The 72,089-nt window shown below is 35.3% G+C and overlaps 3 protein-coding genes across 3 annotated transcripts; 2 read left to right on the top strand and 1 right to left on the bottom strand.

The window, feature by feature from the left end:
- Nucleotides 1-17,068: 17,068 nt before the first annotated feature.
- On the top strand, nt 17,069-20,704 carry LOC132624382 (cysteine-rich receptor-like protein kinase 46). Its single transcript, XM_060339169.1, has 8 exons — nt 17,069-17,485; nt 18,240-18,564; nt 18,711-18,973; nt 19,082-19,292; nt 19,413-19,596; nt 19,772-19,822; nt 19,906-20,137; nt 20,315-20,704. The coding sequence occupies exons 1-8, from the start codon at nt 17,069-17,071 to the stop codon at nt 20,702-20,704; spliced, it is 2,073 nt and encodes a 690-aa protein (XP_060195152.1).
- Nucleotides 20,705-23,714: 3,010 nt separating this feature from the next.
- LOC132624383 (uncharacterized) lies at nt 23,715-28,184 on the bottom strand. The gene is made up of 6 exons (XM_060339170.1): nt 28,056-28,184; nt 27,838-27,946; nt 24,934-25,062; nt 24,654-24,802; nt 24,347-24,396; nt 23,715-24,225 (listed from the first exon to the last, which is right to left on the bottom strand). Exons 1-6 carry the CDS (start codon nt 28,182-28,184, stop codon nt 23,715-23,717), a joined length of 1,077 nt encoding a protein of 358 aa, XP_060195153.1.
- Nucleotides 28,185-44,104: 15,920 nt separating this feature from the next.
- On the top strand, nt 44,105-47,309 carry LOC132621134 (high affinity nitrate transporter 2.7). The gene is made up of 2 exons (XM_060335276.1): nt 44,105-45,430; nt 46,876-47,309. Exons 1-2 carry the CDS (start codon nt 44,283-44,285, stop codon nt 47,114-47,116), a joined length of 1,389 nt encoding a protein of 462 aa, XP_060191259.1. The 5' UTR covers nt 44,105-44,282; the 3' UTR covers nt 47,117-47,309.
- Nucleotides 47,310-72,089: the final 24,780 nt, after the last annotated feature.

The following is a 72,089-nucleotide window of genomic DNA, read 5'->3' on the forward strand; positions in this document are numbered from 1 at the left end:
ACTGTATTCTATTAGTAAAATACAATACCATACTGTACATTGTGAGACCATGAGTAACAATCATCCAAACAGAAGCTAAGGAGGGTATATTTATGCCCAAAGTATAACGGTAGGGGTATATTTTACCCCAAAGTATAACGAATGGTATATTTAACCCTTTTCTGATGGCATAAGGGTATATTTGGCCCTTTTCCGTTTTATGAATTCAGATGCGAAATTCTACTACATTCCATCTAATATACCGGTTTTGAAATGATGATCTATTATATGTACTTATTTCGTGGATTTTTTAAACACATACAAGCTAAAACTACTGGTTTTGGATGAATCTACATGTTGCAGCTCATTCGCTAGGTCTGTTCTTGGGTATGTTAATGATATGAGTTGAGGTTAAAAGAAAAATATGGTTACTAATTGTTCATACAACAAATGGCAAATTATTTGGAACTGATGCATGGTTGTTGCTATATACGATGCTCACCTCTTGGATTCAAATAGTCAAGCTTGTAATACTCTATTGGCAAAATAATATCTCGAATATGTTAATGTAGAACAACATATAATTGCTGCCATAAAAGAACGGATGACAGGAAAAGTACTGTCACGAACCAATTCGTGAAGCGTGAGGGCACTCACGCCATCCCTTCCCTCCGGTGGGCGAACCCTTCCCTTACTTAATTTATTCAATAGAAATCATGCGGAAGTTAAGATGATTACTAAGCAGTCTCGATATATATAAATATTGAAATAAGTGTGGAATACAACAACCACCCCAAAGATTTGGTTTGAGCCAGTACAAGCGTCACTAATCATTAAAAGCAAGTCCAAAGATTACAAAGTCTTAAAATACATAAACATAATCTGTATGTGGAATCAACTAGACAGATAAATAAGGAAGGGGATTTCGGGCTACGAACTTAGTGGTGCTCACCCTGGAATCACCTAGCAAAAAGTCTCGGGGTCACCTACGAGGCTGAGAAGCTGATCCTATAACAAACTCTGCACTCAAAGAAATAGTACAGGAAGAGTGGTATAAGTTTAACACTAGTACTGGAAAACATCATGGGCCGACTAAGATTAGTTCAAGCATATGAAAACACAGAATCAACAGGTCAACATATAGTCACACACTAATTATCAAAAGTTAATAACTATAAAAAAACCAAGTCATAGCCAAAGGTTAAGCTTCTATACCATAAATCTGCCAAATCCTTAGTAAATCCTTAAGTAAGCCACAACATGAGTACCAACCAACGAATCAAATGGATAAATGTATGATGTGATAATGAGAAATACAATGCAATGAGATGAAATGCCATGCAATGCAATGGCTAATAACTCAAACCTGTACATACATGATAAGGACAGAAATATCGACGTCTCAATATTCATGACCCATGGGGGACCCGCAGCGTCCATGTACTAGTCACTTCGCACAAAGCCCATAGGTGACTTTACGACTATACGTCCGCGCATACCTCGGATCGATAGCAATAACAATATAACTTTCAATATATTAGCCACTCCGCACAAAGCCCAGGAGTGACTCTGCCACTATATGTCCGCACATACCTCAGATCGATAGTACTAACAATATAACTTTCATCTTTCTCTTTCTTTCCTTTTCAAAACGTTTCCATAACTTTCGCATCAAACTGCTTCCACAACTCTTTCATCAGTGAGTGAATGTATGAATGCAAGAATGAGGAATCGAATGCAATCAATGCCAATGAATATGATATGGAGATCACAAAGCACCATAAGCCAATTCAATTCTTGCATGAATTATCAAACCATCATGGAAACGTATCAAATATTCAATTCTAACACTATAATGCATCTAGACCACAATCACAAAATCAAGTACATTGCATGTCAATAATTACGAAATTAACGGCGATAAGCCCACATAATAAAAAATCATAGCAACCTAATTGGATCACCACTCCACATCATGCACAAAGGCCTATCATGCTTTCTCACTCAATACTACGTAACACATGCAAATCGATAATCAAAATCTTAACAAAGGTAAGTTGTAACATACCTCAATGCCAAGTGGGTTCCACGAACCCTCACACCAAAGCTTTAGTATTGAGGTCTAACAAGCATAACTTCCTATATTAAAATATGAATCTAGGGTTACTCAATATGAAATAAAAGGATTCGGGCCCGAAAAATCCACCTTAAAGCCCAAATCCCAAACCCGAAGATCCAAAAGAGTAAAAGGGTCATTTATTGTGATATTGCACTCAACAAGATCAAATTGGTGGTCTACATGGTCATACGAACCTATAAATACTGATACGAATCGAATTGGGAAAAGAATCCAATTCAATCCAAAACGCGAAAATTAAGGGGATACGAAGAAAAAGGGGATGAGAAGGGAGGGATAAAAGCAAAACCTCTAGATAATGACTCTATGGACAAATTTGGATATGTTAAATCCAAACCCTCCCAACTGGAATCAAACCTAAAAACCTATACTATTTGAAATCAAGGCAAGAGAAGATTCAATTGAATCCACAAATGAACAATCTCTTCATGAAATCAATGGAAACAAAGGTTCCAGACCATTTAATGGAATCCACCATCACAATAGTTAACTAAGCTAAACCCTAACTACAATCTATCAACTCACAAGAGTCTCTCATATCATCATTCATAAAACTAAGTTTTAAAATGAGTTAAGTCTAATATTTATACTCCTAGAAATAAAAGACAACTAGCTATTACATATTTGCCCTTAATGAGGCAAGGTCCTTGTTTGGCTAGTTGGGATGTTGGCTTGGAATTCAAAATGTCTCTTCTTTGCACAACTAACCCTCATCCAATCCACAAAGCGTGCAATTGTGACCATTTGCATTTATGCCCCTTGACTTGCATGTTCGACCACTTTTGCGTTTCTACCCTTTTGCGCTTCTAGCCACTTTTGATTGTTGGCCTTCTTTCTTGTAGCCTTATCTTCAAACCTCGCCCAAGCCACCTCTCACACATCATAGGCCTCATTGTGGGGCTTGTATGGGCCTCCAAAGGCCTTCAACACCATCCTTATCATCCATGCCGCTTGTAGAGCTTGAAGTTCCATATCTTGGCCTTGGATGTAAGTCTTGAAATAAGGTGTGCCAAGTAGTATCATATCAAAAACCCATATTGCTATGCTTTAGTTGAAACCCAAAAATGGACCTAAATTACCAAACTCGAGTCCTAAGTGAATAATTGAAATTCAAGTATAAAATAATGTTACCCCTAGTCTAGGTAGTAAGAGTCTCAAAAATCTTTGAAATCCATACATAAATCGACCTTCAATTTGATAATTTACTTGAAAACCCATTTCCATGAAAAAATCCAATTTTCTAAGTTCAAATCATGATTTTTATGATGAAAATCCGTAATAATCAAAGGTAGAAGGGTAAAGAGGAGTGTTAGAATCTTACCCCTGCGAACAATCTTGAAGAACACCTCTAAAAACAACCAAATCAGAGTTCCCAAGCTCCAAAAATCGAAATATGAACAATGAAATACGAAATGGGTTTTTATTCTGTCCAGGCAGAATTTACACTTCGCGAACGCGACCCTTCTACCAAAGTACTCTTCACGAAACTCACAAAAGAACACAAATACCCAAAAGTCAACTATGGGTCAACACTTTTTCACTTATTCAACTTAAGGGTTTCTAAATTCCTCAAACCAATCCCGATAACCTTGGGAACAGCGCTGCCCATCCCCACGAGTCGAAACCACTCTAATGAAGCCGGAGAAAGGGTCAACAAGGGTAAAAAATGTAAAATATCTAAAACAACCAGACGGGTCGTTACATCATATATCAATCAAACAATCGTTCATCCTCGATCGAAAAAGAAAGAGTACAAAAACAGACGAGAGACCAAGGAATCCCCATTATAACCTCAAGGAAGCTTCCACAGGCAAGAAGTACACCATAGTACCGATAGTTCACCTTATCAATCAAAACCACCCTTAACTTAGCTCAAATACCAAATTTTCCATTCTTTCATACCCGAAATTTCTTTCCCAATTGATCCTCAAATATACTGACTGCCTCCACTCGAATTACATGATTCTGACTATAACCATACCACTGAATGAACTGATTGATACCACAATAGCACCACAGACACCACAACCCTCTAACTGTCATCACAATCCATTGCCAAAATCGAACCGCTAGAGTACTCTTATTTTGCTAATCCTTCCTTTACATCTTCCAAGTCGTCATCATCCCCAAGACTCCTTAGAACCACATTGGCACATGCCACGAGTCCAAATTCTAAGTATTTCCATCACAATCGATCTTATACAGAGCTTATTGCGCTAATTCCAATCTCGTTAGTTCAGTCTCACGAAGTTGGGACCACTTAGTCAAAACCCATCGGCCAATCCTTCTCAAATTTCCAAATCATCAAACTATTGCACACCTACTAATTACTTTGCCGAGCCAAATCTGTAGAAAACCATGTGATCACGCTAAGGCTTCTTGTAACCATTTGAACCTCTTCAATACACCGCCTATTTCAGGGTAAACCATTAGAACTGCCTGAATAGTTCCCATCAGTAAAACATCATTAACCCCTATTGCCAACTTCAATGAGACCCCGTAACACTGCCATACCTCAATTTTAAACTGAAATCCATCATCCCCATGAAGGTGATTTACTAGATTAAAAATAAGTCCTTCTGGTATTATAAGCATAGTTCCCCGGCTCTAGTTGAATAATTCTGACCATGAAGTAAATGCACAACTCCCCGAATATCCCTAATAGTCATCCGAACTAACTCCAAACCTTCACGAACCAATCATAGTACTCTCCTACATCAATGGCGACTAATACTAATCCCTCTTCTCATAAACAAATCATTCTGAGACCCCACAATATTCATAGTAGGCCTCTCATACATCTACGGTAACCTCTTCCACCTCTTTTCTGATGACTAATCAACCCTGTGCCGTCACCGTCGAATACAGAAGTTGAATCCTACTCATGTCATCAACTTAAATTGAATATCTATACCTTATGATTGTAATCCTCATATTTCTCAACTTCCACCCGATACACAAATATGATATAACCCTATGATCTCTTAGTACATCGAGTCCATCTCGTGCTTATTTTTAACTCGCTCGCAACTTTGAACATTTCAATGCAACACCTGCAGCCTCATTTAATACACCTTAACCATCGAACCTCTAATTGTAACCCCTCAGAATGCCTCAACGAACCCGGAAGTATCCAATATCGCAATCTCTTGCACCAACTATGCGCAACTACTCCCCAGCCTGTGATATCCAAAATGCCTATATAAGCTACCCAGTTAGTAATACTTACAACTTAATTCACTACCACAAATACGGTCTCATCTTGAAAATGTAGCCTTAACCCTCAAACTGAAGTGATTCTCAAGATTGTTTTTAACATACTCTAGACCCTTTATTTAAGAATGTCGTGAGATTACCCATCCAGATACAATACAACTCACCTCCTCGTCAAACTCGCCACGCTCGTAATCTAAAATATGCATCCCTACCGTCACCATCCGCAAAGTTCTATAGCACTTGTCATACCTCAAGTCAAATTGTCCATAGACTCCCTTCCTCACTCATACTTATCATTTTTTCACCCTATCTAAAAGTTATAATATAAGGTAGTCATAACTCATCCGTAATTCAAATAGTCAAGTTGATATAAGCTCGAAACCTTTCCCTTTCTACAGATGTACCTTTCTTCCTCCAATTCAAGATTACCTATGCCTTACCTTAACTCCTCACTTCCCATATTCCATTTCAAAGTCACAATCACTGCCACCGACCGAACGTCGCTCAAAACCAGTCAAGAGTGTCAGCAATATCATAAGTCTTGCAAATCCGCTGAGTCAATCTTAGAGATAGTAGTGTGCCACATGCTCGAACAACTGAGAGTTCCCTTATCTCATTCGACTTCAAAAATGATTTCTTCTCTAACCCGTCGCACCACAGATACAAACCTTCATATAGCCTCTCCGCTAGAAAATACCAACCAACTCTGGTTATCCAAATAAGAATCCATCTTTATTGATGCAATACCTCAAACCATCAGTGAACTAAGTCAAAATCCTTAATTACCATACATAAAATCCTACTAAAGTCCTCATATAACTTCGCTGAGGTACCCTTGCCAAAATCTATTAACGGGAGAACCCTTCTTTTAACTTGGTTCAAGAGATTACGAACCCTACATCGATTCCCACAATTCTATAGTGAACTCGCCTTTCCTTGCATCAACCGGTACTGCTGATCCTTAATTTAATTTCTGAAATGCTCTTCGCAACCTGAATTAGCTCAAAACCATCATCGATCTACCACTTAAAATGTCCCTTACCACCGATCCTACCATAAGGGTCCTTGATCGATGCTTGCTCGCGAAGACTCACTTCTGGCCTTACCTTGTTGAACCCGAACACCTCTAACGATAATGTGATTTTTCTCTCATTCGGTCAACTCCACAAGTCACGACACCAGTAATTGTAAAACTCTTCACATATTAGCCTTTATATAACATGCTCACAAATCTTATCCAGGACTAGATGCAGCACCCAGTAATTCCTTAGAAATAAAAACTCTACCCTTGTCCCCTGCTCGAGTTATCCCCATTAGCCTATAACTTAATCAACCTACCAATCCATCTATGAACCCTTCAACCCACTCTTCATTGAAAAACCGTAACATAATTCTCAAATCACAAGCTCTTAGTTTAATCGGTTCCCTTTTTTATCTCTAACCTCGAAATACCACGACCATACAAACACACCTTTTATTAAAAAATCATCGCTATTTATTCCCTTAAATTTCAATCGTCATAGATAACATTGCTACCAGACCTAGAACAGATAGTCATTTCCTGAAGGAACCCTCAAACCACTAGTTACTACACCACCACTACAATTCTGTCATAACGAAGCCCAAGTTAACATTTTATAACCTTATACGACATCCACCCTGGCACATCTAGCAACCTTATCCTGACGAGTACGCCAACTACCAATCGTTCCCTTCATATAGCGGAGATTGATCCATCCAAATTCACTTCCTTACGCCTCCGTCCCATAGGATAATGAAGTACTCTTACCATCACACCTCAAGAAATCTTACTTCCCACACCTTAACACACAAGTCGCCCCTCACGTCCTTAGTCTCAACTTTTCTTCTTCATTACACACAGTCAGTATCCTTTTGCCAAATCCGATGATCCTTACCAAACTTACACTCGTTTTCAATAATTGACATCTCTACTCTGCTACGGCTGAATCGTTGACTTGCCATTGGTACACTCATGTCACACAACTATCATAATAAACTCTGACGATGTTGAAACTTTCCCAAACCAATCACACATCGAGCAAAACATTAATTGCACTTCTGCGACTTCTGAGCAACCTAACGCTGAAAACATGGAAATCATGTTTCCTCTGTACTATCTCTCCTATTTCTCAAGGAAGCCCCCACAATAAACTAGTCTTAACCACAATCCCACACAATTGAATCTTCAAGCCATAGCTGGAAACAGAACTTGGTCACGCATCCAAATCAGGATGACACATCTCGCACCATACCACGTCACGCATATCACCCGTTTATTTATGAATTTAAGAACGTGTTCTCACCCTCAGTGAGAGAATAGAAGGTAAAGTCAGATACCAATCTAGACTAACCAGATACCAATTCGAATAAAGTAGCATGAAAGAAGTGAAAAAGATAGAAGTTTCCTAAATGTCTTATAGCCTCTCACAGATAAGTACGAAACCTTTCGGACCGATCCGCGAGAATCTACTAGACATTCTCTTGTACTTGTAAGACCGGATAACCTAAGGCTCTGATACCAACTTGTCACGACCCAATTCGTGAATCATGAGGGAACCCACGCCATCCCCCCTCAGTGGGAGAACCCTTACCTTACGTAATCTATTCAACAGAAATCATGCGGAAGTGAAAATGATTACTAAGCAGTCTCGATATATAAAAATACTAAAATAAAGTGCGGAATATAACAACCACCCCAAAAATCTGGTCTGAGCCATAATCCAGGAGTCACTAATCATTAAAAGAAAGTCTAAAGATTATTAAGTCTTAAAATACATAAAAAGAATCTATCTGTGGAATCAAATAGACAGATAAGCAAGGAAAGGGATTCCGAGCTACGAATCTAGCAGTGCTCACCCTGGAATCTCCTAACAATAGGTGTTATTCCCCATTTTAACGGGAGTCAAAATGGTCTACAACACTCTGGTAATTCCGGGGTTAATTAAAGTTAAGGAGTCGCCACCTAATTATTTATGGTGAATTAGGACACCTAAATTTCATTAAAGTTATTTTCTAAAGTTAACTCTGTTTTAAGGTCTACTAACTTAAGATTCTAGGTAAGGGTTCAATTAATCTAAAAGGAAGGTATTAAGCACCCTTTAAGATCCATTAAAAATGGCTAACCGATCGGACTTAATTATTAAAAGGCTAATGTTAAGCAAAAACTAGAAGTACGTTCAAAGGCATGCATTAAAAGAAAGTGATTAACTAAATTAGTTTTGAAAACATAATAGGAATTTGAATTGCTTAGATTGGTTGAAGTAATAAACACTTTAACAAAATGACTTCTAATCAAGAATTGAAAAGGGGTAAAAAGCTTCAGATTTAAGTGAAGCTAAAAGATCCAAGTGCAATATTGTGTAAAACAGTTAATGTAAAAAAAAAGATGAGCTAGAGCCAAAAATGTTGTTTCACGTTAAAAGGGTATGCCGCCATTCTTATTATTCCTTAAAATAGACATTATCTTGAATTTGAGACCAAAATTCACTTAAAACAGTACATATTACACATGTTCATTGTCCTAAACGATTGAGTTACTAGTTCTGAAAATAGGTGTTAATAGACTCTAAATGAAGAATTATGGACTAACCATTATATAACAACTCCACCTCTTCTAACAGTAAGCACATAATTGAAAATAAAAAGTCGTTCACCAACACAAGCAAGCAAAGCAAGCAGAGAAAAAATGGAACGATTAAGTAGCACGCTCGGCTTTAATGGGAGGACAAAATCCCCTCTGTAAATTGATATTTGAGAGGCGACATAGATCCATGCAGATGTATGGATTCCATAAGCGGCGGCGTTGAGTCTTAGAGTGAAACTCTTCGGCTCCGGTATGTCATGCAAAACGAAGAAAAGAAAGAAAAGGATTACAAAAAAAAAAAAAAAAAATCGGGTTAAAACAATTATGGAGGGTAAAGAAGATAGTTAAAGCTACACATATCATGGACTTATGATAAAGAATAAGTATGTATACATATGATGCTAATCAAAACGACAAAGACACTAACTAACCATTTACTAACTAAAAGAGATTTTTTTTTTTTAGTGACCAAGTATAGCAATCTATTTTTTTCAGTATCAAGTTTATCAGAGATACAACACAGCATCAAGTACAGCAGCTATCTTATATTTGACTGTGGCATTTATTCAAGTTTGAATTCCTTAATAAGAACACATCAAGTGATGCATCTGTTCACTTCAAGTCCCACAATAAATTTGAATCAAACATAGTATCTGCTCATTTTGAATGCAGTTGTCATTAGCCTTAAAGATGCAGCAACAGTGTGGCTAAACACAACAGTGAATTGCTCCACAACCAGATGTAAATGGCTAAACAAATGCAGTAGTTTCAAGTGGAGCAACAACATTCTAAACTTAAGCAAAACACAGTGGATATTGGCCTGTACTATGTGCAACTTTCCAAAGTGCATAAATAGTTTGGCTGGAATACAACAGCAGCTTGTTTTTTTTTTTAACTCAACAATCTCTTTAGTTCGCTGTTTAAATCACTTTAATCAATATAATAGAGAGTTTTCAACTCAAAACAGGTTTGGTAGACAATTACAACTTGGTTTTAATAAGTCCATTTAGCTACTGGTTTGCAATTGACAAAAGTACTCAACATGATTTCGTATGCAAGGAGGAAAACTAGCATTCACATTTACTGGGTGAAGTCACCAGCACAAACTTGTTCTTTAACAAGAAACATAAACTTATCTATGGAGTTATGACTTAACAAGAAACATACACCTAAATTTGTTAGCTCTTTGTAAATGGAAAGATAACTTAAACATCTGTATTTATATATTAACAGGTCACCAAACTTGTTTTAAGAAAAGAAACAAGTTTTCAGAGAACGAGAAAACAAATAGGGACTAAACTTGAAATGTTCAACCCCCTTTTTATAACTCAAAAATTTGAAAATGTCAACTTCACACAAATAATGATAATATCTTAACATAACTCCTCCTTTTAATGATCTAAACAGGGAGATGCTTTCCTTCACTGGGATTGACATTTAATCAAGAGCCAAGATCAGGAAAGTTAAAATGTTATTAATCACTCAAACTTTTTTTTTTTAAACATGGGATGGTTCTTGGTTAGTTTTTGCCTAGGCTAAGTTCCAATACATACAAAATACATATGCTTAAAAGGTTCACAAAGACTTCCATTACTACTGAAAAAGTGAAGCTCAGACCACAAACCTACTATAATCTCAGGCACACCAACATATAATAAGTGCTCGTAAACTCGTTTTGTTTTTCCGAACAAAGGAATTGAAAGCTTAAAACGACCATCAAACCAATTCCTCAAAAAAAAAATCTACAGTAGCATGATGTGGAATCTAAGAATGGAAAATGCCGGAAATAAACACTTACCTCACACACAAACGCTAAACGGTATCACAAACTTAAACGACAGAACCAAAACATGACGAAACATGAAAAAAGATCACTGCCACATAGAGCTTTGGATTAACTCATGCTTAGACACGAATCTTGCAGGGAAAATCACCTTTAAAAAAAACAGAGGAAACACAATATAAAACAAGAAAAAACATAAAGGAAATGCTAAAATAGTAGAGTATTACCTCTTGTGGGTGCAGTGAACTAGGACGTCGGGGCCTCGAATCTGCTCTCTCGTTATGAATAGATTCAAACCTCGAACCAAATGAGTCCGCAATAACAGTAAAGAGAAAATACAAGAATTTCGAAAAAAGATGATAGTAGCTAAATCCTATAAGTAATCTCAATCATGTATAGTAGTGTTTTTGTGGGTGTTCAAGTTGTTCCCCAAAAACCTCTATTTCTGTTCCCCCCCCGAAAATGAAGAATAGGATTTTATATATAGAACCCCAAATGCTAGGTTTTTATTTTAAAAACGATGTCGAATTGCAAATTTTGGATTTGAAATTCTTTTGAATTTCGTTTGGGATCCGGATTTGAAATTCAAAATCTTGTACTTGAATCCTAATGAAAAAATGAAAATCAAAAGAGAGAAAGAGACTCACGAAGAAGAAGACAAAGGTAGCGTTAATTGTTTTCCCGAAATGGGCGAACCAAGACTGAATTCGGCTAGGCGTGCTGAGTAGAATTGGAAAAAGAGGAAGAAGACAACAAGAGGCGTGGCTGCTCGGGTTGGAAACATTAGGTTTAACCAAAAAAATGGGCTGCTCATTTGGTGGGTTGTTTCAGTTGGGCTTGACTGTTTGGGCCATTTATTTGGCTAAACTTTCATGGCCCTTTCTTCCTTCAACTTAATTCCCTTTGGGCTTCTTAATAATTAACCTCTACAAACTTCTAAGTGATTAACTTGTATGATATGTATTATGTGATGACAATTAGTGATTTATATGTAGAAAATAAAGGACTTACTAAAGTATTGACTTATAATTAATTTAACGAGTACAAATCCTAAAATGAAATGATGACAAACCATTAAAATTTGTGATAAATTAATGCTAGTAATGTTGATAGTAAAATAGTGAAGATGTAAGTAATATGAGAGATAATGATATTAATAGTAATAGCAATAAATATAGCAGTGAAAATAAAATATATAGCTCGTTAATAAATTTAGAAGCCCAAGGAAATAAATTGGAATAAAAGAGGGACAAAATTGGGTGTCAACAATAGGTATCGGGGTCACCCATGAGGTTGAGACGCGGATCCTGTAACAAACTCTGCGCTCAAAGAAAGAGTACAACAAGAGTACAACAAGAGTAGTATCAATACAACACTAGTACTGAAAAGTATCATCAGACTAAGATTAGTTCACGCATAAGAAAACACAGAATCAACAAGTCAACATATAGTCACACAATAACCAACAAAAGTTACAAAATATCACAAAACCAAGTCATAGCCTAAGTTTAAGCTTATATACCACAAGTCTGCCAAATCCTCACTAAATCCTCAAGTAAGCCACAACATGAGTGCAAATCAACGAATCAAATGGAACAATGTATAATGTGATAATGAGGCATGTAATGCAATGAGATGAAATGTCATGCAATGTGATGGACAATAACCGAAACCTGTACACACATGATAAGGATGTAAATATCGACGTCTCAATAGTCATGACCCATGGGGGACCCGCAGCGTCTATGTACTAGTCACTCCACAAAGCCCATAGGTGACTCTACGACTATACGTCCGCACATACCTCGGATCCATAGCAATAACAATATAACTTTAAATGTACTAGTCACTCTGCACAAAGCCCAGAGGTGACTCTGCCACTATATGTCCACACATACCTCGGATCGATAGCACTAACAATATAACTTTCATCTTTCTCTTTCTTTCCTTTTCAAAATGTTTCCATAACTTTCGCATCAAAATGCTTCCACAACTCTTTCATCAGCGAGTGAACGTATGAATGCAAGAATGAGGAATCGAATGCAATCAATGCCAATGAATATGATATGGAGATTACAAAGCACCATAAGTCAATTCAATTCTTGCATGAATTATTAAACCATCATGGAAACGTATCAAATATTCAATTTTAATACTACAATACATGTAGCATATCCCACAACACCACAATTACGAAATCAAGTACACCGCATGTCAACAATTACGAAATTAACGGCGACAAGCCCACATAATCAGAAATCATAACAACCTAATTGGATCACCACTCCACACCGTGCCTGAAGGCCTATCATGATTTCCCCCGTCAATACTACGCAACACATGCAAATCGCTAATCAAAGTTTAAAAAAGGTAAGTTGTAACCTACCTCAATGCCGAGCGGGTGCCACTAACCCTCACGCCAAAGGTTTACCCTTCTGAAGTGCTTCTGAACAGTTGAAGTCTAACAAGCACAAATTTTTATATTAAAATATGAATCTAGGGTTACTCAATATGAAATAAAAGGATTCGAGTCTGAAAAATCCACCCTAAAGCCCAAATAAAAAACCCGAAGATCCAAAAGGGTAAAAGGGTCATTTATTGCCATATTGCACTCAACAAGATCAAATTGGTGGTCTACACTACGAACCTATCAATACCCATATTGCTATGCTTTAGTTGAAACCAAAAACTGGACCTAAATTACCAAACCCGAGCCCTAAGGGCAAAATTAGAATTTAAGTATAAAATAATGTTACCCATAGTCTAGTTAGTAAGAATCTCGAAAATCTTTGAAATCCAGACATCATTCGACCTTCAATTTGATAATTTACTTGAAAACCCATTTCCATGAAAAACTACAACTTTCTAAGTTCAAATCATGATTTCTATGATGAAAACCCGTAATAATCGAAGGTAGAATGGTAAAAAGAAGTGTTAGAATCTTACCCTCGCGAAGAATATTGAAGAACTCCCCTAAAAACACCAAAATTTGAGCTCCCAAGCTCCAAAAATCTAAATATATATGAACAATGAAATACGAAATGGGGATTTATTCTGTCCATGCAGAATTTACCCTATGCGAACGCGATAGCCCATCGCGAACGAGTAGGGTCGCCCTGACCTGGGCCCATCGCGAACGCGACCCCTCTGCAATAGTACTCTTCGCGAATGTGGCCTAGCCCCGCAAACCTGAAGAACAAACTCCACAATTGATTTCCCAAACTTGGAACAGACACCCGAAACCACCCCGGAACCTCCCGGACACAAACCAAATATGTCAATCCGTCATAAAATACGCTACGAACTCACCCGCGCACTTGAAATTTCAAAAAGAGGTCATCTTGACCCGATCAACCCCCGAACCCCAAAAACAAGGTTCCCATCCAATAGCCCAAAACACTCCCGAGTGCTTCAGTAACCAAACCAACCACCCTAACAAGTGATAATCAACCACCCGGGCCTAGAGGTGGGCACGGTTTGGGCCAACCCGAAATCCAAACCGGAATCCGAACTTTTTAAATATTTGGTTTGGATATTTGGATTATGGATTGGACTTTGGATTTTATTTTTAAAATTTATGGATTTCGGATTGGATATGGATTTAGTACTATGGATTTTTGGATATCTGAAAATCGGAAATTTTTATACCTTTTATCTAGACCTACCTATATCATATATACTAATAAGCCTAATTTCTAAAGGTCTAATAGATTAGTACCTAAGGCCCTACCCATTAAAATATTAAATCCAATATACAATTCTCTACTAAATCAAATATAATTTAGGATTTTCTTACTTCTCAAGTCTCAAAAGTCTCACGTTAGTGTCACCCAAGGCAATGTTCTTTATTATTTTTCCAAATGACTACTTAGATTTTATTTTGTTCATTTCCACTTTTCCATAATGCTTTTATTTAGTGTGGATTTCTTATGTTGGACATGACTTGGATTTGTTAATCCTAAATTGAATTGGAAGGCTTTTTTTACTGAGCAATTAAGATTTAGATTTACCTCTGTGAAACTAACACATGAATTTCATTCCTAATAAGTTTGCCTTAAGTCTCAAGAGTCAAATCCGAAAATCCGAAATATCCAAACCGAATAATCCGAAACCAAACTTAAAATATCCAATCCAATCCGAACTTATTTGGATTGGATTTGGATTGTAATTTCTTCAATCTGAAAATCGAATATCCAAACCAAAAATTTCATATTCAATCCGATGGCCCGAACGCCCACCCCTACCCGGTCCTAATAGAACCGACGGAACTCACAAAAGAACACAAATACCCAAAAGTCAACTATGGGTCAATACTTTTTCGCTTATTCAACTTAAGGGCTTCTAAACTCCTCAAACCAATCCCGTTCACCTTGGGAACTGCGCTACCCATCCCCACGATTCGAAATCACTCTAATGAAGCCGAAGAAAGGGTCAACAAGGATAAAAGAGGTAAAATACATAAAACAACCAAACAAGTCGTTACAAGTACGCCCTCGATAAATAGCACACGCGACAACTCAAATCTTGTTCATTTCACGCAAAAAAGATGTATTGTACTTACAAGTGTCACAATCAGGAGATTGTACACACTACTAAAAAAGTAGGAAATATCAACTTGATAAATTTTGCAGTTAAAACAAAAAATTTATTGCTAATTCTATTTAGCAACAGATTATCAAAAAGTTTTGTTAATCACGGACAATTTGTCGACGAAATTCGTAGCTAATTTGAACTTTTATTTTTATAATGATGATTTATCATCTGTTACAAAAGAATGACTATAGCTTAAGCTAGGATCAAATCAGGAAAGTCTTGTGGCAAGAACTTCCAAATGAATCTCTCTATCGGGTAATGACTAAATATACAAAAGCTATATGTTACCTGAATCCTCCAAAAATGAATAATTTTAGAGGATCCGACACACATCTGATTTTTGAAATACCCGAGCGATATAGAATTAGAAAGTATACTAAATAGCTAACTTGCTGGGGAGCGGCCACAACAAGACTTTAGAACATACTGATCTCTATCTAAATGACTTTCCCGTCAACAAAAGGTCGGCGATTTCATGGAATCTATAAGGCAGATTTTTCAATCTCCTACAAAAAATCATTTTTTTTTTCAAACAATCTCAGTGCTCGTCAAGATCTAGTCATTCTACTAGATGAATACTAATTTCTGACTTGATCTTGGAATAGAAGTTTCAGGCTTTCAGCCGATTTCATCACATTTGCCTTTGCTGTCGGATTGGTTTTTCTACATGATTAAACAGCGAGAATTCTAATTTCTTCATAGCCTGCACACACCACGACAAATCACAACATTGGTTATTAAGATCACTTTGGATAAAGCTATGTAACGCATAGATAAGTTGTTTCATCTCCAAAAAACTCAAAATGTCAACTGGGAGAAAATTATTGAGGAACTGAAAGAGTACCCATGAATAGTACGTCAGTCAAGGCATTAACAAATTAAAGGCCCATGCCATGTGCTCTGGATGTATATATACCAGTGGCAAAATAATCATATCGAATCAACTTTACATTAAGGTTTCATATGTAGGTTGCTAACTATTCTATGCTCCATAGATATCGGCAAATCATTTAAAAGTATAAGGCAGAGCAAATTTTAAACCTATACATCAAGTAAAATTAGACAAAATAGTAAGCTGCATCCAAAAGATCTTGACACATAAAAGGGAATTTCTGGTTAGTTCATTTTCAATTATCACAACAAATAACGCATAGAAATTGAATTTATTCGTTGTTAAGATATCAATACAGCAATATTGAGATAATAGCACTTTAGGTCCCTTAGAATTCTAATTGTAGTTCTTGTGATACACATGACTAAGTATTTTTAATTTTTAATTAAGTAAAATATGTGTTTCCGGTTCCATTATATATAATAGGAGGACATGTTATATTTAAAGTACTTTTATAATTATATCACCCTCCTCAAATATAGAGCAACAGTATAAACAAATGTAATACTAGATACTAATTAAATAATATAATGATTAATAATTCATTAACGATCTCAAAATTCACAGGCTGATGGATCAAAAATCATATTTTAACTAAATCAAGGTTAAATTTGTTTAGTTAAATATTACAAGGATCGAAATCAAAATCTGTCAATGTTTGAGGAACTAAAAACAAACATTTTCCCGAAAATATTTAAAGAAATATTTTTTATTTATTTTTGATTTTATGAAACTTACATTACACCTGGAAAAAAAGAAGGAAATTAGAAAGAAAAAGAAAAAATGAAAAGCCAAGATGAGCACCTCTGTTGTCCTCATCTCTCAGGTTCTCAACCTTGAACATCGTATTAAGGTATTGTTTCTATGGCTAATGTCGTTGTTTTGTCCTTAATCATCCTCCTCTCCAGCTTTCTCATTCTTCCAGCTATCGCAAATCCCCGAATCGAGCTCGTCTATAAATTCTGCGGTGTAGATCATGCAGACAATGTTTCAGAATTCAATGAAAACTACGCTAATGCAATCGTAGCCATGGAATCTGACATGAAAGCCAATAAATTTTCCATTTATGGAGAAGGGTTGTCTCCGAATAGAATTTACGTGTTGGCTCAATGCATGGATGATCTTTCCAAGGAAGATTGTGATATTTGTTTTTCCACCATTAAAACACAATTGCCTGGTTGTTTTCCTCATAGTAGTGGTCGTGTTTTTTTCGATGGTTGCTTCATGAGATTCGAGAATTATAGCTTTTTTTATGAATCTTCTTCTCCTCATGATGTCAAAGTAATTTCTCTTTCCCCTTAATTTTTCTTTGTAATTTTCTTACGTCTTTCTATGGGATTTATGTGTTCTGCTTACCTGTATAAGAAGTAAGAATGTAAAAGTCCCATCTTGAAGACATAATTCAATATAACATGCTATTAGCAAAATTAGTGGCGGAGTCAGGAATTTTAATAAGAGATCAAAAGAAAATGCAAGAACGTAATATTGGTATTTATTTAGACCTGCAACTTAAAACAACTTTTTTGGCAACCTTTGCCGCTGTAGTGAATCAATAATTTACGTATATGTATACAGAACTAAGTTTTCCCTATTTACACATTATGATTTTCTAACGAAGGGATTCAAGCTGATGATCTTTGCCTCTTACTAGTAAAGGAAAAAATCCTATATATTTTATTAGTCGAGCCTAAGTGTCTTTTACTATAATATAATAACAGAAGGTAAGAGTAGCTCCATCCTTGATGAAAATATGTGACCATCGCAATTAGGAGAGAATATACTTTTATTGCTTAATCATATCTTCAACACGCTGCCTCACGAGAGGGCCTAATTCTTTTTTGATGAAAAAAGCACGCGGTAATTCTTTTAGATAATGGGTGACAGTGTACCTGTTTTGATACCATATATGTTGCAGTGTATGGCCCCTCATCTTAAACTAAGCTTTTAGGAGAAGTGCACTTTTATTTAATTAATTACTATGGCTAGCTTGTTTGTGGTCCTCATGGTTGTCTTTTTTGGTAAAATTTGAATAAAGAGATGCAGTGATGCAGTGAACTTGAAGAATGATCAATTTAGGGATTTGACAACCAAAGTCGTTAAGGATGTGGTTAACATGGCCCCAATTCATGGTGGCTATGCGGAAGGACGAAGGAATGCACATGGTTTGTCAGTTTATGGCATGGCTAACTGCTGGAATACTTTGGACGAAAAATCATGTGCTGATTGCCTATTAAACGCAAGCACAGCTGTTCTTAATTGTTTGCCATCCATTGAGGCACGCTCCCTTAGCGTCGGCTGCTATTTTCGTTACTCAGAGTATGAATCTAGCGATGGTTCTAATTTCTTACGTAATACTAAAGGTCAGCTGTACATCTCATTTCTACACTTGAAAATATATTTCATGGGATTTTAATCATTTGTATTGCTAAAGTATTTAACTAATATACACTAACAATATATAATATCTTTACACAATTGGTTAATTTAAGAAGGATTCATTTTACAGGAGCTATTTTCATGTACCTTGCATTTATTCTTGTTGCTGTTGGTGTATGCATAGTCGCTATTCTGGTTGGATATATTGTGGGGACAACTCTACATGAAAAACGAGTGAAACATCAGACGAAACATAATGGTAATTCATCGGATCTTGAGTCATCAGTTATGAAGAGGAGCCTGCATTTCAAATATTCAACACTAGAGAAATCCACAGACAACTTCAGTGAAGAACGCAAGATTGGCCAAGGTGGATTTGGTGAAGTCTTTAAAGTATAAAAGCATACTACTTCCTTTTCTTACTCTTTTTCCTTTTCCTCACCCCTATTTTGCTTCTCTGCTTTGACAATGCTAAATAAGTCTAGAATATTTCTGAAGTAGGGGACTTTGCCAGATGGTAGAGAAATTGCTATCAAGCGGATGTTTTTAACTACAAAAATTCGGAATGAAGAGATATCCAATGAAATAGACGTTATCGGGGAAGCCCAACACCAGAATTTGGTTCGCTTCCTTGGTTGTTGTTTCACTGATGATGACAGCTTTCTTGTCTATGAGTATCTGGAAAATAAAAGCCTTGATCTTATCTTATTTGGTACGTATTTTGTTCTTAAGATCTTTAATTCTTCTCCTCCTTCCTCGATGTTAAGTTATTTGCAACTAGAAGCTATGTATTACCCTACTTGATATTCTTGACTGTATGCATGGAAGAAAGATCCAAAGAAGAAGGAAGAATTGGATTGGAAGAAAAGGCTTAGGATAATCGAGGGGACAGCTGAAGGTTTGGAATACCTTCACAACGACTGCCAAGTTCGAATCATTCATAGAGACATCAAACCTAGTAACATCTTACTAGACTCAAAATATCGTCCCAAAATTGCAGATTTTGGTCTCGCCAGGTTAGTGCATTTACTTTAGGTCCGTTGCTTTCTAAGAGTTAGAGTCTTCTTATATAACATTGGAGTAAGACGAGCTTAAATGGAGCAACATGGACAATGAGAATTCATAAATGCGACTTCAACTTACTTGGAATTGTGTTGTAATTGTTATTTGTTGTGTTGTTGGGCTTGCCAGGTTTAATATCAGGGAAAAAGGAAGTGCACCTCTTGTCATTGCAGGCACATTGTATGCAATGAAGAACTTGAATTTGATTAACCTCTTACCATTCTTCACTTTGTCCTAACCCGTGCTAATCCCAATACCTGCAGCGGATACATGGCTCCCGAGTACCTTGCTCAAGGACAATTAACAGACAAAGTGGATGTTTATAGCTTTGGAGTTCTTATCCTAGAAATAGTAAGCGGACGGGAGATAAACAAATTTCCAGCTGATGACACTCTAGACACCATTGTAACCATTGTAATTTCCCTCACAACACTGTCTGTCGGATTTACTTCTAGAGTTGTAAAAAAATATTTACACAATCAGGTTATTTATAAGGTAAATGCATGTAAATCTCTATGATAATATTACTTGATGACATGATAAAAATGATAACTAACTTGCTATAATAAGTTAAACTCCGTTGATCGTGTAAGAAATCCTTATTTCTTTTGTTATATTTCTAAGTTCAACAGAATTCTGTGTTTGAGATTATCTTGTTAATTTAACGTGCAGGCTTGGAAACATTTCAAGGAGAAAAGGGCATCTCGAATAATAGATTTGAGCATGGAGATAGAAGATGTGGATGAAGTACTAAGGGTAGTTCAAATTGCCCTGCTATGTACTCAAGAGTCACCTATTATGCGTCCAGATATGACAACAATTATTAAACTACTTACACAAGAAAAAATAGAAGTGCCCGTTCCATCAAAGCCTCCTTTCATTGAGGATTCATTTCATGGTTCTGAACGAGATGGCTCTATTATTCATCGGCTTCATCCCTCTGGATCATCAGTTGATTCTTGCAGATATTATGACACTCAACAAGATAATGGCTCTTCTCATCGGCATCATCCCTCTGCATCGATTGATTCTTATTATGACACGGAAAGTGTTTTAGGATGACAATGATGCTCTCTTGTTTGAAATTTATGGCCTCTCCAAAGACAGAGCTAGACATTCAATTTCATGAGGAGAATGAAGAGTTTCTTCAGAGCTCAGATCAGACGATTTTAGAGCTTATTATGAAGCTAACCACCTGTAAAATGAACGTATCCGTTTTCCCAGCTTGCTCTGATCAAGAACAGATAATCCCGGAATCCTGCAAAAGGAGCTGAAAAGACCAGATAACTAGAAAATTAAGTTATGTAAATTGACAGTATAAAGTTTTTTATATCGCTATATAGCAAGGTAGTTACCAGTTTTACAAGATTGCCAATTAATGTTTATAATAGAACTTTTACCTATAATACAACTATAAAAGTGATCTTAATGTGTAAATATTTTTCACACTGTCATTGCAACGGTTCTGCTATGGTATATTGGTGTGCTCACTGAGTTACTGTTATTTATCTATTTAACGTCTTTTCTTTTTTAATACAAAAATATCAACCGTGAAAGGAAAAAAAAAGAGTACTTCGGCAACTGCAACAATGCTAGACCTAGAACGCATCAGAAAAGCAAAATCTGATTTTCTAGTTCATTACAAATGTTATTTTATTTATATGAACTGATAGAACCTATGAGTCCACCAAAATAGTCTAAAGGGACCTGGTCCCTGAACTGTTTTCACAGATAAAGACATAAAGTAAATAAGGCAGGATATTTACGTGAAAAACTCCTTGTTCAAGGGATTAAAAATCATGACCTACCCCAGTAGGATTTCCAACTTCACTAAACTGAGCAACGTTTCAGATTACAAGCTTTTGCAATCTAGGAATTAGACCACTAATCCCTCCTCTTACAATAACTCCATTGCAAGCACACTCTTGACTAACTCTAGTCAAGTACCAAACTGATTCAACTAACTCTGGCTGAACCTTAACACCATTATGACTAACTCTAGCCAAGTGTTTACAACAAAAGCTTGATAAAAACAAAACACCTACAAAACCCTTCTTGAAGAAGTGTAGGTTTACAATGTAGATATCACAAAGACAAAGACTAGACAACTCTAGGACTCAAAACACCTTCCATTGATGAGATCTGGTCCTTGAACTTTTCTTAGCTTTGTTCTTGAAAGCACCAAGAGAACTATGACGGCTACACTTGTATAGATCTGGATTTCTAGGTTTTCAAGTGATGGGTTAATCAATGCCAACATATTGTTTAAATAAGAACTCAAATGAGAGCATGTGAGGATCATGTGAGAGGCATGTGACCTAGATAGAGACGTTACACTGGTCTTATGCTTTTAGCATGCTTGCAGTTGTGTTGTTGTGGTACTGCCTGTCGGAACAGTATCACAGCTTTACAGCTGTCGTGTAACGTATAGTGCCCAGGAGACTTGATCAAAGACATGGTCCTTGTCATGTTTGTCAAATCATCAAAATTATGAAATGTCATAACTCATCAATTTTTCCCCTTTCGATGATGTCAAACTTGTAATTGATATTCCTCCTGAGAACCAGGTTTCCTCTGTATAGTAAACCTCAGCAACATGAGAGTATGCAGTTTTTCATTTGTGCCTGTAAGACCAGGTTCCCCATGCGGAATAGATCCTCAACTACATGTTGACATTTTCACCTTTTATACCTGTGCAACATTCAATCAACGAAATTAAGCTCATTTGGGACTAGGTTCCCCAGTGGATGTGGCCATCAACATCGTGTTGACATTTTCACTTTTTATTTGCATCCATTGTGCAACATATGATTAACTAACAAACTTTCTTAAAACAGTTAGTCATATTGATCACGAATCAATCAGTTAATCATATTGATCATCAATTAACATCAAATCTTTCCCCTTTTGGCATCATTGAAAAGAGTCATAAGATTAGCACAAAGCCTAAAGAAGTTCAAAAATATTAGCTCAGGCCATTTGGGCAACTCAGTATGAATAATAACAGAAGCAGCCAAAGCAATACTTAAGGAGAAGCATATGCACAAATCAGATATATTGCTATTGAAGCTGGTCGTTAATTAAAAAAAAAACTTAAAAGCCAATTGTAGCAAAAACATACAAAATAACGTTGCCAACGTGCCAATATCATCATCACAGACCAAAATGAAGTATCAACAAAAATAGAGACGGGGTTGAGGAAAGGGATCATGGATTTGCAGGTTTAGTGGGGTTGAAAGCACTGAGCATCCTATCTAGCCTGTAATTTACAGCTTTATGAGTGGCCTAGAGCTCCTCCTAAAGTTCTTCAACCTTCTTCTTCAGCTTGGCATTGTCTTCTCTCAGCTCAGCAACCTCTGCTGTTTGCACCCCACTGGGACCAGGTCCCTCTATATTCAACTTAGCATTTTCTACTTTCAACAAGGCATTTTCAACCTGCAGTCTCTCCACCTCAACTAAGGTCTTCTCATTTGCCTCAATGAGACTAGAGACAGTAGAAGTAGATCCAGCTCCCCCTTTTTTTTCACAATATCACACTCATCTAGTATGCCCAAAGAAAACATATGTTTCTTAATTCCCTTGGTGACTTTTCCAGTGACAACCTTGAAGTTCTCAAACACCTTTGTCAGCAGGAAACCATAGGGGAGACCGTGCTTGCCATCTCTTTTGTCCACAACCTTTATCATGTGCTCGATCATAATGGAGGGTAGGCTGACCATATGTCCACCATCCAGTATCCCCATCAGGAACAGGTCCTTCTTAGATGCGATACACCTTTTCCCCGTCCTGGGCAATACCACTTTGTTGACAAACTCAAATAGAAGCTGATATTGAGGCTTAATTTCTTGTAAGGTGTCTCAGTGGTCACTGACTCTCCTATCCTGACTATAAGGCTTTTGAAGTCATCAGATGCCTTGATATCCTTGTTATTTCCCAGCTTATTCACTCCCTCAGTTGGGACATTCAGAATTTCTCTCAACTGAGTCTCATCCATTGTAAAATCAACCTTGCACACTAAGGTATGGTCATCAGTATACTGCAAGTTCACAAAGAAATCAGATACTTCCTTCTCTTAGGCTAACGCAGGACCTTCAAGTAGATGGTCCCATTGTTGAGCTCTCAAAATATCCATCAACTCGTCTAATCCTTGGTGTCCAGCCACCTCAGGATCAAACACTCTTCCAAGCAACACCTTTTTCCCTCTTAGATTTTCTTGCCTCAATTTTTCTTCATCCTTCCTCATTTTTCCTTGTTTGGAAGAACCAGGTTCGTTGCTTACATTCACCTTTCTCCTTTTGGATGAACCTGCCTCTTCGGACTTGTTGCTCTTCCTTTTCCTTAGGGACTTATAAGCTCTCTTCCCTTTGTTCACTTCAGTAACATCTTTCTCAATTTCCACCTCACTCACTGTAGTTTTCTCCTTTTCAACTACATATTTTCCTTTTCTTTTAGAATTTTTCCTTTCCAAAAGAGTCTGCTCCTCTTCTTCCTCCTGTGTCTCAAGCACAGTCACCACTTCTTCCTCATCTCTTAATCGGCTTAAATTAGCAGTTTTTACCTTCTCTTCCTTCTTGTACTCTTCTCTTTACTTGACTGAAGAGTAGATTGAAGTTGTGCTCGGGTTTAGGGTCTGTCAATGGATGGTTTCTTACTTTGTTGTGAAGAGATTTTCTTAGCAATATGTTTGACCTTGGTTATGCTTACCTTTTCAGACGATTTTGAGGAACCCGGTCCCCTTTCTGAGAATCCTTTCCCTAGAACAACAATAGTGGATAGGGGTGCAATAACCAAACATTCTCCTTCGGTACCATTTCTCTTATTCACAGCTTTGGTTTCTCCGAGACTCCCCTGTTCCCCCTCAGTCTCTATGTTCTCCTTCTCAGTCTCTTTTTACTTCTCCTGTGTTTCTATACTCTCTTTCTCAATCTCCCTTCAACAATTATATCTTCCTCAAACTCTCTCTCGGCAATATTACTTACAACCTTCCCTACAATGTCATCAAGGTTCTTACCAGCATTGTCCAAACCAAAGCATTGTCCAAACCAACTTTCACATTTTCACTTCCCAATTCAGCAACATCACGGACCACATTGTCAACAAAGTCTTTTAAGTTTTCTACTTTATCACTTACAAACGCACCACCACCTGACACAATCTTTCCTATTTCATCACCAACATTTATATGTATAACATTTTCAGACAAACTCAATCCCTTTTCACGACTGTCAACCACAGTATCATCGACTAAAGTACCTTTACTTCTTTTGTACTAACAAAAGGGTTGGAGTTACCTAAATTTTGGGGCTTTTCTTCTGAAACCCTTATTTCAGTAACAGGTACCACCTCTTCTATCCTTGAGACTTCAGCACCCTTGCCTTGACTTGACACCTCTATCCTATCGTCATTTTCAACTATTTCCTCTGTATGATCGAGAAGTTAGGAGGTCGTTATGGTCTTGGAACTAGTGTCAGAGTTGGGGTTTTCAGATAAAGTGGGATTTGTAGATATGGAGATGAACTCTTGTGGTGTTTGTCCCTTTCGAGTTCTAGAAGGACTAGGAACGATTAGTTTAGGTGACTACATAGTAGGATTTTGGGTAGTAGAGATGTGAACTTTTAGGGAAGAAGAAGGTGATTGTGGGTCTTGTTAGGTCCAAGGTTTCACCTATTAATTTTGATGATAACAAACCAACATAATTATTAATAAAAAAATATTTACTTGTGATAAATTTATTTTTGATACAGGTTTATTTGATGAAGAAGGATTTGGTGAAGATCTAATCAAATATGGAAAAGAAGATATTACGAAAAAGTTTGGAATCAAGGTGCAAGAATTATGGAAAGAATATTTACTACGATCCTATGGAAGGAAAATATTCTATGAAAGGAAAAGATCAAGATCAATTTGTTGCGCAAGGAAGATCCAAAATCTATGGAGTATTAAGAAGTCTCAAGATCATAAAAGAGTCCATATTCAAAGTGATTAAAGTCCAAATTCAAGAAGACGAATGTGATTACATTCTAATCAAGATCCACGCTCAATGAAGAGGATCTTGAAATTCTCTTGGGTTGCCTAAATAAAAGCTCATATTTGTACAAGTTGGAAGAAGAGTGCAGAGAAAGTAATAAACTAATGGGAAGAATATTAGTTATTTTGGGAAGAAGATATTCAAATTTGAATTTCAAATTTGAATATATTTACCGCAAGCTTGGAAAGAGGGTTATGGATTTTATTACAATATTAAGGAAAGACTATTCATATGATTTGAAGATTGGCACAAGATTTACAAATGGAAAGGAATATTAGGGAATATTATAGCATCAGCCAAGGATGGTAAATATTTATTTCTTGATATGAGAGATCTTCCATATTGACTATGGCTGAAATTAAAGGAAGCTATGATGATTGAGTTATATTTTTTGAAGGAAGACTTTTGATTGAAGTAATACTTAAATGGAAAAGTTTCAAGCAAAAAGGCCATCAAGGAAGTAAATATAAAGGATCTTGTTTAGATTGGACCTCACGTGGAGAAGAATTGAAATTATGAGCACTTACTACATTGATGGAGCATTAATATTTTACTACAAAGGGAAAAGTCTTTTACTCTACATGGAATGAGGATTCCTTTCCTTACCAATAATAAATCTGGAAGCATGAATCAAGACATACATCAAGACTGCAGTCAAAGGGACGTTGAAGAAAAAGTCAGTACCAAAGGAAATTCTTTTCCAAAATTAAAAGACCAGTTCAACAGCTAAACTATTCAAGACCAAGTATAAAAAAGAAGACAAGTGCAACAAATTAATATACGCAGCCACTTATACTTTCGTCACAACCTTCTCAAGTTCTTTGCTCTACTTTTAATAAGCATTGTAATCCTGAGTGACTTACTGTGTAAAAAAAAAAAGAGGAGAGATATAGTATAGTTGGTGAGGATTTGTATTGAGAGGTTGTGTCATTGTTTGTTTCTCTGGTGAGCGAGTGAAAACCAAAGAGTCATTGTTGGTGAGCAAGTGAAAAACCAACTTTGTGCGTTGTTGGTGAGCGTGTCAAAACCAACCCTTGTTCGTTGTTGGTGAGCGAGTGAAAACCAACCTTGTGAACTTTGGTGGTGAACGAGGAAAACCACAAAGGTTGTACTCAACTCAAAATACAAAGAGCTTAAAGAGATAACTTCCTTGCAACCCAAGGGGACTGAATTAGGATACCACATTGGTTCCGAACCAGTATAAAAATTCCTGGTGTCATTTATTTTATTGCTCTCATATTATATTCTGCAACCTTACTATTTGTTGTGGTTTATACTTGTGCAAATCGAAGGACTAACAATTTTGTGTAAGCTGTCTCGCTATTAGTCGACTAGAACCAAACAGTAGTCGACTGAGACCAAACAATAGTCGACTAGATTTTTAATAGGCTTACAATTCACACCCCTACCCCCCCCCCCCCCCCCCCCCCTCTTGTACTTTCAGGTCTGTTGCAGTATGGATTTTTTAAGGTGAAAAAGTGGGATTTGTTTCTGTAGCAACAGGGGATGAGGATTCACTGTTAGACATGGTCGATTTTGGGTAAGGAGATGAAGAAGGTAGTAAGGTTTGATGAATTTGGAAATATTGAGAGTAAAGTGAAGAAGAGAGACAAGAATGAATTTTGGTTTAAATGGGGGTAAGAAAATGTTACGTTTCAGACGGGTCGGTTCAGAGGAATTGTAACGATTGGGCTCCCCTTTTTTTCAAAAAAAAAAAAAAAACGGGAACTAATAATGACATAGCACTCAGGAAAAATTAAAAAATATGTAAGTGCTTGAAAATACTACTAACCTTAGTCAGAGGGACCAGGTCTCTTGACAATTTTGATAAAAGCTTAGGTAGAAACTCTGAAGAGTGCAATGTCTCCAATGTTTATGTTATCCTAAGATTGCCATGTAAGCATACCTGTAACGGTATAAGAGTGAGTTAGATATCTCTAAGAAACACTTTACGCATTGTACCTTTTCTCTTAACATAGCCCGTCATTGAGGAGCCATTGGATGATTTTGAACAAACCCAACTCCAGCTGATTTCTCTCAAGAAGCTTCCGACTTAATGTCTTAATGAAAATGCGTGCAAATTGGTATATCTTGCAGACCTTCATGTAAAAGGACACTTTCTTCACATTATCCCATTCCATAAGTACTCTTCATATTCACCACGAACCCAGTTCAAATATCTTCAGCATATCTATCCAAGCTGAAGTTATCTCCAGAAGAAGAGTAAGGACCAGGTCCTTCCACCTCACAAGATACTTCTGTACCCTCATAGCTATCTTCAATAGAGACTCTTTTCAACTTGGTTGAATTTTAGCATACGACCCAACACTTAACACAAAGTAGTGTTTTCCAACAATTAGTGTGCAACAGAGATCCACTTGACACCTCAGTGGTCTCAATATCCTCCATCCTGAACCTTTGAGCAATTCCTTGACACACTTCAGTTGACTGATCAAAGTGCCTTTTGATGGATGCTATTGGCAATCCTAAGAAGAGATTGGCCTCATTTGCCATTCTCACTTCTGAGTTACTGTCGATGAGCTTGGCACACTCTTTACATGGGAAAAATAAGAGGTTTATCAGAAATGCATCTGGACCAATCAACGAATTTTATCCTCTTTTCTTAAAGGACAGAATGTTGTCACCTCTTTCCTCCTGTCAAGCCAATTTTTAGGAGAAAACTTTGACAAATCTTCCATTTCATGCCCAGGGTGCTAGCTTTGAGAACTGAGGAACCTTATCAAGCTGGAGTGATAACCCAGGAGCCTCGAGACCTTTAACAACTATAAGCTTGCTTTAACACAGCCCTCACTTTTCAAGTATGCATTTGAGAATTTGTGAGAGGAACTTTGACATCCATCTGGAACCATGTGATTTCATATGGGATACAGAAGCAATTTATACCCTGATTGTTTCTGACTTTTCCACTGGCACAAAAATCTCATTGCAGTTACTTCCCTCTTCTTATTTATCTTCTTGAGTCACAAGTCCTTCTTTGTCCCTTGTGGTGTTTTTCAAGTCATCAAGGCTTATTGCAAAATACCATGTTATACCCTATTTTAACCGGAGTCAAAATAGTTTACAACATCCCGGTAATTCCGGGGTTAATTAAAGTTAAGGGAGTCGCCACCTAATTATTTATGGTGAATTAGGACACCTAAAGCTATTAAAGTTATTTTCTAAAGTTAACTGCATGTTTTAAAGTCTACAAAACCAAAAAGGTCTAGGTAAGGGTTCAAACTAATCTAAAAGGAAGGTATTAGGCACCCTTTAGAATCCATTAACAATGGTTAACCGACCGGACTTTATGTTAATTAATTAGGCTTTGGGAGGTCGTTAAAACACAAGTGCTAATGCATCTCGTGGAAAACTGGTATGTTAAAACTGCATAGCATTTAGATAACTGAACTCCTGATTTAAGACTTGATTTTTAAAAGAATGTTTGGGACCAAAACGTACCAAAGTTTGAGAACGTCTTATTGCAAAGCAAGGCAAACTTTGGATCCTTTTAATAGACTAGATAAAGGCAAAATTAGTTACTGGAAAAAGTTTGGATTCAAAGTTGGTAAAAAAAACGAGTTTAAAATTGAATAACAATTTTTAATAGTTAGCTTAACTATACTAAATGTAAAAAAGAAAACAACTCTGGTTGTAGTAGAATCATTTGGAAACTAGAATGGGGTTTTTTTTTTAAAAAAAAAGTTACTATTTGGATACTTGCTGAAATAATATATACTACCAATCATTCCCTCTAAGCTTGGTGTTATCCCTTACACGTTAAATGTCCTACTAATATCAGGAGGCAGAAAACGTTAAATGATTAAATAAAGTCTAACAGTTAATGCCATAACGATCTAGTTTTCAACACACAAACACATAAGTTAGCAAACAGAGGGGAAAAAAAGACACAAGATGATGAGCATGTTTTCCATTCAGTTCCCCGGAGATAGTAAACTGCCCGCAGGCTTCATTATTCAACGGACGTAAAGGAGGAAATAATATCAAGTTGGCTCCGTGCGGCATCAGCGTCGTTGAGTCTCAAGTGAAACTCTTCGACTCTGGTAATCATGCAAACATTAAAAGAAGAGAAAATAAAAAGGATTAGCAACGGGAAATTTAATTTCTCAACAAAGCACGATAAATGCCAACAGACAATTAAAATGGAATGCACGTTCAACCAAGTTCTGATAATTATATATAGCGTACAACCTTAATTAAACAAATACAGCAGAATTATTTAAGGGAATAGACCTCTGTAAATAAAATATGCAGGCAGGTTTTAGGAAGCACATTATGCAGGCAGGTTCTCTCTAGTCTAAATATCAGTTTTAGTAAAGGTGAGACCAAATGTGAAGCTAACTGTTTTTTTTCACATGTTTTATAGTGTCTAGCAACTTAGCAGATTAGAGGATGAGGCATGGATCAAAGCAGAACCATACTGATCGCATAAGCTTAGCACAATCATACTTAAGGTCACACCCTATGAAATTAGTTACACACAACAAAGACTAACTGAAAGTAAGGCAAGGAGGTACAAATTATTCTTCTCTTTCCAGTTTTGAAGCTAAATAAGGGTAGGTTAATGTCACCAAAAGCATGGTTCATTGATTAAAAAGGGGAAATGATTCTAAAGAAGACCAAACAGCAACATAATATTCTACTTAACACTGAATAAGGCAACATATACTGTTGAAACTGTCAAGCACTCAAATGTATTCAAAGGAACAATTTAGCATTCGTTTAGATATGGATAGCTCCTCAAACTGATCCTGGACAATCAGATAGCCAGATGTATGTTAAGTGTAGCCTCAACATGTGACAACAGTTCAAGCATAACTGAGCTTGTCTTTAGAGGCAGTAATCATGCACTTAGTAGCAACAAAAATTCCCAAAGGTAGTTCTGGTTACTTTCTAGTGAGACCTACCACTTTGAACTTAAAAAGAGTAATTTCAGCTAGTGACATTAGCATTTGAAGGAAGACATGGTGTTCTGCTTCATACCTTTAAACACGGCATTCAGACCAACAGTTAGACTTAAACAGACCCAATTGACTAGTCCTAAGCATAAACAATGTGCTTGATACCTACTGACCAATTGAAACCGAACAAATACATAAATGCATGCTAAACTAATTAGAAGAAACACGAATGACAAACATATAACTCCATACTTGGAATTTAATCTAAAACATCAAAAAACAATATGCAAACACATGCTGGAACAGGATCACACAGCAATAACAAACATAAAATGTGCTGATATCTAAACCAATCTAACAGTAACAATAAGCACAGATTTGAGTGAAATGGTAACAACAAGGCATCACAACATGATTTTCTATACTAACGGAATTCTAACGGAACAGTAAGTCAAAATGCATCAAATTTTACCTGTTGGTGGTCCAGTGAACGGGGATGCGGAGGTCTCGAATCTACTCTTGTATTGACAGATTCGAAACTCGAGTCAAAAAATTAAAGTGGATCTGTCGTAGTTAAAATTCTTTTGCCGAACAGCGACGTGAGTTAATCGAATCGTCAAGAACTTAACCTTTCGTCACAAATTTCATATCTCAACAAAAAGTGTTTTTCTGACTTAAAAAAAAGTTCAAGACCAGATTAAAAAAAAAAAAAACTCAAGACTCTGTGACAGAAAATATTCCGTATATCAATCATTCCCCCCGCAGCTAAGATCTTAGAGATGTATTTATAGGAAAAGGTTAGGGTTTTCTAGGTTCGAAATTGGGCGGGATTTTTGTTCAACGTTCGGATTTTGTGTGTACTTACACGATCAGAACAAAAGAGCAAATGGACAAAATCCCTTTAAAACTTGTACAAAGAACTAATAAAGAAAAGGTTTTTCCTTCACAAATGGACGAAAACATTTAAAGTTGTTTCAGATACCAGGCAGAGGACAGCGTAAGAAAACAAGAAAATAAACTCCAATCATTGAAATTCTGAGGGGGGGAAGGACCGGCCATTAATTCCTTTTCCACAAATGGCCATGCATGGCCTGGTTTTTGCGAAAGCAATCTGTGATTTCACCAAATCGTCGAGGAGAGAGAGAGAGAGATGAAAGGAAAAGGGAGAGGGAATGAGAGGCGCGTCTAGGGTTTAGGTTTGGGATGAAGCTGATGAAAAATAAAGAGGTTGGGCCAGGTAGTGGGTGGTTATTTGGGCCGGACTGAATTGGGTATTGTTGGGCTGGTCCATTAAAATATGGACTGGTGGGCTTGTTGACACCCAATTTTGACCCTCCTTTTTTGTTTAATTAATCTATGCTTCTTAGTCCTGAAAATTCCCCAAAATGAGTTTGGGACATTTTCACTAATTACTACACTAATTTTCGAGATATTATTTCTCTAAAATTAAGAACATTTTTATTGTTTCTTAGAAATTGCCAAAAAAAAACATCATATTTTATAATCATTATTTTCATAATTAAAATCACTCGAAAAATAATGTTGATATTCGTATATCAATATTGGTGTTGGCATTTTTCCTTTAATCCTATTTATTACTATATTAATCATCTTCTTGCTCTATTTTTACAACTGAATACGTATATCAAATTACTTATATTGTAATTTATATAGGTATACATTTTGTGGGAATTAATTAGGACAAAGAAGCATGTTTTTATTAATTGATTAGAAAATAATTGATCTACCAAACATTGGGCCAAATAACCCCATCACCAATTCCTATTCAATAAAAATCAGTAGCCCAAAACCCCACCGACCCGAGCCCAACACCCCCAACTAAAACCCTTAACCCCTTCTCTCTAACCAAACCTAACAGACCCCAACGTCAACCTTCCACCCCATCTCCATCACCGTCACTTTTCTTTAAATTTGAATTTCGAATTTCAGCTGTGGGAGTCCAAGAATCCAGCTATAAATAGAGCCTTTGGGCTATGTTGAAGTGGGGGGGCCTGAGATTGAGTGAAAATCCCAATTTTTCTTACTATTTTCAAAGCCTTGACTATCAGAAAAATCCTTTCTTTTACTCAAAGTCCTTGGCTAAGCAAAGCTACAAAATACTCAGGCTTTATTCTTTTTACTGGTCACAACAATAAAAATTACTTCGAGCGGATTCTAGGACTCGACGACGGCAATAGCCTCAGTTCGCTGTCCTGGGGAAGGTAATCACATTCGTCTTCACTTAATCTTCAATTTCGTAGAATAAAAATGTAGTTTTTTTCTCGTCGTTTGTTTGGTTGAGCTGGCTGAAAAGTGATCGTTCGACGGTTGTGGTGTTCGTTTCTGCCTTGTTTGTTCTAATTTTGTTACATTAAAATGATTAACTGCTTTCATGAATTGTTAACTACCTAGTCGACTATGTGCAGTGATATTCACTTTATCTAAACAATGTTGATAACATTATTCATGATATTCTATTTCTGTTGGGGAATCAATATATGACAATAAAATGGTAGATTATGAATTTTAAAAGGCGAACATACATGCTGTCACTACCCCTCCTCTCTCTGTCTTTGTATGTTTAATGACGTGTTTAGAGAATCTTTTGTCATTTTTTTTAGTTAGCTTTTTGTTGTGGCTAGGTTGTGTTAATCTTCTTTTTGCTGGTAGTGATAGTTTGTACATAAAAGGGAGTAGCTTTTGTTGGTCTTCGAATCATGGATACACAGATAAAAAAAAATGCAACAGATGGTTGTGACTTGTTTGAGTTTAAATACTGTTTTGGTGTTAATGAATTCATTCCTTTTTCAATTTAGTTTTAGAGTAAATTAATATACGAGTGAACAGTTGAAACTCTATGTCAAGAATAGTTGTCCCGTTTTGGCTATGTAAGTTTAATCTAAACTTGCCTCCCTTGAACTATTTATGAAGTATTCATATGCTAAAACTTTGTGATACGAAGAATAGGAACCTGATATGCTTCACTTAGTATTCGCAAGTGTAAAATTAATTTTCTAATGCAACATGTTTAAGTAAAACTTCTGCAGTGCTATACGTATTTCAGTCCTTCTAGTTTTCCATGGGATGCATGTTGGTAACTGGCTCACTGTCGGTAATGTATCCCACCCCTATGTGTATAGCAAATGATCTTGGTATTCCATAGACCGTAAGAAAATAGTCTGTGAAGAAAAATAGAGTGTGAGTGATATTGTAGTGAGGTGGGAAAATCAAAAGAGTGTTATTTCTTTTGAGGGTGTAGTGGTCTTAGGAGTATTTGTACTCGTTACTACACAGTGTAAAATTCCTTACTATAGTGATATCAGCTGCTCCTCTTGGCCGTGGTTTTTCCCTTATTCAGAAGGGTTTCCACGTAAAATCTTGGTGTCATTATTGCTGCATTTTATTCTTGCTGATTTAACCATAACTTAGTGTTCCGCGTTTATCACTAATACCGTGAATATTATTTTTGCGGGTCTATTTTATTTCCATCAACCATCATATTCGAATACCATGCACTGAATATATGTTTTTGTTCATCTTAAAATTATGATGAAATTTAACTGTCTTGTCTATGGATTTGAGTGCCTTTTTTTTTTCTTTTCTTCTTTCTAGAAAGGGATTGGTTAATAGAACAATTTTTTGACCTTTATCATTACTTGAAGGAGCATTGATTAGCTATGTTGGTAGAATTTTCTTTACTTGTTGAAAAAGGGGAAAATGCCTTGTTCTTTCCACTTGTCAAATATGTGATTAGTCGGGTATGTTATTTGGCACTCATATAACTCCATTTTTTAGACTCATTAGAATCTGCCTTGTCCTGTTTCTGTGCTTCTAGATCAGTATGTGAAAGCTCTTTTTTTTTTAATAGACTAGGAATCACTAGAGGGAAATAATATTTCTTCAGCTTATCAGACATGAGATTAACTTGGTCATTCACCTAGTTTTTTGTTCTGACATTCATTAGAATCTGTCTCACATGTTCCTATCTATAGAAGAAGGTTCAAAATGACCTATGACGTTTAGGAAGGAAATCACTGTTTTATATAAGCTTTAATTAGCCGAAACTTGCAGTTGTTGGAGTAACTTTATTGCCTTTGTAAATCTTCTTTCTATAAATACTCTTAAAAACTGTTTTTGCCATGATTCCGTGTAGAAACCAATATGTGAATATATATGATGTCTTATAACTGAAAAGAAAAGGTTATAATTGTGATCAAATAGAAGGGTGATGTTTTGTTAGAGAGAAAAGTTATTATTTTTTTTATTAGGGAAAAGTTACTGTTTTTGATGTAAAAAAGGCTATGGGTTTTGATTAAAAAATTTACTGTTTTCTGATCAAAAAGCTACTGTTTTGATTAGAAAAAAAAAAGTTACATATTAAATATGTCGAACGTGAAGGTTGTTTTAAATCGGGTTGACACTTCGTCAAACGCTAAGTTGTGTCAAAGGGATGGCTGTTCTTGCTTTTATGTAACCTGTTTTCTTTGCTTAAAAAGAGTCTCTTACCTAGCTTATGACATTTTCTAAAAATGAAAACAAGTAGCTATCTTTCCTGTTGGATTCATCTTTCACCTAGATTGATATGTCTTCCTTATATTTTGAGACCCGTCTTGGTTTAACCACGTTCTAGAAGTAATTTATATCCATAACATATTTGATGTCTAATTATTTTTATCTCTATTTGTTAGGCTGTATGTCTAATCCTTATCCTTTTCTTACTTTATTTTTCATGAACACCTTGGGAGCAAATGTGGTTGTCTTTAAGAACCCTTCCTGCTGCGAGAAGTCTCACTTTGGGACTTCATTTGTTGATTGAACGTTCTTCTGCACTTTGCTACGAATAGTTGCCTTTTAAGGCAAATATGTTGCTGATATAGTTGCTGCCTTGTGGAAATCTCCACTGCATTTTGAGTTGAATTGTTGCTATATTCTTGAGCATTTGGTGGTTCAGTGCTGCTGAGTTCCTGCTGCAATTTGGGGCCATTTGTTGCTTTATTTTTGGCCATTTACACCTCAATTTGGGACTGATTTAGTGCCAGTATTTTGGTTGAATGTTCACTGTATTTTGGGGCTGAAATATGCCATCTTTGAGCGATTTAGTTGCTGTGCAATGGCTGCACCAAAGGGCTGAGTTTCTGCTGCAATTTGGGGTCATTTGTTGCTTCATTTTTGGCCATTTACACCTCAGTTTGGGACTGATTTAGTGCCAGTATTTTGGTTGAATGTTCACTGTATTTTGGGGCTGAAAAATGCCATCTTTGAGTGATTTAGTTGCTGTGCAATGGCTGCACTAAAGGGCTGAGTTTTCGCTCTATTTTGAGGCTCATTCGGGGTTGAAATTGCTGCTATATTTAGCTAGTTGTTGTTGGGATATTGAGCCAAGTTTTGGGCAGCTTTGAGGTCATAGGCTGTTGGTTATTAAAGACAAATGGCTGCTGCATTTTGGGGAAGAAAAATGCCACACTTTGACAATTTGTTTGCTGTACTTGAGACTTCACTTTGCTATGGTATTTTTGGGCTGTTGTTTCTAGAGGGAAGCCTACTTCTGCATTTTCGAGGCCAACGCTGCTGCATTTTTGGCCATTTGGACCTCATTTCAGAGGTTGATTTGCTGCTGCATTTTGGCCATTTGCTGCCGCATTTTTGACCATTTTGCTGATGTATTTTGTGCCATGAGTTGCTGCATCTGCGGTTTCTTACCGCTGCTGAATTTTCGGGCTAAGCTATTGATACACCTTTGGGCAGATTTGAGTTAATCACTGCGATTTTATTGTGCCATTTTGCTGCTGCAATTTGAGGCAACTACTGCTGCACTCCTTGGCCAAATAGTTGATATCATAGTTGTTGCAATTCGGCAGAGTTGAGTCTGACTGTCATACTTGGACAAAACAAATGCTGCATTTTCTTGTGGTGTTATACTGATTTGAACATGATACTACTACACTAAGGCCGATGAAATCAAATTTGAGGTCACGCCCCTTCAGAATTGGTTGTCCCTCGTTTTAGTCCCTTCGGTAAAAGACGATGACGAAAAGATCTAGATAATGGTAAGACAAAGAAATTCATGAACGTGTATCTTGGCGAGGCAACTAGGATGGCTGACGAGCAACTGGATTGCAGCCATGGCGTGTCGGATTTTCTTTCGTCTGAATACCAAATGCAGATCCAAGCCTCCGTAACTAAAACTCTTAATGTTGTTATGAATCCAAAAAGGATTTTATTTGTGTTTACTTCTAAAATGCCACACCATGAGGTGGCATGTCTTTTACTAACATTTTCCTTTCATATTTTTGCGAGGTACAAATAATGCGAGGTAGTAGAGCAAAGACGTACTAAAAGTTGAAGCGAAGAAATTTGGAAGCACGGCATGTTTGGCCGAAGAACTAGAAAATGGGCAAACAGGGCTCAACTGAACCCAAAGCTTGCCAATTTACTATTTCGTGATCAGCTTGATTTAATTTCACATTATTAGTAGTGGTGAGTTAATGGCAATTCTAAACTATAACGAATCAATTCTCGAGCAAGAACAAATAGTTTTCTATTATTGTAGCCCAAATAATTGGCCCAAAGGTATTCTCGAAAGCAAGATAAAAGGTACATTCCATTTTTTGTACACATACATATATATACTGCCGTGTTTTCAGTAATTCCTTTAATCATCTTCTCATCATGTGTATACATATATATTACTCTCATATTACAAAAATAGCCATTTTGAAACATTATATACCACCTTTATATAGGATATATTTGCATACATGTTTACATGTCATGCATACTAAACTACTTCTTTTACAAACAAACATACACATACACCATTTTTACATGCGTACATATACACTCTCATTAATCATTTCTACACATGCATACATTTTACTTACATGATTATAATGGCTTTAAAATTGCTATTTGTACGAGTCATCTTAGAAAATTAATCTTGGGAAATTAGTTTCTTTAGCAGTTCTTTAAAAATAAGAAATAATAAAAAAGAAATAAGTAGATAACCCCCCTCTAGTATTAATTAAGCTAAGTTTAAAGACTGTTTTCGGATAGGCTCTGAGGGATGCTTAACACTTTCTTCTCGGGGTAAATAAAAACCCTTACCTAGAATTTCACAGGTTTCAAAGACTAAAAAATGAAGTTTATTTTTTATGGTTTCCTAATATTTCCTCAAATTAGGTAGCGATTCTAAAAAATTTCAAAATTAGAAGAAACATAGTCATAAGTTGTGAATTAGTTTTAATCTGTTAAAAATAAGGCATGACAGGGCTGATTTGTTTTAATGGATAATGTGGGCTTGATCGTTTGGGCCATTAATTGGCTGAAAAATATTGATCCTTCCTCATTTATTTTAATTATTCTTGGGTTTTTAACTTAATAACTAGTACAATATATATTACGTGAAGACAAATAGTAATTAGTGTGTATAAAGTAAAATTAATTTAACGAGTACGAATCCTAAAATGAAACGATGACGAACTATTTAAAATTTGTGATAAAGTAATACTAGTAATGTTGATAGTAGAATAGTGAAAATGAAAGTAATGATATTAATAGTGGTAGCAGTAAAAAATAATAGTGAAAATAAAGTGTTTAGCTCGTTAATAAATTTAGAAGCCCAAAGAAATAAATAGGAATAAAGGAGGGATGAAATTGGGTGTCAACATACCAACTTAGTCCTAACAACAGTTGTCTGAGTACTTAAGGACCAGGTTCCACACTTTGTACTTCTTAAAGAGATGAATCTCTTCCTTAGACCTGGTTTGAATCCTAGAGTCTCGATGAGTGATTTCAGCATCAAAAGGATGAGACCTCTTGAGCTTTTAGTTGGATACTGAAATTCAGCATTTGAGGTACGATGTACCTCTTCATTTTATCATTAACATCTACAACCCTTGATCACCATTTCTTTGCTCACCCTCTTTATTTGCTAGCCTCAACTTAAGTTATCATTTCAGCTTTATACTCTGTGCCCCTCTGCTTTTGTGATCAGATTTCCTTTGCAGAAGACCTTGTTATGAGAGGAAAATCCAAAGAGGAATTCTTCATATTCTTAATGTCGAGCCCTTTTCAAATCCTTCTCACAATCATTTAGACTGAAGCATTTGCACCCAAATCTCTTTAGTCAAATAAGCTTGGGCTTCTTTTCCATTAAGCAGCTCACAGAAAGTCTTCTAAAGAAGGAGTCAGATCAAGTACCTATTTAACACATAGCATAATGGAAATACCATCCTTCATCAGCATTAACTCGACCATATCTTCAGGAGTCCTGTCTTTCTTTTCCCAAACACAAAATGGGGTGTTCTAGGAGCAGAAGAACAGGTTTGACTCATCTCATCTTCAGCACACAATTTGTTGTCATTTGCTATTGGTTTCATACGGACTGGGTCCTTTATTAGAGGAAGACTTGCATATCTCAGTTCTAGTGACATTGCTTCCAGCACTAGTAACATTCTCATTCACATCACTGAGAGAGATCAAGTATCCACTTAGCACTTATCACCTAGCAATAGATACCACTTAGTGCACTTGTAGTTCAAATCTTCAACTTGGCACACACATTCAAAAATTCATGGCAGAGTGTCTATCTAATTTTTCTCACACAAAGAGTATATCGTCTCTTTATGTTACTACTTGACATACTCCCACATTTTAAGGATTTGAGTGAGAGAGAGTCATTCATTCTTTCAATCGTATACTCAGAGCAGTCACCATGTACCAACCACTGTTGATTGCCCCTCTCTTACTCCAGCCTTTACACATGATCACTTGTTGGACTTAGGAACCCTAACTAGCTTGGGTCCCAAGTAATGATAGAATGGGTAAACTAGATATTTGTTCGCCCATGCAGGTAACACATTATTCTTCTTACGGGGACCAGGTCCCTGTTTTCTTGGTTTGTTTTCAACATCCTCTCTGTTTCTCTGTACAGACTGGGCTTTTACTTTACTCAAGTCCTCATAAGGACCAGCATGATCATAATGAGTGCAATGCCAGTTTTCAGTCATAAAGACACATTTGCCATGCATATCATTGGGATTTTTGACCCTTTTAGCAGCAACACTTTGTTCTCTATCATTACCAGTACACCTAGTAATAGCTTTATTATAGGGCAGAGTCCAATGAAGTGACTTCTCAAGTTCAGTTCTGACTCGTTTCAGCTCTTCTTGAAGTATTCTATTCTTTTCTACTTCAGCAGTAAGATTCATCTTGGCCTTTTCAAGTTCACCTTCAATCTCAAGATTAAACCTACTGGCCTCTTGTTTTCTCCTAGAAAGACTGTTCATCCATTTCTTCATTTGGCTATTTAACAGAACATTATCTCTAGATATTTCCTCAACTTGTTCCCTTAGATCACTATAGTGACTGCCATATCATCTCTAGCTTGTTCTAAAACATCAACTTTCTCATTTGGAGTGTTTTTCTCATTTACAAAGCTATGATAGGCCATCAATCAGCATATTTTCAAGAGATATTAACTTCTTTTGAGAGTAGTTTTTCACATTTCTCTGAACATCAAGAAGATTTTCCTCTTTGTCATCCTCATCTTCAGATTTTTCCACAAGTGCAAGGATGGAGTCATATCCTAAAGCTTCATTATCAGTATCCCCATCAAGGATATCTCCCCTGCATCCTCACAATTTTTAGATTCATCTGAGGAGTCTTCCCAAACAGCCAAAGCCTGCTCTACTAAAGTGTCAGCATCAGTTTTTGAGTTGAGCTTGTCATTAGGATGGTTCTTCTCTTCTACCTTTTCAGCATCCTTGTGATATTCCTAGTAGTGAAAGGAATGTGTTTTCACAACTCGTCCAGGATTCCCACAATCGTGACAACAAATATTTTCTTTGACACTTCTGCTACTGCTTCCTATCTTTGACAACCTTTTAGTGATGATAGCTATTACAGAATCATAACCGTCTGAGTTACTTCTATCATCTTTCTTGAGTACTTTCTTCTTTTCCATATCTTGAGGTCATTGACTAGCTCATCAAGGGTCAGGTTGCCAAATCCTTAGATTCAGAGATGGTGAAAACTTTCATTTCCCAGGATGTTGGCAGTGCCCACAATAGTTTATGGATTAGGAACTTTTCTTCGAAGTCTTCACCAAGAGAATGAAGCTCATCTGGATGGAGGTGAATCTATTATACATATCATGAATAGACTCACAATCCTTTATCTTGAAGAACACATAATTTATAGTAAGCATTTGTCGAGCATCCCAAATCTCTCTTGGTGACTTGTAGAGAGAGTTGAGGTTGTAGTCTTCAAAGTCATTTTCAGTATAGAGGCTCTGTTGTCTTCTTCGTTTGGTGGAGTAGCCATGAGAGATCCTTTTTAGGTATTACCTTTTTAGAAAGCACCTACTCTGATACCAATTGATAGAACCTATGAGTCCACCAAAACAGTCTAAAGGGACCTAGTCCTTGAACTGTTTTCACAGATAAAGACAAAAAGTAAATAAGGCAGGATATTTACGTGGAAAACTCCTTGCTCAAGGGATTAAAAATCACGACCTACCCCAGTAACTTCACTAAACTGAGAAATGTTTTAGATTACAAGCTTTTGCAACCAAGGAATTAGACCACTAATCTCTCCCCTTACAATAACTCTATTGCAAGCACACTCTTGACTAACTCTAGTCAAGCACCAAACTGATTCAACTAACTCTAACTGAACCTTAACACCACTATGACTAACTCTAGCCAAGTGTTTACAACAAAATCTTGATAAAAACAAAACACCTACAAAATCCTTCTTGAAGAAGTGTAAGTTTACAATATAGAGATCAGAAAGACAAAGACTAGACAACTCTAGGACTCAAAACATCTTCCATTGTTGAGATCTGGTCCTTGAACTTGTCTTAGATTTGTTCTTGAAAGTACCAAGAGAACTATGGCAGTTGTACTTGTATAGATCTGGATTTCTAAGTTTTCAAGTGATGGGTTAATCAATGCTAACATGTTGTTTAAATAGGAACTCAAATGAGAGCATGTACGGATCATGTGAGAGGCATGTGACCTGGATAGAGACGTTACACTGGTCTTGTGCTTTTAGCATGCTTGCAGCTATGCTGCTTTGGTACTGCCTATCGGAACAGTGTCACAGCTTTACGGCTGTCATGTAACGTACAGTGCCCAGGAGACTTGATCAAGGACCTAATCCTTGTCATGTTTGTCAAATCATCAAAACTATGAAATGTCATAACTCATTATGAACTTTTCCACATGAGATTTGTACAAAAAAATAAAAAATAAAAAAAATCACCATAGGAGATTTTTGTAGGAGATTTTTGTAGGAAATTTTTCTTCTATTCAAATTATTAGTGTGCATGGGAGATCACTTCCTTTCTCCATTTCGACGAAGAGGCGTAAAACATTGGAAAATTATACAAGTTGTTGTAGTAGAATCTTCCTAAAGACCGAAAATACAAATTCTGCTTTGGTTTGATGGAAAAACTTACACTGCGGCATCAATCTTGCAATACTCGTAAAGATTTTGATTCTTAGAAACTTATTATTGGTTTATTATACAACATTTGTTCTTAGTTTAGAGATTACTAAGAATACATAGTTTTAAAACTTTAGGGGTGGGAAAAGTTGAACCATAAGGGCAGTCATTTTTACCAGCTAGATTGATGGGGATAGCTTAATTTAGTGGCACTGGTAAATTACAAAACGAAATGGACAACTACGCTTAGAAATTGAGTTCTTTTTGTTTGGACTTTGGACCCCATTCATTTTGTTCGGACTTTGGACCATTTAATAGACATGGATTGTTTCCTTAGAAAATTCGTGTACGCATCGTTAAGGTAATTACCGGGTGATACTGAGGAGGGTCGGACCCGTTTCCATGTTTTTCTTTGCTATTCAAAGAAGAAGTGATTTTGTCAAGTACTTTGAATCGAATTTTCTTTAATAGTAAGTGCTACAATATAAAAAATGAAAAACAGGAAATATCTATGATATTCGTCGCTAAATAGCCCATAATTAACATGATTTTTTATAATATCCATCGCAATGTAGGATTAGCGACAAATTTTGCAGTTAAGTGATAAAATATTTTGCCAATATGAGATATCCATGGTGAAGATTGTTCTTCTTTCCAAGCCGTTGTTTCTTCTACTCATTATGATACGAATTATGTTGGTAAGTGTTTGGTATTTTCTTTTGCACTCTCCACAAGCGTAAGCCAATTCAAAGAGTGATTCCAAAGGCCCAACCTTTACCAAATGTGTCAAGTTACTAGCTTCTCTTGTGGGGGAGTGTTTACCTGATTTTGATGACAGCTCTCAACATCAAGAAATAGTAGCAAAAAGATAGGCATTCGTTTTTCCGGCTTTGGCCATTAAATGACGTCCAAGAATTTGTGTCCATATGCATATAACATCATGGTATCTTCCTTTTTTTTTTTTTTTTTGTTATGGGCTTATGGCAAGATCTAAGGTCCAGCAACTCCCTGAAACTTTGTATAAATTCTCTCTTAATACAGGGCGTTTGAAATGAAGAGTAACCGTTTTTGTCATTTCGTGAGAGAGTGTCATCATCTTTGGCATGTCATGGATTCTTTGCCGACGGAAAATACTTATCTATACCTTTGATGTTTGCATGTGTCGGGCCAATTGATGCAAAACAAATGTTTGTACATATGAATTTTTATCATTTAACAATGGCTAAGTGAGATGTATTTTCATTTTTATTCATTACTGTGTAGATTAAATTATAAATATTGAGTGTAAATAAACATTTTCCTTCCATCTTTCTCTCCCAAGGATTCATCGGAATTGGAGGGAGGAATATAAGAGCCGATTAAGAGGATACTGTCAAGAAGGTCCACTTAATTTTTTTTATCCGAAACAAATAAATAAAAGTGCTCTCGCTATGTTCTTTTAACTTTTAAATGAGATGTTTGATTTAGATAACTCAACACAATAGCAGAGCACACGTAAATATTTGATTCGATGTTGCATTACTATTGAAAATACCTTATGTGCTTGGACCATTAAGAAAGAAAAAAATGAAGCTGCGTGTTACAGACTTAAAATAAATCAACAAAAATATTTTCTCTTTGAAAAGTTTAAGTTTTTTCATAAACTATTTATATAATTTATTACCACATTAAGTCAAAGAAACTACGGTCCTCATATAATATTCAAAATAAATGCAAATAAACAAATAAAAGTCAAAATATGCGACTATTAGAAGTTTTAGACAAATACAAGTTGATGTAGTCAGAAAAGGATGACAAGTTTAACTCCGCCATGTAAACCTAAATCCATCTTTCCATTGGCGCAAGCAATCGCAAAACAGTTGCTAGTAATTGCTTGGAAGCTCTATTTTTCCGACCTCAGTTTACGTGACACGCTTTCATTTTTATTCCATTCAAACAAAGAATTCATACTTTAAATTTTCAAAATTAACTTTATATTTCCTATTTTATCCTTAATGAAAAGCTTTTATATACACAAATGAGACGTGTTTAAGGTCATAAGTTTTATAGTTAAATAGATGGTACGTTATATGTTAAATCAAGTTCTAAAAAAAGTCATTTCCTTTTTAAACTATGTGTCCAGGTCACGTAAATTGAAACAGATGAGTATCAAAACATTTCGGCTCACGTTTCCTTTCACTATTAGTACTTCCCCCAAGTGTTCCAACATCAATTCACATAATATTACTTAATTCACTCGATAGCCATGGAACAAAAACAAGCACAGTCCAAAATTGATCACTCCCCTAATAACTTCTCTATAGCTGTAGATTATGATCACAAAGCCACAGAATTCCTTCCATTTTCATTATCTTCACCTCACATGCGAGCTTTCCACCTAGCATGGCTCTCTTTATTTTCTTGCTTCTTCTCTACTTTCGCAATCCCTCCACTCCTCGAAGTCATTCGTAAGGACCTCAATCTCACCGAAACTGACATTGGTCGAGCTGGAATCGCCTCCTTTATAGGTTCCATTTTCTCGCGCCTCGCGATGGGGCCCGCATGTGACGTGTTTGGTCCACGTGTCGCATCTGCCACCCTGTCCCTCGTAACTGCCCCAATAGTCCTTTCCACTTCTCTCATCTCCACCGCAAAAGGCTTCATCTTAGTCCGATTTTTAATCGGTTTTTGCTTGGCGAATTTCGTGGCTAGTCAGTTTTGGATGAGCTCTATGTTCTCAGGATGTGTTGTTGGACTTGCTAATGGATTTGCTGCTGGTTGGGCCAATGTAGGCTCTGGTGTGACACAATTAGCCATGCCACTTATATACACACTGTTCACAAGCTACTTCAACATACCTTCATTTATTTCGTGGCGTATAGCATTTGTTTTCCCTGCGATATTTCAAGCCGTGACAGCGATTTTGGTCCTAGTATATGGCCAAGACTTGCCTGATGGGAACTACAAGCGTAAAACTACAAATAACCAAAGTGAAAATTTTTGCAACGTACTTTTTAACGGGCTAAAGAATTACAGGGGATGGATATTGGGTTTGACGTATGGATTTTGCTTCGGAATTGAATTAACTACGGATAATATAATAGCGGAATATTTTTACGATAGATTTCATGTGAATATTGATGTGGCAGGGGCGATTGCTGCGTGTTTTGGGCTAGCGAATTGTGTTTCGAGGCCTATTGGTGGGATTATTTCGGATAAGATGGGGAAGAGATTTGGGATGAGAGGGAGGTTGTGGAGTTTGTGGACAGTGCAAACTGTGGCTGGATTGATGTGTGTGGTGCTTGGACGAGTGAATACAATTGGGGTGTCTGTTTTGGTTATGGCTTGCTTTTCTCTGTTTGTTCAAGCTGCTTCAGGACTCACTTTTGGCATTGTGCCTTTTGTCTCCAAAAGGTAAATTCTTAAGTGACGTTTATTTATTTATTTTTACTACTATGCGTTCGTATCTACGCATAATATTGTAATATACAACAACAACATATCTAGTGTAGTTTCACGAGCTGGATCTGGGGAGTATGGTGTGTATACAAATCTTACCCCTACTTTTGTGCTCTAGGTTGTTTTCGATAGACCTCTGCTCAAGAATAGTATATCTGAAATGATAACTTTAAAAGTGTTATGTATACGAACAGCGGAAAAAAAAATATAAGTAATTAATTGACTATAACATGTGATACTATGTTAGTTATCTTTTTGACTAAATCATCTATTAATGAATTTGCATATACTTATCTATTGACCTGTTGTGTAAATATATTTTAACAATTAGTCCATAGAGCGTAAACTAGTATATTAAATTCTTTGCTAATTCAAATGGTGTCACATTAAATAGACGAATGAAAGTATCTCTTCATTTCCAATTTATATGATACACATTATATTTTAACCTATCTCAAAAAGAAAAGCAATTTAATTTCAGATTTCTCAAGTTCTTCTTTCTTTCTTAAATTTCATTCCTAGTCAAAGTAAATCACATCAATTAGGAGACTGTTATTATTACTATTGCAGTTAGGTAGTGTTGATTGATATATATGTAGGGAAATTTGAGTTGGCTTCCTCCCCTTCCCATATATACGGATACTGCAAAAACTGATTTTTGGACTGGGACAGGAGAGGGTTAAATGTGTACTTTTAGAGGGAGTGGATTGAGAATCCTCTATCGCGATTACAGAGAGTGAATCATTGTCGACATTTCCCTCTTCAGCAGTTAAACATCCTAGGACTGCCGACGCAAGACTCGAAAGTGACAGTACAGTAAAAGGTTGGCAAATGTACCTACGCAACTCCATCTTAAAAGCATAGTCATACTATTAGGAGTCTAACGTGAAGTAGGACATGTAGACTAACGTGAAGTAAGAAACCAGCTCAATGGATTAATATTCACATTTGTTCCCTGATTAACGATATAACTGGTAAAATCAACTCATTCTAAAGTAATTTGTCCAATTCATTCTAGTTTACACTAAGTTAGATCATGATTTGTACTGTTGCGTATAAAGGATTGAACCGGCAATGACCCGTTAAATTATTGGATTAGAATAAATAGAAATTGTACAATTCAACGGGTCAAATGTAACTCTAACTCAAACTCAAAACTTTGGAGATTGAAAATTTCGTAAAATTTTTTGAAAGCAACAAAAAAAAATGGAAAAAATGGGAGGATAGTTGAGTCATGTTGAACGAATTATATATGACTTGTTATTTGACCCTTCTTGATCGAAGTAAATTTTGGTTAGTTTGAGCCGTGACCTGCGTATTGATTTGACCTGTTTTGACTTGTTTGAATGATGTGTACATTTACCACTTGTAAATAATGTATGTATATGGTGTGATTTCAGGTCACTAGGAGTGATATCAGGCATGACGGGAAGTGGTGGGACTATAGGAGCAGTGATCACACAGCTACTGTTATTTTCAGGTTCCGCCAAATTCTCGACCCAAACGAGCATATCTATTATGGGCCTAATGATGCTTGTCTTCACTCTGCCAATTACCCTCATCTACTTCCCCAGGTGGGGGGGAATGTTTTGTGGTTCTTCAATTGATGAAGATGATGAAAACTACCACCTACTAGATTAAGACCTAGTGATTGCTTTTAAATGTAATTGAGTGCAAATATATATATATATATAAAAAGTAAGTTAGCTAGGAGTTTAAATAGCAATTTTATATTAGTATATTACTTATATTGTTATGTGTAGTTATTGGTACTATTGGTGTATGGACTGTTTATAATACAATTCTAGTGCCAATCAAGACCAAAAACCTTCAAGAGAGAGTCTACTTTTAGATGCATTTATAGATCTATGAGATTTACACGGCAAATTTTATTGCGCTATTGATCCCTTAGTTAGCAAATTCCAAAATTTGTCCATGCAGTACCCGACTAACTCCACTATAATAATGTAATTAGTTATGACTATTTGAGCTAGAGATCATGGAATTAAAGATGAAACATTATTGGCTAATGGCTTGATGAGGCAACAGAAATACTTAAGTGAAAGATGAGTCAAATATCCACATTTTGAATCAGACTTTTTTATATGCACTAAAGTAACAGTAATCACAACTATAACAGAGTAGACAGAGCATATATGCCAGAGCAAGCATGTTAATTGTTAAACAATCTAAGCTGATTAAATTGTGTTTGAATCGTTATAGTTTGTATTTATAAAGAAGCTATTGAGAGTTGAAGAAAAACAGAAAAAATTATTGTTGTGTTTCACGATCCAAACAGATTGAGCATAGTGTTTGATCATTTAGGGGTTGTTTGGCGATTTATCACAATTCTAACGCTAACATTTTTATGTAGTACTAATTTTAAATATTGTTAATTCTCTTATTTTCATTTTCATTTGAATAATAAATATCCTAATTCATTTCTTTCTCCAGCTAGTCATACAAGAATTATAATGCAGGTGAACAACGTAAGGAGTTGTTATGCGCTAAATATTCTTTTTAACTCTTTTTTCTATATTATTACTACTATTTAGAAGAGTGAGTTGTTTCTCACTCTTCGTCGTCCGTCGTCGTCCTCCAAAAAAAAACATATTGGGCTCCATATTAAACAGGCCCATAACGACAAAAAAAAATTATGGGCCCCATATATATATTAAATAACAACTAATATTAAAAAAAAATTGTGGGCCCCATATTAAACACCAACCAGTATTAAAAAAAAACGGTGAAACCCACCACATCCAAACTCACGGGAAAAAAAAAGTGGACCCCATATTAACAAAATCAAGCAATATTAAAAAAAAAAGTGAATCCCATATTAAAAAAAAAAACAATGTTAAAAAAAAATGAACCAGTATTAAAAAAAAGGAGAAGAAAAAAAAGTGGAACCCACCACATCCAAACTCACAGGAAAAAAAAAAGTGAACCCCATATTAATAGAATCAAGCAAAAAACATTGTGGGCCCCATATATATTAAACAACAACTAATATTTTTTTAAAAATTGTGGGCCCCATATTAAACACCAACCAGTGGAACCCACCACATCCAAACTCACGGGAAAAAAAAAGTGAACCCCATATTAACAGAATCAAGCAAAAAAAAATTGTGGATCCCATGTATATTAAACAACAACTAATATTTTAAAAAAATTGTGGGCCCCATATTAAACACCAACCAGTATTAAAAAAAAAAGGAAGAAAAGAAGTGAAGCCCACCACATCCAAACTCACGGGAAAAAAAGTGGACCTCATATTAACAAAATCAAGCAATATTAAAAAAAAAAAAAGTGAATCCCATATTAAAAAAATAAACAATGTTAAAACAAAAAATCGGGGCCCCATATTAAACACCAACCAGTATTAAAAAAAAAAAAAAAAAAAAAAAGTGGAACCCACCACATCCAAACTCACAGGAAAAAAAAAGTGAACCACATATTAACAGAAGCAAGCAATATTAAAAAAAAAAAAGTGAATCTCATATTAATAAAACAAACAATGTTAAAATACAAATGCTTAGAAAATAAAACAATTAAATCAATAATGATAGAGTCATTTCCACATGTGTATCAACCCATTAGTGGGAGCAAATGAAATTACTGTACAGCAACATACTTAAAATACTTATATATTAAAATAAGATAGAATTTAATTACTTTTTCATTTTTTCCTTACTCTAATAAATGTGAAAAGAGATTAATGTCATAAAAGAAAAAATAATATTAAATGGAGATCAAATAATTAATAAGCTAAATTAGTGAAATTATAATTCTAATTAACGTTTCCTTAAAAAACCGTGTAAAAAATAACATGACAAGTAAAATGAGTTAAACAAAAAATATTTACTAAAAATTAAAAAATAGAAGTTCTTCATGGCCCCATATTAAACACCAACCAGTATTAAAAAAAAAAAAAAGTGGAACCCACCACATCCAAACTCACGGGAAAAAAAAGTTGACCCCATATTAACAAAAGCAAGCAATATTTAAAAAAAAAAGAATCCCATATTAAAAAAACAAACAATGTTAAAAAAAATGCTTAGAAAATCAAACAATTAAATCAATAATGATGGATTCATTGCCACATGCGTATCAACCCATTAGTGGGAGCAAATGAAATTATTGTACAGCAACATACTTAAAATACTTAAATATTAAAATAAGATAGAATTTAATTATTTTTTAATTTTTTCCTTACTCTAATAAATGTGAACAAAGATTAATGTCATAAAAGAAAATTAATATTAAATGGAGATCAAATAATTAAAAAGGCAAATTAGTGAAATTATAATTCTAATTGACATTTCCTTAAAAAACCGTGTAAAAAACAACATGACAAGTAAAATGAGTTAAACAAAAAATATTTACTAAAAAATAAAAAATAGAAGTTCTTCATTTAGATAAAAAATCAAATTTCTACTTTGTTTCATCTTAAACATGTAAAATTAATATAATAATTTGAATTAGTATGTATTACTTCACTATTACTACTATATAGAAGGGCCGGTTTGTAGAGGCAAGATCGACATCCGTGTTCGGTCCTACTTTTTTATTTAAGAGTAAAAAAATTCTTTGTGGTCCCACCCACTTTTTTATTTATGGGCAAAAAAAATATCGTTTTATACTTTATATTACCAACTCTTCTAAAAGGTAGATAGAAATACTTTATTATATTTCTATTTTTCTACTATATAGAAGTATCGGTTTACTCATGCTTCGTCGACAGTCACTCTTAAAAAAAAAAAAAACTAGACCCCACCCTCCCCAAACTCATGAAAAAAAAAAGATGGACTCAATATTAAAAAAAAAAAGGCAACGTCAAAAAAAAAAAAAAAAGTGCACCCCATATACTAAAAAATCAAACAATATTCATGTAATTCCCAAACTATCCCCCATCAAGTCAATAATAGTGGATTCATTACCGCATGCATATTAACCCATTAGTGAGAGCAAATGAAATTATTGCGCAGCAAAAAACATGGACCTCATATTATTACTTTTCTTCAAAATATTTAATTGTTGTATTTGCTATTCCGCCATGTCATTTATTTGTTATGTTTACTAAAATAAATATACTTAAAATATATATATTTAAAAAATAAGATACAATTTAATTACTTTTTTATTTTTAGATACAATTCAATTACTTTTTTATTTTTATTCTTACTCTAATAAATATGAAAAGAGATTAATATCAAATGAAGATCAAATAATGAATAAGGTAAATTAGTCAAATTATAATTCTAATTCACGTTTCCTTAAAAAACCATGTAAAAGACAACATGACAAGTAAAATGAGTTAAACCGAGAATATTTATCAAAAATTAAAAAATAGCATTTCTTCGTTTAAATAGAAAAAATTAATTTCTACTTTATTTCGTTTCAAACATGTAAAATTAATTTAATAATTTGAATTACAATTATCCAAATCAAAATTTGATAAAAAAAAATAATAAGTATTTTACACTTTTAAATTAATCGAATTAAAATTGAAAGTATCAACTGATACTTAAATATTGCTATTATTTTATCTCAAAGAAAGGAAAATAGTTTTCTTTTAAATAAGTCTTCTCTTTTAAAAAATATTAATAAATTTTCGTAGCAAACACGAATAAAATAAAGTTTTAGATACGGAGCACAAACTACAATGTTATATTAATCGTATTTTGAACATAATACATATATATATATATATATATATATTATCACTATCTAAACACAACTACATATACATAGATACACTATAATCCGAAGTGTTGGGCCCGTGCGCAACACGGGCATAAGCCATCTAGTATTATATATAATAAGTGCCAAGGAGGGACGAACGCAGCAGTCCCTCCTTGTACCCACTACTTTTCAAATTGTACCCACAGTGAATATTTATACCAAAAGCTATATAACTTGTACCTTTTATTTAATTATTTTTATATCCCACGTAGACATATGTCATACTACTTAATAGTTATTCTCTTCTCATGTATAGACATATGCACTTCAAATTTAATTCTCCGATATATTTATTTCCTCCGTGCACTTTTACTTGTTCACTTTTGACTTTTCGTGTTCTAACTGAATATTTATTCTCTTCTCATGTATAGACATATGCAGTTCAATTTTAATTCTCGTATACAAATTTATTTCCTCCATGCACTTTTATTTGTTCACTTTTGGCTTTTTACATTCTTATAAAAAAAAGTACAAAAAGTTATATAACTTATACACTTTATTCAATTATTTTTATAGCCCACGTAGACATATGTCATAATACTTAATATTTATTCTCTTTTCATGTATAGACCTATGCACTTCAAATTTAATTCTCCGATATATTTATTTCCTCCTTGCACTTTTACTTATTCACTTTTAACTTTTCATATTCTAGCTGAATATTTATTCTTTTCTCATGTATAGACATATGCAGTTCAATTTTAATTCTCCTACACAAATTTATTTCCTCCATGCACTTTTACTTGTTCACTTTTGACTTTTTATATTCTTAACATATTTATTTCCTCCGTGCACTTTTACTTGTTCACTTTTAACTTTTCATATTCTAGCTGAATATTCATTCTCTTCTCATGTATAGACATATGCAGTTCAATTTTAATTCTCCTACACAAATTTATTTTCTCCATGCACTTTTGCCTTTTTACATTTCTATCTATATTATTTTTCTATATATAATAAGCGGCTTGGGGGGGGGGGGGGGGGGGGGGGAATGAACACGGCTCCCCAAGCTTGTACCAACAGCTTCACGAATTGTACTCGTATTAAATTCTTGTACCATGAGCTATATAATTTGTACACTTTATCCAACTATTTTTATATCTCATATAGACATGTGTTATAGTACTTAATATTTATTACCTTCTCATGTATAGACGTATGCACTTTAAATTTAATCCTCCGACATATTTATTTCCTCCGTGTACTTTTACTTGTTCACTTTTGACTTTTCGTGTTCTTGCTGAATATTTATTCTCTTCTCATGTATAGACATATGCAGTTCAATTTTAATTCTCCTACACAAATTTATTTCCTCCATGCACTTTAATTTGTTCACTTTTGGCTTTTCAATTCTTTGAGAACTAATAAATCCCACGTGGATATATGTCATAGTATTGAATATTTATTCTCTTCTCATATATACACGTGTGCACTTCTATTTTAATTCTCCGACACATATTTATTTCTTCCATGCACTTTTACTTGTTCATTTTGACTTTTCACGTTATTTAAGAATTAATAAATGAAGTACTCCTTCCGCCCATAGTACTTGACCATGTTACTATACTTGACTTTTCACGTTCTTTAAAAATTAATAAAAATGAAGTACTCCCTTTGTCCATATTAACGTAGACATGTGTCATAGTACTTAATATTTAATAAGCGGCTTGGGAGGGACAAACACGGCTCATAAGTGGCTTGGGGGTACGAACACAGCTGCCCAAACTTGTACCTAAAGCTTAACAAATTGTACACGCAATGAATGCTTGTACCATAAGCTATATAACTTGTACACTTTACCTAACTATTTTTTAATCTCACGTGGACATTTCTAATATGTCATAGTACTTAATATTTATTCCATAGACGTATGCATTTCAATATTAATTCTCCGACACATTTATTTCCTCCGTGCACTTTTACTTGTTCACTCTTGATTTTTTGCGTTCTTGAAAAATATAATATGTGTGTGTCCAAATTACTTGTTCATTTATAAAACCAAAATAAAATTAATCCTTTCTAATCAATATTCTTGAAAATAATCTATGACAAATGTCTAAGTGGATAAAAAAATAGTTGGTTAAAGTGTGCAATTTATATAACTTTTGGTACAAATTTGCATCGCTATTGTTCGTCCTCTTTTCACGTTTAAAGTATTAAGAAAGAAGGAAAATTCTTTGTCAATACTTTACTTATCTTACTCTCTTTTGCATTATCTGATTATTGTTTTTTTTTACATTTATAAAATGTATTAGTTTATATTTTCATTTCAGAATTAAAATTTGGTGATTTACGATATAAAGTATCGTATTTCTAATATGTCATAATACTTAATATTTATTGCATAAACGTATGCACTTCAATTTTAATTATCCGACACATTGATTTCCTCATATTTTTTAATTAATTTAATAAAAATATTTTATTAGCTTTGCTTTTAAAAAAACCAATATATACAATAATGGTTCTTATGTTTGGATCTGAACAGTTAATTGACTGAGATGGATATCAACTTGTCAGTATACATATAAGATATTAAACAATTTAAAAGAAAAAAAATCTAAAATCTAAATATTAATTTTCCCTCACCTTCTTACTAATTTTCTTTTTCACATTGATGAACAATTTTCATTGTCATGATTATGACAAATTTTTAAAAATTATTCACAAAACACAAACCTTAAAGATAGGCTAATTAAAGTGAATAAACATGTTCGGCTTGTGCATCGCACGGGCATATATGGCTAGTACTTCTCTATATTGGTTCGTAGTTGTGGCAGGGCTATCCTCCCAATACTAACATTAAAATAAAATTTATAATTATTTTTTCTTTTTTCTTTTTTCTTTATGACATTAAGTTATTGGGAGAGTAGTTGACATCTTCTACGATCTTCTGAAAACTAAATCATAATATAAAAGTATTTGAAAGTTAAAGAAGAATTTATTTTTTTTCAAATAAATTCATAATATAGGAGCTCTTCTCTTTTTTATTTCATTGAATGCTTTTGATTATATAGTGTCCAATAATCCAAATTGAACTTTATCATATGTTGGATTAATTTCATTGAATTTTTCTGAATTAAATCAATGTTGACTAACCAATTATTGCAAAAAGATATCTGAGTGTTCAAGAAATGCTGGCATGATTTTCAACCTCAAATAAATAAAGAAACTACGACTTATTAATAGTGGATAAGTGACGTTCTAACTAATAGGAAATGAACTAATGCATTACAAAGCAACAGTCTATTGACAAAGCTAATCATTTGTTTGCAAATGTATTTCTTCTTTATTTTTCTTTATCGCACTGGGTGTTTCAATATGTATTGTTGCAATTCAACATCAAATACACCGGTTCATTCTTTTTGCAAAACATTCCAAGAAGAAAGAACAAATACGACGATCGATTTTAAAGCTCAAATTAATAAACAACACAAAACTATATTCATTGATTTTATTAGCTATCCTAAAAACACTACTTTCAATAGCAAGCTCACCTTATAAGAACTCAACAAATTATACTATTCTTAAATTCTAAAATCTCTAGCTGAGTATTGTTAGTGGAATCTTTAGTTTTTGAGCTTAAGATAGTAGACTAAGATCTATAAATTGACTTGTAAATATCTATGCTAGTGATACTCATCTCAAAAGACGGAATCATTAAGCAATGAATATGCAAAATGTCTAATGTATCTTAGTAGACTTATTATGGCATAGTGTAATATGTTTTTTGATTTCATATTTTTGTTAAGGAAAAAAAGTGTTCCTTCCGTCTCATTTTATGTGAAGGTATTACTATTTGGGTAGTCAGGCCGTTTTTCTTTTACTATAATTTTCTAATTTTTTTTAAAGATATTTTAAATTACTAACTATGTGGACTTAGAGTATTTTTGAATCATTAAAATAAAATTTATATATTTGAAAATTACACAAAAATATATATGCATTATTAGTTATTTTATTTCTTGATGGTTGCACTCTTACATAAATCATTATATTTTTTGGGTAACAAAAGCTTGTAAATAAACATCAGTATATGCAACGCAAAACAGCGTGTGTGTGTTTGTTGGGGGGGGGGGGGGGTGTAATTGAATTAGGGTCTTGCCAAATATCTCAAAAGTGTTTTTATTTATCAAATTATGTGATGGAAATTAAAGTAATACTCCATTCGGATAAAAAAAAGAGTCCACTTAGCCTTTTTTTTTTTTTTTTGGATAAAAAAAAGAGTCCACTTAGCAAATCAAGCAAGAATTACTCTTGTTTTTCCATATTTGACCCTATTAAGTGTTATATGATCAAATCCCAATGCCTATTTAATTAGGGATAGTTTAGTCAAATTACTTATTTTTGTCTAGGAGTTAGTATTTTCTTAAGGGGTGTGCACATGCCTAAGTGGACTCTTTTTTTGATCCGGAGGGAGTATTAAACTAAATTAAGGGAAAATAAAAGAGGAATAAGATAAAATTTTAAAGTTGACAACAAATCAACAACATATATCACTTCTAAACGTAACTCCGTATTGTTTACAACATTTTAATTGGGTGGAATGCAATTTGGGGTATACAAATTAGAGTTGGCTTAGAAATTAATAGGGATGTCATTTTTTATTTTTTTTGCGTGGATTGCCCTTTATTTGGAGTGGTCTTTAATTTTTGCCCTTCAAATTGGTGGTCTTTAAAGTTTACCCCTCGCTAACACCCCAAGGTTGTGGGTTCGAACCCCAGCTCATTAAAAACAAAAAAATCGCAAGGCAGAATTTTGCAAATCTTCCCAGCAAAAGGCAGAATTTGGGTTGCACAGGCAGAAAATTTGCCCATGTAAATTCTGCCTGAAGGAAAAATTTTTGCCTGAAGGCAAAATTTGCACGGGCAGAATTTAAAGACCACCATTTTGAGGGGCAAAAATTAAAGACCACCCCCAGCGAAGGGCAATCCTGCAAATTGCCCGGATGTCATCACAAAAGAAGATTCAAGGCCCAAAGAAATTATGGACAGCGTAATAGGGCCATCGAGTAAGACATGATCATTTACATAAATAGCCTATTTTTGTATTATTGTTAAAATTTGATCCCTATATTATAAGTTTTGCAAAAATATTTGCGATCGTGTTTAAACTTGCGTCGGAACTTAGCTACAAGTTCTGGCGGATCGCCTGAAGTTTTAGATGATGAGCGAGTATTTGCTTTGCTACAAATTCTTGTGAATCATCATGACTTTCATACAAATTATGTCCAACTTCGGAACAAATTGTTCACAAGTTCTGGAGGATCAACAGGAGTTTGATGGATAGGCAAGACTTGCCTTGCCATGAGTCCTGGCGGAATTGTTAATAAATCCCGAGGATCGTCAAGAGTTACACAAAATTTCACTAGCACGTTTTTGCTTCAAAATTTATCCAAATCGATCTAATTCCACTCCAAATTTGACATTCAACCTTTTAATACTAATTTCGACAATTCTTAATTGTTGGATTCAACTTGAACATTCAAAAATTAAAAATTCATTTTGTCTTCTTTAACCATCAATTTAAACAAAAGCTAACAATTGTATTATCTATGTCTTATCTATCTAATTGGTTAATTTTGGACAAAATGATTCAAACAATTTAATAGGTTATTACTGTAAATTTGATTCCTTTTTAAATTATTTAACCTCATGAAGTCTAAAAATCTACGTCCTGAACAACTACCAAACCCAAAATATAAACAAAGAAAAGAAAAGAAGATTACTCCAAGAGGTAGATGTGATGGGCCATAAAACAAGTCTTTTAATACACTCCTATCATTGTAGATATCATGTCATCATACTATAATTATTTGCTTTTGGAGAGGTACCTCCTTTTGTATATAAACCCAGCCAGAAACAAAAGAACGTGAGCTCATAATTGCATAGGTGGTCAGCGAATAAGAAAGCCTATCTCTTTATCTTATGAAGTCATAGATTCCAACACAATTCAATGTAAGTTTAAAATAAAAAAATCTATCTTCCTCCGTATTCCCATAGAAGATGCAGATTTAGAAATTAGCATTGAAGAATTATTAGGTTAATCTAACGCCCATCTTATTAGTTTCCTGCAAAAACTAGCAGAAGCAATCATATACTATTATATGAAGTTCTCAAATAGGGCTACTTTAAATCTTGAAGCCAATCATCTACAGAATCTATGGTATATCTCAATTGCTAAAGCTAGCATACATATCTATATTATGTAGGATTTAAAAAAAAAAAAATGCAATGGACCGAAATTAAGTAAATAGAAAATGTACTTGGGGTCAGAGGCGTATAAAATATAAATACTCTCAAAGGACCAATAATCCACTTCCTAATCATTAGCAGCACATTTTTCCCTACTATCTATATTTATTCTGCAACCCTTTCCAAGCTAGTGATCTACTATTAATTAATTAATTGCAAATCAGGCAAAGATGTGGGAGATGCGAAAAATCTTAGCAATTGACAATTGTCATGCGCGTTAGGTACTTGTTTTTTTAAGAGTTCCGGTTTATATAGTCGCAAGTAGAGTCTCAACGAGATATCACTCTCCAAGGAAAAAAGAAAATTATTAGTTGCATACCTAAGTTAAACTATCAGTGGTCTTTATTACCCTCCTGAGCTTGGCTATTTGCCCCCCCCCCCCCCCCCCCCCCCTTCCCGCGCCCGCACGATCTCAAAGAGCGGAATACACTTGACTGCCAAGTGGATTTTTATGTACGCATGACATTTTTTAAGCTGTTTTTTTTTACTTTTTAAGATTTTCTTTATTGGGTCAAATTAAAAAAAAAAAAAGATTTGGCTAGAACTCCACTTTTGAAGTGAAAATTTTCAATTGGCTAAAAATAATAAAATTTCAGCCAATTTAGTTTTTCAATTTTTTTTCCCAAAAGAAGAAATACATTATTGAAACGGACAGTCATTACATCTAAATAAGATATAATAACAAGTATACAGTTGAAACTTCATTATTCTTCTAAAACTTTGTATTTCATTAAAATTAAAGAAGCTCTAACCACGTAGTTTTATAGATTTCACCCGAAAATGAAAAACATAATCGTTGAAATAAATAGTCATTGCATCTAAAGAAGAAACAAAAAAGAAGTACTACATAGCTGCAACTCCATTATTTTGTTTAGATCTTTTTTTATTTGAATAAGGGAACTTTAAGTTTTTATTTATTGGCTTGAAAAGAAAAATACACAGTTAAAATAAATAGTTATTGCGTTTAAGGAAGAAATATACAGTTGAATACTTCATTAGTTATTTTGGATAAGACTAATAGCCTGTTTGGCCAATCTTATTTTTCCCCCAGAAGTACTTGTTTTTTTAATAAGTACTTATTTTTAAAAAGGTGAGGTGTTTGGTCAAGCTTTTGGGAGAAAATAAGTACTTTTGGAGAGTAGCAGAAGCAGTTTTTCAGAAGCTAAAAAAATAGCTTTTGCCCAAAAATACTTTTTTGAAAAGTACTTTTGAGAAAAATACACATAGAAGCACTTTTTAAAAACTTGGTCAAATACTAATTGCTGCTCAAAAGTACTTTTTAAATTAATTGACCAAACACAAACTGTTTTTAGTCAAAAGTACTTTTAAAAAAAATACTTTTTAAAATAAACTATTTTTAAAAGCTTGACCAAACAGGCTATAAATTTTTTTGGTTAGAATGATGAAGTCTGCGCCATGTCTTTTATGACAAATGGGCCTAAAAAGAAGAAACACATAGTTGGAACAAGCAGTAATTTAATTAGAAGAAATTTTTAAAATGTAAAGTTGAGTAAATCTCCTTCTCAATTTAAGTGTCTCCGTTTGACTGGATATAAAATTTAAGGAATAAAAAGAAATTTTTGAATCTTGTGGTCCGAAAATTAAAAATGTTGTAATATACTAAAATGTCCTTTGAATCTTGTGGTTTTAAAATTTACCATGGAGGATGTTTGAATTGTCAACTTACTAATTATTCAAAAAGATATTCTTTTTGGGACATACCAAAGAGAAAAGTAAGATACTTAAATTGGACCGAGGGACATATTAAGATGGAACAAGAAGAGATAAACAATTAGAATAAATAAACCATTGTATATGACTACGTGGCGAATGATGGTTGAAATTGGAGCTCATTTTTCAATTTTTTTCATCTCCACAAGCTGAAAAAGAGTGGCTACACTCAGTTTGCCAGATCAAGCTGTAGGGGGTAAAGACAATGATCATATGATAAATCAGGTTTATAGTTAAGGGGTTGGGATGCAGTCCAATATTTTTCTCTAGTTTTGTTCGGTAGAGTGTTAGATGTAGGACACGTGTCTATTTAAAAATGAAAGGACGAGATTTGTTTGACTGAAAAGGAACTTTAACCATGGTTCTCGTTCCCCCTTCATCTCACCTGGGTCCAAGGCTGACAGACATATTTTCTTTGCCTTCAAGTAATTGAAATTGTTCAAGCATTTCTTCACATCATTAAGGAGGAGGTGCAATCATCTTAGGTTGTCTTCTTCTCCAGGATATCATTAGTGTATAGTAAATTTGAGACTTAATTTCCTATCTCATCCATAACGGAGAAAATGGATGCTTTAAGAAGACTCGGGTAGTGCCGCAAAGGATTGGCTATTAACATCAAGTCTGATTGAGATTTATGGCCATTCATGTTGATTTTACAGCTTCTTCACCTAATAAAGCAGTGGCGACACTCTTTCCATTCTGTAGAAAATCAATTCGTGATTTGTATTGATGTATGAAAGTCATTATATACAAAGTAGGTATTTTCTATCAGAATGATACTAGGCTAAATTATAGGACCTAATTACTATACATAAGGAAGAGGAATATTTACAATATTTACATAGACTATTACATAGTCTATCACACCCCCGTAGTCGAAGCGAGAGGTTGTCGTACGCTTAGACTGTCCCTGAAATCATCAAAGAGCACGCGCGGAAGACCTTTAGTGAAGATATCTGCGATCTGGTAACGGGACGGGACGTGAAGAACACGAAATTCTCCACGGGCAACTTTCTCACGTACGAAATGTATGTCCATCTCAATATGTTTAGTGCGTTGGTGCTGAACTGGATTACCTGATAGGTATATGGCACTACCATTATCACAATAAACCAATGTAGCTGTCCGGATGGGACAACGGAGCTCCAAAAGAAGGTTGCGAAGCCAACAGGACTCAGAGACGACATTAGCGACGCCACGGTATTCGGCCTCGGCACTCGACTTAGACATAGTAGGTAGCCGTTTGGATGACCATGAGAAGAGATTATCGCCAAGGAAGACACAATAACCTGATGTGGATCGGCGAGTGTCTGGACAACCACCCCAATCTGCATCTGTATAATAAACAAGATAGGCAATGGAGGATTTGTACAGATGGAGACCAAACTCAATGGTACCTTGAATGTATCGGACTATGCGTTTAAGAGCATGCATATGTGCAACCTTTGGATCATGCATGTGAAGGCATACTTGTTGAACCACATATGAGATGTCTAGTCTTGTGAATGTAAGGTACTGCAACGCGCCGACCAATTTACGATATTAGGTGGGATCATCGCAAGGAGGTCCGGCCATGGCACCAAGTTTGGCCTTGGTGTCGACCGGTGTCTGACTTGGCTTACATGCAGTCATGCCCACACGCTCTATAATATCTGCTGCATAATTTTTCTGAGAGAGAAACATGCCGTGTGAAGTCCGGGTAACAGCGATACCCAGAAAATAGCTTAGAGGGCCCAAATCCTTCATAGCAAATTCGGCACTAAGCAGAGACATGATGGATTTTCAGAGAGCATCTGAGGAAGCTGTGAGAATAAGATCATCAACATATAGCAGAATGTAAGCAATGTCAGAACTTCGACAATAAATAAAGAGAGAGTGATCAGATCGGCTATGTGAAAAACCAATAGTGGAGACATAGTCTGCAAAGCGTTGGAACCATGCACGGGGAGCTTGCTTAAGTCCGTACAACGATTTCTTCAAGAGACAGACATGATGTGGATGCTTTGGATCCTTAAACCCAATAGGCTGATGCATATAATCAGTCTCATTAAGATTACCGTGTAGGAAAGCATTCTTGACGTCCAACTGATGAATGGGCCAAGAGTGTGCAAGTGCAATGCTCAAGACAGCGCGAATAGTAGCCGGTTTGACAACCGGACTGAAAGTCTCGTCGCAGTCAACTCCAACCTGTTGAGACCTGCCATCACAGACAAGACGGGCTTTATGCCTCTCAAAAGAACCATCAGATTTCTTGTTATGACGAAAAATCCACATAGAACGAATAAGATTCACATCAGTGGGATGTGGAACCAACTCCCACGTCTTATTACTAATTAGAGCATTATATTCATCAACCATGGCAGCTTTCCAATTTTGGTCATTTAGAGCACTGACAGGATTTCGTGGGATAGGCGAGATGGAGAGAGTGCTAGAAGTATTTAAGTTGAACGGTTGTTTGGGCTTAAAAATCCCATGTTGGCTTCTAGTGACCATGCGGGTGGGCTGCTGGGCAGTCACGGGTGGGGTAGTGGGGGGTAGGGGCTGTGGAGCAGTGACCGTGGGGTTGGACTGCTGGGCAATGGGGGGGGGGGGGGAGGGCTGCTGGCAGTCACAGGGTGGAGCAGCGGGGGGAAGGGGCTGCTCGGCAGTGGGGGGGAGGGGCTGGACCGAGGGAATGACGGGTGGAGGAGGCTGTGACAGAAAATGCAGGGTATATGGAGAAATCCCATGGTCCAAAAAAACATAAGAAGTTGGGGTTGGTGAGTGTAATTTGGAGAAGGGAAATTGAGTTTCCTCAAAGATGACATGCCTTGAGATGATGATTTTGTTGGTGGATAAATCATAACATTTATATCCTCTATGATTCAACGGATAGCCCAAAAATACACACGGGGTGGATCTTGCTTGTAACTTATGAATAGTTATAGATGGGAAACGTGGATAGCATAGACACCCAAAAACCTGGAGATGAGAATAGGAGGGGGTTCGTTGATAGAGAACTTGCGTTGGTGATTTATACCCAAGGACTTTGGTGGGAAGTACATTAAGAAGGTATGTGGCCATTTGGAGAGCATGATGCCAAAAAGAGGGGGGCATGGAAGAGTGGACAAGAAGAGTGCGCACTATGTTGTTAATGGATTTAATTTTTCTTTCCGCTTTGCCGTTTTGAGGAGAGGTATGGGGGCAAGAAAATCAGAAATTTAAACCATTTGAAGCGCAAAAAGATTGAAAATGCCCATTGGCGAACTCTCGGCCATTATCACATTGAATGTTTTTAATGTCTCTTTCGAATTGAGTCTGTATTAATGCCTTAAAAGATAGAAAAATGGAATAGACTTGCGACTTGTTAGAGATTGGAAAAGTCCAAAGAAAATTACTATAATCATCAAGAAAGAAAACATAATAACGGTGCCCATTAGAACTTAAAATAGGAGATGTCCATAAATCACTATGAATGATATCAAACGGCATAGTAGTAAATGACAATGAATTATAAAATGGCAATTTAACATGTTTCCCCAAAGGACAAGAGGTTCAAAAAGAAGTTCGGGCCCTATTACATTCAATTAAGGCATTACTATGAAGAGAACTAAGGATAGCATTTCCCGGATGGCCGAGTTGGGAATGCCACAAGCTAGGTGATGCGGCAATGAAGGTGGATGGTGGAGTGGTCCATTTTGTGGAAATGATAGGATACAATTCCCCGGTGCTCTCACATCTCATTAGGCGGCTCCCCGTCGGTAAATCCTTCACAGAAAACCCAAGAGGATCAAACTCAACAGAAACATTATTGTCCTTAGTGAATTTACGTACGGAAATAAGGTTTTTGATGAGTTTTGGAGCATGCAAGACATTTCGGAGACGTAATTGAGGATTAGGTGGGGGTAGGGATGTATGACCATAGCCTCGAATTGGAATAGTGCTACCATTACCAACAATGATTCCAGAATTATTGCTCAAATTAAAATAAGACGTGAGAGTACCTGAGTTGGCAGTCATGTAGGAAGTCGCTATGGTGTCCATGTACCAATTATCATCCGGTTGATGCATGGACAAAGTGTGCATGGCTGCCTCCACGTCTGTCGGAGTGTACCCAGAATAGGTCGGACCATGCATGGAATAGGCCTGCTGAGGTCCTGGACCCGCACCGAGAATGCCGCTGCCGGGCCGCGGTGTGGTGGGACGTTGCTGCCACTGTCTCGTCGGATACGGGCAGGGGGGCATTGGCCACTGCTGGGGCGTCCAGGCAGGCCAGTAGTATCCCCCTGCCGGTGGCTGTCCCGTCGGCCACTGGCCGTTGCTGGTCTGTCCGCCGCCGCCACGGCCGGATTTCCCGCGGTTGTTGTTGTTGTTGTTCCCCTTTCCCTTGTTCCTGTTAGAATTCCTGCCACGATTATTATCACGATGGTTAGTTGAATTATTGTTGCCGCCAGGTGGCGGAAAGGGAGTATCATTATCAACAAGTAGAGCCGCGGGACTGGAATCGCGGGCACGTTCCTTGGCTGTTGCGTCTTCGAGCTTGAGTCTGGAGCACACTTCAGAGAAAGAGGGCAGCACATCCTTCTGCTGGATGGTGGTGACAAAGTGTGCATATGTCTCCGGTAAGCCTGCAAGGAGGCGTAAGACCATACGTTGGTCGGACACCGGCGACCCCACGTTGGCAAGCTGATCCGCGAGAGACTTGAGCCTATTATAATAGGCCATAACCGAGCCGAAGTCGGCCATTTTTGTGGTGGTGAATTCAGTTTCAAGGTACGCTGCCCTTGAGTGCTTGTTATCTTGGAAAAGTTGAGTAACTCGATTCCAAGCCTTCTCTGCAACATCATCCGCCACGAGAATAGAGGTAAGAATATCATGGGATACGGTGGCGTATATCCATTGAAGGACCACCGCATCTAGCCGTTTCCAGAGCGGAAGGTTAGCCGCCTTTGTTGCGTTGTACGCGGTGAGTTCAGTGGTGTCAGTTGGTGGTATGATGTGTTCAAGTACGGAGTGGACGCGGGCTAGAACTTTGAATAGTGTCGCCCATTCGTGATAATGGCCGGTTTCCATGTCTAGAGTGATTGGGATTAAAGATTTCACATTCGTGACGGTTAAAGCGGAATGGAAATTTTTGTTGTCAGCCATTGAAGAGAGAAGAGGGAGGAGGAAGGGGTGGCGGCTACGACTAGGGTTAGGAGAGAAGAGGGAGGTGGACGGCTAGGGTTTAGGAAGCTAGGGTTTTTAGGAGAAACCTAGTCTGATACCATGTAGAAAATCAATCCGTGATTTGTATTGATGTATGAAAGTCATTATATACAAAGTAGGTATTTCCTATCAGAATGATACTAGGCTAAATTATAGGACCTAATTACTATACATAAGGAAGAGAATATTTACAATATTTACATAGACTATTACATAGTCTATCACATTCGATTGGTAAGAACAAATTGTGGTGAGAGGAAAGAGAAGTGAGGAAGGCAAGGTGGTGATAACGGGCGATTGATAAATTTAGAGAAGTGCACAGTGCTCCTCAGTATCTATCGGCACGATTAGTGGCGGATTCAGGATTTTCGTTTTAGGAATTCGAAAAAAACAACAAAAGCTAAAGTATAAAAATAATGTTGTCGATGGGAATCAAACCTAGGACGCTATAGACAATTTTGAACACTCTGGATCACTTCAGCTAACCTTTTGCATTTGTTCAGTGTATTCAAAAGTTAATATATGTACATAAATATAGAAAATCTAACCTATGTATACATTGTAATTTTTTGCCGAAGGTGTTCGGGAACACCCTCGGCTCCCTTTAAATCCGCCCCTGGGCACGATCTGGGACCCTTCTGCATTTTTTGGCCGAGTATTGAAACATGGCAATAGGAAATAAACTAGGGAAAGAGAACCATGGTTAAAATTCCTTTCAGTCAAACAAATCCTGTCTTTTCATTTTTAAATAGATACGTGTCCTACATCTAACACTCTACCGAACATAATTGGAGGAAATATCACTGGACTGGATTCCAACCCATAGTTATTTAAGTGTGCAACTAATCGCCAAATTTAGCCATTTGATATGTCTAGCCTTCATAATAAAAAATTGGCCTTAATAATTGAGTAGAAGTTTCCTTTTGTTAATAAAGCACGCATATAAAAATACAACGTATAGGTTCACGTACCTCAAAGAATTCTAAAGGAAAATGGTCATATAGGATCATGAGAAGAAAGGAGGCCAGATTTCCACAATCAGAATGGATTCCCACATCCCAAAAAAGAAGAGGCATTCAATTAGTACTTCATAATTGCGGCTCCTTATTATTTACCAATTTTTTGCGCGGAATGCCCTTCTTTTGAGCTGATCTTTATATTTTGCCCCTCATTTATATCTTTTTTAAATTTTATCCTTGCCGCCTGTTTAATGAAAGTTTTTTAACAAAATTATCCTTATCCCATTAAAATCCTTTTTATTTTGTCATTTGCCCTTTTCTTTTCTTTTCTTTTTTTGCTTCTTCTTTCCTTCTCTGTTTTGTGTTTGTCTCATCTGTTCTAAAACTTATGTACGAATTTGGATCTTTTGCTCGTTTCAATATTTGTTTTTATGTTAAATTGTTATTTGTTGAATTGATATCCTTGTCTTCATCATTTTTTTATATTTAATTGATCCTTTTTTATTTAAAATTATAGTGTTTTGTTATAGTGTCTGTATGATTTTTTGAACTTTAGTTTCATTCCCCATGTATATATTTTGATTTTTTGAATGTCGTATTATGAATGTCGTATTATGAATGTCGTAATATGTTTTAGTTGATTTTGATATGCGTTTTGGTTTTCTCTTTGTTGAATCGTTGAAGTTTTGCCTGTGAACAGATGTTTTATGTTGTTGCTGCTGTTTTTATTTAATAATCTGGTTTTTGTGAAGAATGTGTTTGTCTGAGGCAACATATGTCGGGTCCGGCAGAGTTCTTGGTTTTTGAAACTGAAGTTATGCCGGTTCTGGCATAAAGTTATGCTTGTTCCGACATAACTTCATGAATTAAGTTAATTTATGTGTGCTTGATTTTTTGGTGTTGTCTTGTTAATAATTTTGGTTTTTATGCAATCTTATGTGTTTTTGGTGTTTTGTTAATAATGTTTTGTTTTGGTTATGAAAAATGAAAGTTTGCCTCTCACGGCATACTTTGTAATTTTGTAAACTGAAGTTATGCCGGTTCCGGCATAAGTTATGCTTGTTCCGGCATAACTTCATGAATTAAGTTAATTTATGTGTGCTTGATTTTTTGGTGTTGTCTTGTTAATAATTTTAGTTTTTATGCAATCTTATGTGTTTTTGGTGTTGTTTTGTTAATAATGTTTTTGTTTTGCTTATGAAAATGAAAGTTGCCTCTAACAGCATACTTTATTCTTTTGTAAAGTGAACTTCTGCCTCCTCCGGCATACTTTTCTAGTTCTTAACACTTGCGTAAATTTTTGTTTTGTTCATGAAAATAAAAGTTTGCCACTAACAGCATACTTTGTTCTTTTGTAACGTGAACTTCTGCCCCCTCTGGCAGACTTGTCTAATTCTTAACATTTGTGTACTTTTTTATTTTGCTTATGAAAATGAAAGTTGCCTCTAACAGCATACTTTGTTCTTTTGTAAAGTAAACTTCTGCCTCATCCGGCATACTTTTATAGTTCTTAACACTTGTATACTTGATGTTTTGCTTATGAAAATGAAAGTTTGCCTCTAACAGCATAATTTGTTCTTTTGTAAAGTGAACTTCTGCCTCCTCCGGCAGACTTGTCTAATTCTTAACACTTGTGTACTTTTTTATTTTGCTTATGAAAATGAAAGTTGCCTCTAACAGCATACTTTGTTCTTTTGTAAAGTAAACTTCTGCCTCCTCCGGCATACTTTTCTAGTTCTTAACACTTGCGTAAATTTTTGTTTTGCTCATGAAAATAAAAGTTGTCTCTAACAGCATACTTTGTTATTTTGTAAAGTAAACTTCTGCCTCCTCCGGCATATTTTTCTAGTTCTTAACACTTGTATACTTGATGTTTTGCTTATGAAAATGAAAGTTTGACTCTAGCGGCATACTTTGTTCTTTTGCAAGGTGAACTTCTGCCTCCTCCGGCATACTTGTTCAGAACTTTGCCTGATTATTTTTTGTCAACTGAAGTTACTATAATTTCAAGTCTAAGTCATTGAGCATTGTATACTAATCAAATGGAACGTATAAACTAATCAAAATCAGAACAAAGCAATAAATTTGATCAATTCTATGTTGTTGAGTAAAATTATGATTCGCAATGTTGAATCTCAAATCTAAACTTAATAAAGCATCAAATTGAGTTGAATTACGTTCAATTGAAACGCTATATATTATGTATTTATCTTTTCCGATGTTGTAGCAGCAAAATCAATGGAGATTTATCCGGTGAAATGTTGGAACGATGGAACGATTGAAAGGTTTGTTGTTGGAATGATGGATAGGTTTAATTGGATGTTTGGGGTTCGTTACAGACTTTCAGGTTTTTATATGTGATGGGTAGGGGTAGTAACGTCTTTTCTTATTATTTTTTAGCTTAGAAGGGCAAATATTAAAGACCACGCATTACGGGGGCAAAAATTAAAGACCAACGCATTTGAAGGGCATTCGCGCGAATTGCCCATTATTTACTCCCAGGACCAATAATTTAAGCCCTGCTCTCCATTTTGTATGTCGACTTAGAAAGAGGAAAATTAAAGAAGAACAAAAAGAAAATGTTAAATCTGACCAGGGATTTGGTCGTCTTAAGCTACAATCACCACCCGTAAATACAATTAATTAAGGAGAAATTTCATAAATATACAATTTGCTCACTTACATTACAAAAAAATAATTCAAAACTTACATTGCAAAGCTTTAACCCCAAAACACTTTTATACAGTACTATACACTTATATACAAAAGATAAATACATTATGTATATAGGTGTTTGAAGGTGTATACATATTTATACGCCTATATACATAAACACCCATATACAATATTATAACCCATACATGCAGAGGCGGATCCAGGATTTTGAGGTTCTGGGTGCCACACTATTTTGGGCTTCATTTTGACTTTTTTTTTTTTGGCTTTGGTTCGAGTTAATCATCAACCGATTAATATAGACAACCCAATTGCCACACTATTTTGGCTTCAACTTGATTTATTTTGAGTTTTGATTCGGGTTACCTGTCTTTCAGTTTGCATAGACAAACTGATTGTCACACATTGGGCTTTGACTTGATTTATTTTGAATCTCCATTCGAACTCGTCTTTCGATTTATATAGACAAACTGATTGTTACATTATTTTGGGTTTCAACTTGATTTATTTTGAGCTTCAGTTCAGGTTACTCGTCTTTTGATTTATATAGACAAATTGATTGTCACACTATTATATTATGGACTTCGGCTTAATTTATTTTGAACTTTTAGGTCGGATTATTCCTCTTTTCGGTTTATTTAGACAAATTGATTGAACAAAGTAATTTAATAATTATGACAATATTAAATAAAGCATAAGCTTTAATAGTATTATTAATATCAGCAAACTATTTTATTCATTATAATTGTCCCCGACGAATTTTCATATTCTAGAGCTATAGTTCAACTCAAAAATACTCAAATAGAAGATGCATTTTAGATACTCAAAATAAACTTACTACAAATAAATACTGTGAACAATAAAATTAAACAGAAACAATGATTAATAAATTTTAAAAAGTCAATATGTAACTCATAAGCAAAAAAGAGTCAACAGGAAATAAAGAAAAGGAAAGGAAGAAACAAGGAAAAGAGGGTAAAGAAGAAGCAAAACACAAAAAGAAAAGAAAAAAGGAGAGTGAATCTGCTGTGTAAGCTTCTTAAACGTAGAATGGAGTAAGCGTGATTTGATCCCATGCGCTGTGGGCAGAAGATTAAGCCCTATGCCAATGGCACCAGCCAACCATACATGAGTCCGAGTGCCATTTTATCTATTTATATGATTTCCTATATACACTCACATATATAGAGAGCATTTGGATCGAGATGTGGGGGTGGCGTGGCACTCCCTCCCTTCTTAGTAGATCCGCCACTGCATACACCCATATACAATATTATAACTCATACACCCATATACAATATTTAACCCATATATTCATATACACTCATATACAATATTTTAACTCATATACCCATATACACCCATATACAATATTATAACACATATACTCATATACAATATTATAACTCATATACTTATATACAGAGAAAAGAAAAGATTTATAAAACAAGTGTTGTAAATATTATATTGTATGTCCATTTTACTTGGCCATTTTGTTAGTGTGGACATTAAGTTTTTATGGCTTGTCTTAGAAGCCCTTTTCAACTATGACTTGTCTTAGAAGTCTTTTTCCCTTTCTATAAATAAAGGAGCTTGTTTGTATTAGATAATATAGAAAGGAATACACAAAATAAAAGTTAGAAGAAACAATTGATATAGTGCTATTGTTTCCTATCTCTCTCTCTCCGTATATCTTTTGCCTTTTAATTTGAAGCTTAGTCTTTATTTTATATCAACCAGTAGATTCAACAAAAAATGTGTGTATCATTTGAGTAACTCTTACGTGTTCTTATTTTAGTCACAAAAATTCTTATCTTTATTTATCTTCATATTGTAAATCTCACTTTTCAAAAGTCATAGAGAAAAATTGTCAATGACTCTACGAATCACCTACCTTAGGTCTTCTTTGTCATCATCACATATATAATGTGCTAATAAATATAAGTCTGTGTTGCCATATTGATGTTGGTTATAACAGATCCATGATTATTCGTATTTTAAGTTTACCTTATTGAATCGAGCTATACTAAACAAATTAAAAAAAAAAAAAAAAAACTTTGGTAGAAACAACGAGAATTGAAATTAAAGAAAGGAATAGATTTATAAAATAATGCATTAGCAGAGAGCGCCAGAGAGATAGAGAGAGAGTAAAGAGAGAGGAGGTTGGATCATTTTTTATAAAATTTAAAAATATGAGTCAATTTTAATAGCATTGTTATCCTAATTGATACACAGTGTAATTATCTCATTAATTAATACTTAATAAAATCATTTTGTAGTTCCTTGCTATTACAAGAAAATTATGTCTATCAAGTAGAGAATTCCTATTGTGCCACATGGCGGAAATAACTATCAATTCAATGTAATTTCCAATTGAAATAGGACACGTGACCATTTATAAAAGTTAGAGAGTACTATATCTCATCATGAGAGAAAAAAGGAAGAGGAAAACAAACAAACGAATGAACTTTTTTTGGATGAGATGTGTTTAATATGAATTTTTTCAATTTTATTTTTTATATCTTTTTTTCTGTGTTAGCAAATACATATATGCAAAATTTTGCTTTAAGTGGTGTCAACAATTGAAAAAGTGAACAAATAAATAACTTCCACAACAACAAGCAGTATACTTATCATTTTTGTATATTTTATGTCAAAATTTCATTTTACTTACTCCCTCCATATTAAAAAGATTGTCCTCTTTTAACTTAGCATAAAGTTTAAGAAATAAAGGAAGAATTTTGAAATGTGTGGTTCAAAACAAGTCTTAGATATTTGTGTGGTTGTAAATCACCTCATAAAGTTAAATTGTTTCTAAATATAGAAAGGAGACAATCTTTTTGAACAAACTAAAAAAGAAAGGATTATAATTTTTTTGGGGCAAACTAAACAAAAAAAGGATTATAATCTTTTGAACAAACTAAAAAAGAAAGAATTATAAATTTTTTTGGTACAGAGAGAATATTATTTAAACGTACGTGTTTAATACTAGTAACAATTTCGACCAAACGGTACCTCGTGACACCAAAAGCGGCAAAGGCAATTCCATTACTACTTTACTAGTATTAAGTAATTCTTGGATACATGCCAATCAGTATAGTACGAAGTTACTACAGAAATTCAAAATTTTCTGACAAGTACTGCTAACATCCTATTTGTCGGGACAGACCAGGGAAAAGAAAAAGGTAAAAGGAATAATGAAGTGAAAGCTGAAAGGGACAGATTGTTGAACTATTCATGTAATATTTTATCCGTCCTCGCATAAAGATTTTCGATCAGTGATGAATTGACATTATTGTTCACATGGCAACAATTAAGATTTAGCCACTGTTCCCATGTAAGACTTCAATAATAGAGGCTGTAATGTTTTTAGGTGAGCTCAATAATATAAGCTTGTGGTTTTTTTATCAACTAGATTTGAGGAATATCCATATATTTGGTAGGTAGAGGGAGTTCTATATGAACCTTTGACAAGAATATTATTTGTTTCTTTTTTCTATTGATGGATCCCTAGCAGCTCTAAAATATTGGGTGATCGACACCTTTTTTTTTTCTTCCTTTAAAGAAAACTTACACCAATAGCCCACTATCAATAAAGTGTTAATGCAACATCGAGCATGACATTAGAAAAAGATTTTATTTTATTTTTTTAATTTTATATGGAAAGACATGGAGAGTTTTATATGTGTACATTTTAGCCAAAGCTAAAATGTGTCGATAACAAAAATCATACTTATAGACTATGTTAAATAATGAAATTACTAGCAAATCATAGAACTAAAAGGCACAACTCATGCGTGATTTGCACATAATTAATGGAGTAATATATATAAACAAATTCTAAGAGTTGATTTCTTGCTTCACTACGAAAACGCATACCGTGCTATAGCTCCACCTGGTACCATTTTCAGCGATAAATATATAGACATGAGGAAGATGATAGGTAATTAATAGCCTAAAAGAAATCTAAATGAACAATTAGTCTTTTCACTAATGATAAATAGCAGTAATAGAGTTCTATTTGCGAAAAAATACAAGAAAACGAAAGAGGTAATCATCAATCGG

Source organism: Lycium barbarum, chromosome 12, assembly GCF_019175385.1.
Source record: "Lycium barbarum isolate Lr01 chromosome 12, ASM1917538v2, whole genome shotgun sequence".
In the NCBI taxonomy this organism is placed as follows: domain Eukaryota; kingdom Viridiplantae; phylum Streptophyta; class Magnoliopsida; order Solanales; family Solanaceae; genus Lycium; species Lycium barbarum.

What these genes read in the sequence shown, in the direction of transcription:
- LOC132624382 (XM_060339169.1), top strand. Translation starts at nt 17,069, where the DNA reads ATGGCTAATGTCGTTGTTTTGTCCTTAATCATCCTCCTCTCCAGCTTT. An exon ending in CTTCTCCTCATGATGTCAAA is followed by an intron (nt 17,486 to 18,239) that starts GTAATTTCTCTT and finishes ATTTGAATAAAG; the next exon opens with AGATGCAGTGATGCAGTGAA. An exon ending in GATTTGGTGAAGTCTTTAAA is followed by an intron (nt 18,974 to 19,081) that starts GTATAAAAGCAT and finishes TTTCTGAAGTAG; the next exon opens with GGGACTTTGCCAGATGGTAG.
- LOC132624383 (XM_060339170.1), bottom strand. Translation starts at nt 28,184, where the DNA reads ATGGCAAATGAGGCCAATCTCTTCTTAGGATTGCCAATAGCATCCATC. An exon ending in AGAAAAGCCCCAAAATTTAG is followed by an intron (nt 24,803 to 24,933) that starts GTAACTCCAACC and finishes GTGATGAAATAG; the next exon opens with GAAAGATTGTGTCAGGTGGT. An exon ending in CCTCAAAATCGTCTGAAAAG is followed by an intron (nt 24,226 to 24,346) that starts GTAAGCATAACC and finishes AGTCAAGTAAAG; the next exon opens with AGAAGAGTACAAGAAGGAAG.
- LOC132621134 (XM_060335276.1), top strand. Translation starts at nt 44,283, where the DNA reads ATGGAACAAAAACAAGCACAGTCCAAAATTGATCACTCCCCTAATAAC. An exon ending in GTGCCTTTTGTCTCCAAAAG is followed by an intron (nt 45,431 to 46,875) that starts GTAAATTCTTAA and finishes GTGTGATTTCAG; the next exon opens with GTCACTAGGAGTGATATCAG.